The 72,089-nt window shown below is 41.2% G+C and overlaps 3 protein-coding genes across 3 annotated transcripts in view; 2 read left to right on the top strand and 1 right to left on the bottom strand.

The window, feature by feature from the left end:
- Positions 1–24,124, bottom strand: part of LOC119209782 (collagen alpha-1(XI) chain-like) — a 61,072-nt gene extending 36,948 nt beyond the window's left edge. Inside the window, exons 1-13 of the mRNA XM_037459350.2 lie at positions 23,704–24,124; positions 18,506–18,670; positions 16,524–16,737; positions 15,494–15,656; positions 9,367–9,495; positions 6,022–6,111; positions 5,668–5,781; positions 4,330–4,638; positions 3,187–3,252; positions 2,478–2,519; positions 2,060–2,122; positions 503–577; positions 54–137 (exon numbers count right to left, since the gene is read on the bottom strand). Of these exons, the coding sequence (XP_037315247.2) occupies positions 54–137; positions 503–577; positions 2,060–2,122; positions 2,478–2,519; positions 3,187–3,252; positions 4,330–4,638; positions 5,668–5,781; positions 6,022–6,111; positions 9,367–9,495; positions 15,494–15,656; positions 16,524–16,737; positions 18,506–18,670; positions 23,704–23,818 (1,629 nt within the window). The 5' untranslated portion in view covers positions 23,819–24,124. The remainder of the gene's footprint in view (positions 1–53; positions 138–502; positions 578–2,059; positions 2,123–2,477; positions 2,520–3,186; positions 3,253–4,329; positions 4,639–5,667; positions 5,782–6,021; positions 6,112–9,366; positions 9,496–15,493; positions 15,657–16,523; positions 16,738–18,505; positions 18,671–23,703) is intronic.
- Positions 24,125–43,571: 19,447 nt separating this feature from the next.
- On the top strand, positions 43,572–47,205 carry LOC119209890 (alpha-amylase-like). The gene is made up of 9 exons (XM_037459509.2): positions 43,572–43,770; positions 44,079–44,225; positions 44,533–44,730; positions 44,868–45,098; positions 45,503–45,636; positions 45,955–46,177; positions 46,269–46,390; positions 46,519–46,644; positions 46,972–47,205. Exons 1-9 carry the CDS (start codon positions 43,603–43,605, stop codon positions 47,159–47,161), a joined length of 1,539 nt encoding a protein of 512 aa, XP_037315406.1. The 5' UTR covers positions 43,572–43,602; the 3' UTR covers positions 47,162–47,205.
- Positions 47,206–50,174: 2,969 nt separating this feature from the next.
- LOC119209876 (alpha-amylase) lies at positions 50,175–53,540 on the top strand. The gene is made up of 9 exons (XM_037459490.2): positions 50,175–50,366; positions 50,782–50,928; positions 51,030–51,227; positions 51,347–51,577; positions 51,935–52,068; positions 52,310–52,532; positions 52,626–52,747; positions 52,854–52,979; positions 53,307–53,540. The coding sequence occupies exons 1-9, from the start codon at positions 50,199–50,201 to the stop codon at positions 53,494–53,496; spliced, it is 1,539 nt and encodes a 512-aa protein (XP_037315387.2). The 5' UTR covers positions 50,175–50,198; the 3' UTR covers positions 53,497–53,540.
- Positions 53,541–72,089: the final 18,549 nt, after the last annotated feature.

Raw genomic sequence — 72,089 nt, 5'->3', positions numbered from 1 at the left:
ACACCGAGTAGAGTGACCTCTGAACTGAGAAGAAAGCGCTTGGTCATACTTACCCTCGCCTGAGAGAGGATGGCCTGAGCCTGAGCTTCCTGGGCTGAAACCACAGGTCCCTTATGTGACTCACCGCCGGCACGGAACTATCAGCCACGAAACCAAAGAGAAACACAATTAAAGTCAAACTTGTCTCTTTAAACAAAGTGAGCCTCCTAATGGTCTCCCCTGTTGAGTGTGTGTACAAATCAAATGCACGTCATACAGGTGTCGCCAAGCCTTTCAAAGGTTGAGCCGCTGGTTCCAGTCCATTGGACTGGCGGACTTTTACAAGGTAAGTGATTTGTAACCCAAAAAGAAATAAGGTTGCGATCCCATGGCCTACTGGTGATGCCATTAGGTAAACGCACTAAACGTTGTGAGTTCACGGGTTAGTGCCTGAGGTGAAGGGTGTGTATTATGTGAGCGTAATAAGGCAGAAAACCCCTGTTAAAAAAATGGAAGGACTTACTGGGAGCATCAGAATGGTACCCGGAGGCCCGGGGATACCGTCGGAACCAGGAATACCAGCCCGCCCTGGAGGACCCTGCAGAGCCGGAGGGAGAGAGCTTCAGGATATTTCTAGAACCAAACTAATTGAAATCCCCATTAATTGGAGGAAAAAAACATTTGAACACAAACAAACATCCTCAAAGCATTGCATTTTAAAACATTAGTTATTATGTACACCAGTGCGGAACATTTTTAGGAAAAATGAATTAGCTGTAGTTAAAAAGCCATATATTTTGCAATAAGACAAGGTCTGCTGTTTATAATCCTCGAAAGGTTCTTCCAAATTGAAAATAATTAAAACGTATGATAAGCACCCAAAAACAGCAGTAACAAGACAGAGACTGAATAAGGAATATGTTCACAGCACCCCTCTTCTTTATCTACTACAACTGGGCCAATGGGGGGATACTTTACTGGGAGTTTTCTGCACCGAACTGTACGGCAATGCAGCCAACAAAAGTTTCTCCCCGCTGAATAATGACAGCAGGAACAGACGGGTAAAGTACACTGCAGAGCAGAATTTGATTTCCTAAAGAGAAAAACTCATTTTAAGGATCAAGGCTAAGCAGAACCCAATGTTTCAGGGGAGACCATGATCTATTTAGAAGTCTCGTCATGTGCAGCGATCTCAAGACTTTTCAAAATTGATGCCATGTGTTCCCATCTGCCTTCACCCCGAGGGGGTAAAGGCTCTCCCTCCACGGGCGTTCTTAGCGAGCATGGCGGCCAGCGTTAATGATGGTCCCCCCCCGCTCGGCTGGGAAAGTGGTGTTTGGGTGAAAAAGAGGGAGAGCGTGATTGTGAGAGAAATTAGCCGAGCGAATGTTGAGGGAAAACCACAAGATTACGTAAACAAGTCACTCTCAGCGGCGTGTCAATCCTCAGCAACACGGGTGGGAGGAAATGAAGGGGGGGAACACAGAATATTTTCTGATCACTTTGACTCTCTGGAGTAATAAGCGCCATAACTAAAGGGTTAACCGCCAGACAGAATAGACTTGCTGAAAGGCAGATGAAAGAGGCTTGTGGCGGGGGGGGGGGGGGGGGGGGGGGGCAATCATCACATTTGTGAATGATTGGTGGAGACGACAGGCAATTATTCTGTGTCATCCAATCACTCAAATAAATGAGTGCAATCCCACAGTGATGGAAAGTTACATACATATATGCATATATATACATATACATATAGCTGTTTCTACATTTGCGTTTGTTAGCACATTGATAGTTTATGGGCATCTCATTTCCATGCACCATTCCTTGCTTTCCCCCCCCGCTGCAGTAGTAAATTGTTTGTACCATGGCACGTAGACTGTACTTAAATCAAGGAGATCACAAGTGAGGGCCTGTGTACGGGCTTTATGTATATATGACTTTTAATTCCACAAGGATTCTATTCTTCTTTAATCAAATGTATGCAGCATTATTTTGTGGCATGTAAATCTCCATGATGTGTAAAGAAATGGAAATGGAAACATCTGTAATCAACTGCAAGATGAGGCCGGTCTTTACTCACCCTCTCACCGTGATCTCCTGCGGGACCTGGTGGACCCTGCAATCCTGGGGTACCTGGAAGACCCTGAGACCACACAAACAGCACGACATTCCCGTAAGTGTGTTACATCCCAAACGGCTGCTGACCCACCACAGTCAGCCCATCCAGTACTGCGCATGCGTAGGCCAAGAAAGCCAGAGGCGAAGACATTGGGTTCAAAAGGAAATGAGCCTAAAAATGTCTCTCTCCTGTACTCGCTCACACAGAGACACACACGTTACACACATTCATTCACAAGTACACGTTTTCACTGTCTCTCCCAACTCAAGCTCCATTGGCGATCAGGGCTGACGCTCTTTCCATAAAGACATTTTTTCCCTCTTTAGCGGTTCTCCATCTGGGGGAAGGCAGAGGCAGTGTGGGAGAACGTGATACTCACTGCTTGGCCGGGGACTCCTGGGGATCCTTCAAAAAACATCCCCTGAAAAAGTGGATACAGTAGCATTTTAGGGTAGCCTGTAAGTCCACATGCAACGGAAAATGGGGGTAACTGGGGAGCCAAGGGTTCTTTGGGTTTGAGGTTGTGAAGTTTACTTTGGGTGGAAAGCTCAAGATGTGAACATTACTTCAGCTATTTAAAGCTGAATCTATTCTATGGAGTGTGTTTTAAGTTTGAAGATTGGGTTGGTACTGGAACTGATGTTATTTGAGGAGGGATGGTACATGCAGTTCTAATTGAAGTCAATGTTTGGACTATATGGGTAAATTGTATAGGACGGTTCTTTAAAGAAGGCTTGTACTTTGGCATTTTGCATGGAAAGTGGTTACTTTTTGGTCCGTGACCAAAGATGTGTGTGCAATCTTCTTGTTTTTCAATGCGGTTTAAACTTAAAACTGCATTGAAACTGCAAAATAAATATATGGACGTAAACCAGATGTAAAAAGAGATATATTTTCTTATATTTATAAATCATGGAGTGCATCTTATCTGAAAGCCAGAACCTTTATCATAAATCTTCTTTTTCTTTTTCATTTGTGCATGTGACACAATTTGAATGTTAGCTATTTAGGCCTCACGGATACAGCGTAACGGAAAACTCCAAGATTAGATTAGAAAGAAGTTATTCTTAGTAAAGTATAAAACTTACAGGTTCGATGATGGCAGGCTCCCCCTTTTCTCCTTTTTCTCCAAGGTAACTTTGACCTCCACTCACCTAGAGCAATAAGACGGACCATGTGAGCCATTTACAAGGTAACTGGGCAGAGCAACAATGGTATCAAAGCCTAAAAAGCAAAATACTGCAGCAGCAGCAGCAGCAGATGACTACTTTGATAACTTCTTTGAAGTTACTTAAAATAAATGCTAAGAAATGCTTAATAATGTGCTGACTAGTGTTCTTCATGCTTCAAAGAAATTGAGTGGTTGTCAAGGCAAAAAGCTTTTCTTTTCCTCCTTTTTTCCAAAAATACGTCGCATAATTATTTGAGCGAGAAGCAAAAAATGTAGATATCTCAGACCTGACTCCCATTTATTGAGCTTCTGCCAGGAAAAGGCAAAAAGACTCCTACTGTGCACAAAGGCAGAGGGTGATACCTGATACTCTCCATACATACAATGACTTCACATGGGAAGAATTCCCAAACCACTGACAGCAGTGCGTCAAAAAAACACTAAATTGTATAGTTTTGCCCCGAAGAGGAGATGAAAAATCATGGACTGCATCATCTTGAGACTGTGGAGTGGAAAGCACTAATAGAGCAATTCAGATTAACCCAAAGCAGACGCATCTCAAGGCAACGCACAGGCAGAGGCCGTGTCACTTCCTGCCTCTGAGCTTCCACATCCTGAGCGGAGGAAGGGGGCCTAGAAATGGAGCCATCGCAGACACCGGCTCAGCAGAGGTGCCTGATGTCTGGTTTTGAATACATTGATCTGCATGGATTTCACGAATGAACAGGCGCAAAGACTCCAAAATCCCCAAATGTCACAGAGGCCAGGGGTTATGGGGTGCGCGTCTGCGCTGACAGCTGGGTTGACATCTGTTTTATTTGCACGAGACTTGTGGACGAGGTGTGTGTTTGTACTCGGTGGCCTGTTTGTATCCCGGTGCACGCAGAGTGCTCCCAGCTACAACCTGACGCTATTAGAAACGAACAAACAAAAAAGGGCCACATTAAGCCAAATGAAACCACCCGCCTCTCCAAATCAATCGTTGCACATTCCTGAACACCCACTTCTTCGTTTCCCCCCCCCCACCACCCCCCACACTCCCAAATACTCCGGCACTCACAGCGCTCTCCCTGAAGTCCGTCTCCGCCGGGACACCGGGACCAAAGTCGTCCTCGTCCGTTGCAGACGGAGGCTTGGAATCCGTGGGGCCGTAGTCGCCGTAGTCGCCATATTCGTACGGCTTCTCCACGTTCTCTTTGTGGTCGTATCCCTCCTTCAGGTCGTATTCCTTAAACTCGTACACGTCGGTGGCGGGGTCCGCCTCCTCGGGGGGGTCCACTGGGGCAGCGGTTTCCACAGCAATGGTGGGATCCACCCCGACCTGCTCCACACCAGTGATGTAATCATCCACAATTTCCCCTTCGTAGGTCTGGGATCAATCCGCGCATTGCACAAAAGGGGGACAAAGGGTTGATGAGAAGATGGAGGTTTGGTTAGTGAAAGGAAACAATGCGAACAGCCTTGATCATTCACATGTTTTTTTTACACAGTGATTCATAGTCAAGGCTTTACCGATTAGCCCTTTTACTGCGCCGAAATGATTGAATGCTCAAGTCATTAGTCATCACCCAGCATCCGTCAGTTAAGAGTCCCTGGGATATGACATAGTCCAACATTTCTGAATCATTAGAAGTCAATCATTTTTTTTCCATTTCCTAATGTTGTTAGCATTCACACCCCGTACGACTTTTGATTCAACAATCACCTGCACTGTCGCCAACGAATCCTTGATGCAGCTGTTGCATATCTATCCACTTACTTAAAAAATGGTATCGGACTACCGGGGTCGGGCCTCGGCCCTGTCATTTCCATTGGATCTATTCTCACACTGACTGAGGCTGCATCATCCAGCTCAAGGTGCATCGCGAAGCATTCGGCTGGCGGAGAACAGAGCTGTATTGTTTTTTGTTTAACCCCCAAATGTTACTCATTATGTTGTGTTTTATGTGATGGTTTAAGCACAAATTAGGCCAAGGTCTGCTAAACTCAGGATATGGCAGAAACAGAGGGGATGCGTCTGTCTACTGATTTTCCATCGGTTACGGTTCATTAAATGACAATGTTTTCCTTCTCCGGCCTTCATCCAGACGGTCTGATTGAGGCGGTTTCTCACGGAATCGAGGAGTGGACGAGGCCCTGTTGGTTTCAACCTCGAGAGACGATAATAAATAAAAAATGTTTGTGGTTGTTTGTGATTCCCAAGCAGTTTTATTGAAATGTAATTTCAAACCAGTAATTATGTGAATGAGAATGGGGATTTTTAATTGGTTGATAAAAGTCAGTGGCGCAGAGAGAATTCTCCAACGTGATGAAGGTGCCAAACCTTTCAGATTTCACATATGTAGAGAAGACAAATATTTCCACATTCAAATACCAAAATGAGTTTGTGAAAAAATACCTGGCCTTGTGCCTTCTCAGTTGGGGTTTCAGGCTGACTTCCGTCCACTGTGGAATAGTCATATTCACCCGTATAGTAATCTCCACCCACATTTGTCTGATCAGGGAGGACCACCTGAGAGGAAAAAGCACAACACATCTCAGATGGGTCCATTCAATTTACCGGATTTTATATTTTTTACCAAAGCAAATATCTATTTTGAGCACACAGCTTACCACATATATATATATATATATATATATATATATATATATATATATATATATATATATATATAGATATCAAGTGCTTGTACATTATATATCTGCTATTTATGGTCTCATCAATGATTAATAAATGACTAATAGGCGTTACCTCCTCCTCGGCTCCTTCAGCTGGGGGAGCACCAGTGGTTAACTGTCCTTCCTTGTAGTCATAGGTATCACCATATTCATAGTCAGTGTACTGTAAGGAATCATGCAAACAGAGCAGCGCAAAATCTCAGAGACACATCATTTAAGAGCTCATCCTTTTTTAAATATCTGCTTAAAAAACCCCAACGTAGGTCAATTGTCGTTGAGAGGTAGTAAAAGAAATATCACATCCATGTCAGAAATCAAAACAACTCTGCATATGGATGGCAGCAGCGATTCTTGCTTCCATTTCAACCCAAACCCTGCAGGGTTTTGCATGACACTATTAAAAGGCTCCTGTCTGTAACAAAGCAAACAGCGATTAAGATTCTCGCTTGCCTTTTTAACAGGATGTTAGAGGGTTAATGTGATGCCAGCAAAAACCGCATATGACTCTTGTCTAGAATGCTTGGGTTTCATTAATGGACGTCTTCTAACGGGACCCGTGAGTTGCCCAGACTCTGCGCATGTAGGTAAATCCTAGGGGACATACTGAGTACAGCAGCATAGCGTAAAACCACTCTTAAACCGGTCTTTGTGACAACGTCATGCATTCAGACCCTCTCTAAAACCTTCCATTTTCAAATTGGAGAGTGAGTTATGCATGAAGAGGCTTGTTGAAATACTCTCATTTGCTTTGTTCACAGAAAACGGTTTATTTATGACCATCGGGCCAGGAGTCAAGTTAGCATAAATATATATATATATATATATATATATATATATATACATTAGCTGGGCTCATTGTCTCCTGGTTGCAGGCCATACAAACAAGAGAGCGGCATTGATCGTCTCATTAAAAATCAAGTATCAGTATAAGCAGATTCTCCAAAATGTCAAGACCATTCCTTTGAGTCACACATGTTGATGGGCTTTTTTATAGGTTCACTGCCCAGAAACAATTAAATAGTATGCAATTTAGTATATGTCTGCTAATTGTCCTGATCTGCCAATGTGTTGATTTATTTCTACTAACAATGTATAAAGAAAAAAAAGGCAGAGTAAGCTAACAGACGAGCCCCGGTATGGGTTGCTCTATCCAAAAATATTAGTCCCTGGACAACTGCTGAGCTCATAAAAATTATACCACATCCACAGCCTGCTGCAATGTTGGTTAGACCTCCATTCAGGGGCCCAGAGAGAGAGAGAGAAAGGTCACACAAGAGTAATGCCTTGGCCAGACTAACTAACTGAGAAGAGAGAAGGAGAGGTTTAGGGAGGAAAATAGAGAAAGACCGAGAATGAAGGAAGAGTTATGACGTTGAAGTGCTTGGCTGGGCTGAAGGCCTTCACCACACGCTTGGATGAATGGCGTTAAAACGTATTAAAAAAGCTCCTCCTTCCTCTTTCTGCATCACTCCCTCTTCCTCTTGTAACCCAGTCGCAGATAGACGACAGCAGAGGCGACGTGCCTCCGATCAGGGAGCGTCTCCAGAGGCGACGTGCTTTTGTAAAGTTGCAGACGTTCAGTTTAAGATATAATTGAAGGATAATTCCTAAAGATCCGAAATTAGTGATTTCACCACCCGATGAAAAAATGTTCAGTTGTGCAGGAATTTAATTGGAATGCAGAAAAACATTCCTGTTAGTATAGAGAACCAAACAATGAACAAGCCACATTTACAATGATCTTAAAACCAAACTGCTCCCTGCAGTCTATTTAGAATTGAACTGCTTCTTGTCTTGGCATTGAAGAATAACTTGATGATGAAGGCTGTATTTCTTTTTCCAGGACACGGTACCCACTGTACAGCCAATATTTTCAACTTAAGAGCCGGGTTCCCTTTTTTTTTTTTCTCGAATCGGGGATCTAAAGTCTACTTTTCCAGGTACTGGGAGTCTAGCTGGGGAAGGAAAAGCTTAAATTTCCATGTGAGTCTGGGACGAGCCTGCAGAACTCGTTAGTGATATAAATCACGGGGCCACTCCAAAGTCGGCTCAGACTTCGTGGCAGGGAAAAAGGCAAAGTTTCCAGTGTGAGCTCATCAATTATTTAGTGAAAATGTCAGTCGAGAAAAAAGGCTTGAACCAGCAAAATAACAAAATGTGAAAACGAAAAAGAGAAGGCCCTGACACAAAGCACTTTTATTTTGATGGAAAATTAACTTTTGGAGTGAGTGGAAAAAACATTTTAATTGTAAAAAATATGTCAGCGTGTTTCCACTAGTTAGAAAACACAGCCAAAAAAAAGCCATATTAGAATTGACATGCAGGGTCCGTCTCTGTCAAAGTACTTTGGCCAGAAGGAATGTTTGTAAAAATGATTCAAGTTTCTGTATTTTGCAAAACAATAAACGTGCATTGGGTTGAGCCGCGGAAAATGTTATTGACTACTTGATGTGTTGTAGAGTATCTCAAACCACGCTTCTGTTCCTCGAAGCATCATCTTTCTACTCTTCTCATCTCGCAAAATCATTCTTGTTAAAGTTAATCTGAAATGTTTAAACCCTCAGCTGTTTAAATTGATGTGTTGTCTTTGTAACTGTATGAGGAGAGCTAGGGATCAACAGGTGTTAAATGCCGTGCAGCGTACATGGTCAGTAAGGCAGATTTATTTTCTATTTTGTTTTTTAGAAGATAAGGTGTTGTGTTGAGAGTTTTTTTATTTGTTCTGCAAATTTGTTCTCAACACTAAAGGAACAGCATGTGTGGGGGGGGGGGAAGTATCTCGTATCACATTTTGTAAGCTATAGAGGCTTTGGAGTTCTGACAGCACATCTCATAGCAACAACGGCCCCCTAAATGTCAGTGGACCGTTGCCATGGGAAACACCGGCCTGGATGCTTAAAGCTGAGACTTTGCTTTCACGATTATTTAAAAAGACAGTTCCATCCTCCTTTGAAAAATTGGAATAATACGCATTATAACAGTTGTAATAAGATTCTTGTTTTCATTGCCTCAAAAAGAAATAGAGGGGGATTCAAATCTGATATTGACTTTACATCACCTTATCTTACAAATGGATCCATTTCACTTTCATGCATCCTAGCTTCATCATTTATTCAAATTGTGTTTTAATAACAACACCCAAGTTGTAAGGCCTTTTTCCAAGTTCTTGTTATCATCCTTACTAATTCTCACCTCCAGCTGCTACATCTTATCCCTCCGGGATTCCCTCCTTCCTCTCCCTGCTCCCTGGCTCCCTCCCTCCTTCCTCTCCTTGCTCCCTGGCTCCCTCCCTCCTTCCTCTCCCTGCTCCCTGGCTCCCTCCCTCCTTCCCTTCCTCTCCCTGCCTGTACTCTCTTTCCCCCCCGGCCCAGCACTCCTCCCACCAGATCTCCACCTCGTCCCCTCTCCAGATACTGACCTCGTCCTCAGGTTGCTGAGCCTGGGGGGTGTCGTGGTGGTTGGGGGTTTCACAGTCAGGGCTGTAGTGTTCACAGTAATCATGGGCTGCTCTGGGATCCGCCACTATCAGCAGCTGCTGGATGTCGCCCTGGAAAGAGAAGAAGAAGAAGTCAGCAGCCTGTCAGCAGCTGAGGACACGTTACTTCACTCAACATGTCGGGGTTTTCTTGTGCCCTCGAAGTTTCTAAGCTTTCTACTGTAGGTCGATGTTAAAGCAATCAATGTTGTCACGTTTCCAAGATGGCTCGGCAAACCCTACAATGCAGAGGAGCCTTGGGCACTGGTGCTGTTCAGAGGCACAAAAAAGAGCGGTACAGCCAATACGGAACCATTTATCATTGCAAAATAAGTACAGTTCATCCAAGTTCATGGATTAACACTGTTTTTAGGGGGGTCTTGAGGGTCACGCTAGCAACAGACTGATATAAATCAGCAATGTGATGGAAGTTGCTACTTTACTGCTCTACTCATTAGAAGGGTTTTAGAAGGGTTTGGCTTTTGACTTTTTGATCAAAGAAAAATATATTTTCTTGATATAGTTGTTAATCCTTTGCACTGAAAGTTAATCTTAAGTGTCACGCCCATCAAAGCCATGGAAGTGATCCAACCGCTCATCAGCTAACACCCTATGTACAGACAATGAACGCTGCTTTCCAAAGCCTTGACGCCCCAAATATAACTCACGTAATAATGTCCATGTGTACACCTATCTCTCCTCGAATGATTGCCACGGCTTAAGTGCTGTCTTGACAATGAGTTACATATTACTTCATGGAATAAATCAAGGCTGTAAAGGAAGTCTGTAAGCATTCAAAAAGAGCTATTGTACGGTCCCCCCCACTCAGCCATTAGGGACGGCAGGTCCCCTTACACAGCTGATGAATAACCAAGGTCTCTACTTATCTGAGGTTGTCTGTTTTTCATGAGCTTTTTGGAAAAGAGAATTAGATCCCCTTCCATCGGCCAAAGGCTCTTTTTCTCTGGTCGTCTACTGAAGCCTTTCCTAAACCAGGAACTGCTATGTGGAGAATGTTATCTATTCCAATCAGCCATATGGCAACAAAACTGGTGTTTTTTTCTCCAGAATTCAACCAAAGTAAAGAACAAAGAGGACCAAAACAACCGGGGAAATACTCTAGCTAAAGTGCCGAGGAAAGGTGAAATGAAAGGCGCAGCCAGGGTGGCCCCTAAAGAGGAAGCAGCTTGCATTAAATTACAGGAGGATACATCTGTACAAGCTTAAACCTCTGGAACACATTAGATATTTACCGCCCCGTGCTCACATCATACATGAAGAGTAAATCCCAAACAGGGTATTGAACAACACACAACACAACGAGGATATACACACACGTTTAAATTTAAAGAGGTAAACATTCACTGATGCCTATTGGTGTAACCTATTGTGCCATTAAGTCATATGAGGATCCCAATTATGCCCGTAATAAAGACATAGAAAAAGACAAAATAACACACTTTAAAGTTTAAAAGGTCAGACACAAGACCATCTCAACCCATGTGTAACAGATTTGGACCTGGAAAATTTTAATCTAAGAAATGTAAAAATTAGAACCGAACATGCAAAAGTAATATTGTCAAAGGAATGAGAGAAAGTGATAGGGATCGTAAAAATGGTTCCTGCCACTACTCCTCCACCTCCACAGCACCTTAGAACAACAGTGGGCAGCAGTGACCTAAAGCAAACATGTGTGACCTTAGGTCGTCCGTTTGATTCCCAGAGAGCCCCCCTCCCCCCTTATCCGCCCCCCCCCCCCCCCTGAGCTAGCTAGCGAATGCCCAAATACGGACAAAAGATTTACCGGTTGAATGTGTGCGGAGCAGAGACTTTCTACTAAAGAGAGGATTTGTGCTTTATGAACAAAAGGGAAACATAAGCTGCTCACAAGAGTTGGGTTTGCACCTTCTGAACATCTACAACTAAAACGGCAGTGATAAGCAGAAGGTTGCAGATTTTTGGATGATCATTCAGCCACTACACACTGAATGTCCTCATTAAGGGAATCCAAGTCAGACCCAGAAACAGAGAGGAGAGACAGACAGATGCCTTCCGGCATGTCTGCGTCTTCCTGTGTAGAGCTTTTCCTGTTTGTTTGCTCTCGCTTATTGCTTAGTTTTATGTTCATTTTACTAAAACAATAAACCTACATGACACGAACTACAACAGGAAAACAAATATGTGGTGAAATCTACCATGGAGCCTGAAACCTCCGGCATGGCTTGTCAAGAGACCACACACACTTTGCCCATTTAAAAAAGCCAATCGCTCGCTCTCCCTCACAGTTCCCCCTCTCTCCTTCGACCCTGTGTGTCTCCTTTGTCTGCATCTACGCGCTTTTGTTGATGTCTAGATGGTCCAGCACATCTCTCCAGCATCTGGTGAGGTTCCTCCTAAGAATTCCAGGAATGACCTCCACAGCAATGCCCTGGCTCAGAGCTCGGAGCTGGCAAGGACACAATGGAATGAACCCCCAGTCCAGGCTACACGGCGAGTCAAACCATTAACGGGCGCGCGTACAATGTGCACGTGGGTGTAAACACAACACAATTACAGCAAGCATGCAACGGGGGAAAGGTACATAAAGGACCGAGGATGAGACCGGCTGATTAAAATCCTTCTCATTGAATCATTCCTACATTTCACCCAAAGGAACCATCAGAGTACGGCTGGTTATTTTCCGAAAACATTTTATATGTGATGTTACTTAAAAATGCAAACAGACTCCACTTTGTTCTGTCTGGAGTAGAGGACCTTGGCTATGAAGAGAATCCCTCCCAAGACACGGCGTGCACCCACGAGGTCACTTAAGGCAAACAACCTGGGGAGTGGATAAGTACCTAATAGTGGCGATATTAAAAGCCCTGCGCACAACATTATATTTGTTCTTCCCCTTAATAGAAAATCAAGCATGAGCTTTTGAATGTCACTCAAAAGGATGGAGTTTTGGGGGTATTTTGATCTAGTAGGTGACGCCTGGTCTCAAGCATGACCTTAAATCACATGACCAACCTCCAAAAATCAAGATGCAACTTTGATTGGATGTGAATAGCTCCCGCTGGCGTCAGATCAGACATGACGCGAGCCACAGGGGTTTTTCCCATCTCACATTTGTTGGGAATGAATTGGGAGGCACAAACAAAGATGCAGTTTGTATTTGACTCCACAAAATTGAGAACATACGTGAATAAGAAACTCTATCAACATTACAGTGTCCATGTCTTTAAGGGTAGCAGCTTCAAGACTAAAACCATGCACAGTGCTAGTGTTGCAATAATGAAATTGCAAGTTTTTATATATCAATTAAACTTATAACTGTATAAACCTATAAAACTTGTTTCCATTTCTTTTAGGACGTTGTGTCCCTCCCTCAGGGTAACACAAAAAAAGTGTGTAGTTGAAATGTTCTATTCTTTTGCACAGTTATGGTGATTAGTAGTAAGTGAAACATTTTGTCTGCCAGTAGCTCAAAAAACAGTTTGAACCATCTGCCTGCTTGTCGGTCTGTCCTTCCTTCACTTCTCTCTCTCACGTCTCTCCCTCCTCTACTTTCCATTGGCAAAACTTTTTTAAGTAGAACCATTGATGTGATTAAAAAAACAAGAGATGTGAAAAGCCAGATGCAGGTAGACTTTGACTAAGACCCTGTGATAGACTTCTGTTTCTTCAAATAAACAGGTTAAACATCCCACTAATGGACGACCCACTCAGTAACAATGACATCCAAATATGAATCAATTACTGTATTGTATTACACAATCCTAACCAGAACATAATGTGACAAGTACTGGAGGGTCACAAGGGACAGAGGCAGATGACAATCAGTCAGACAGTTTCTCCTCCTGCCAAGTCAACTAAAAGCCACAATTTACTGTTGGATTCCTTGGCCAAAGACTGTCCTGCTGACAGATGCAAACACACAAGCACATTTTCATGCATGCATGCGCGTATGAAACAAAGCACATGTAAACACACTGACAGATTAAAGTCTGAAGAGTGGAATTAGATTTTTTTTTTTTTAAATGAGAGCTGGCTTTCATTTAAAAAGAGAGAAAAGCCAAAGAGAAGGAAAATAGTCATATGGAGACCTGGTCAGCGAGAATATCATTTAAACAGCTGTGCAATCTGAGCCAAAACTAAGCACACACTGATCATATTTTCCTCAAGCATTCACTCGCCCCTGTGCTTCCAACTTTGACACCTGCTTATGCAATCCACTGCAGTAAGGTAGCCACGTGCTCACAGCTGAAAGCAGTTTTACTGAGAAAGCTCCAAGTCAACTAATTAAACTGAAGAATTGTTGGGAAGCTCAGGCTTGATATGGTAAAAGCCAGAGTTTCCTTTTCTATTCTATCATCAAATCCCAAATTTGTCAGTTTATGCTGCATCACATGTTTCACTTTTGTTTGATAAAGGTGTTTATATATATATATATATATATATATATATATATATATATATATAAGCCATGATTTAGCATGTATCTATGAAAGGTAAATTAATGGATCACATTAAAGACCTTATTCTTAAAATGTATAGCTTTAACAGCTTAGAATGGATGCGAAAAGAATAATGCAAGCCAAAAATCTGACACAAGCACATGGCTAACATGTAATAAACAAAACCCGAGCCGCCACAAATGTTTGCCATTATCAGTGCATTGTGTCTACAAGAAGAAATAATTACAGTTTACGATATAACTACATTTCCAGCTGTGCTGAAAAACCATTGCTATTGTGTGTTACATTGATTTAAACCATCTTGGAACGCAGAATAAAACCCTTTGAACAAAATGAATAATTTCCTCTCCTCCAGGTTTGTTAAAAAATGTGCAAAGCCAATTACTCTGTAATTCAACACCATTTAGTGTAATGTATGTTCATACAAAATGCTTTTACAAAATTGAAAACACTTGGTGAAAGTGCAAAGCTACTTTCATCCCCTCCAAACAACCCTCAATTACCTTAATTACAACCACAACTCGAATCCCTACGTCTCTCTGGCTCTCTTACCTTCTAATTCACTATGGTTGTGCTCATTGTACTTTTTTTTTAAATAGCAAATGTCAAATAAAAAAATAATGCTCCAAATTGGGTTGACGCAGCTTATAAAGACTTGAACTTTTCCGTACAATTTACATAAGGCAAGTGAACGGCTCGCCTTTTCACCAAAGGACACATGAGGGGGAATCAAAGTGGCTCCTCTGTGGATATTCCTGTTTGAACCTTGAGGCAAACCTTTTGCAAGCTGTTCAGTTTCACAAACATTCCCTACGCGGACATCAAAGAGATTTGACATCCATTTCACCATTGCCAACTCAGTAAAAGTCCACTAATTCTGATTGGCCGCCTTGATGATAAGGGAATAAAATAAACTCCTCTCACAAATAGCATAAAAATATATGCATCTTAAATAACACACTCTAATATATGAGCCAATTATTAAGTTATTTAAATTTTAAATAGGTGAACTATGCAAACAAATCCGAACCAGTGTTGAGAGAAAAAGCCACTTGCTTTGCAAGTAGCCTTTCCACAGACTTTACCTGCCATAACATAACGCTAAGTATACAAAGTCAATAGGCTTTCTAAAATGGGCCATTCGCTCAATGATCAAGTAAATGAAAGACACATAGAAATGGCCGTGAAATGTGGTATTAAAAGTATAAGACACAAAAATTAACTATGCTTATTGAGAGTAAGATTCATAAAATGCCATCTTGGGAAGCACTGTAGCCAATGTAGTGGTGAATATCTGCATTATTTTCCTGAAAGACACAAAAATATTTCTCCAAACAGCAATGTCAAAATGGCAGGCTCAAGTTTTGGGGGAACTTTCTTAATGGCCACACCTAGGCGGGCACGAGCCGCTTCCTTGCGCTTCAAGAAGTTGCGGTAACCCAAGTATCTTCCTCCCGGAGCAAGCGTCACACTTAGAACCCGACGTGAGCGTGGCATCCTTCTTCTCGCCTAACTCTCATCCTAAAAGCCCCAAAAAGTGTGTTTCCAGAAACGTCACGCTATTCCTTCCAGTGCGTCACAACCCACCCAGCTCAATATGGCCACATTACCTCAAAGACTTCTTCATCCAGAATTCTGGTGCCAAAGACAGTAATGCCTTCCGTGTTGATGACGGCCTGGTCGCTCCTGCCGAGGGGCCTGGTAACCTTCTTCTTGCAGTCCACGAAGATGGTGACACTTTTCTTCTCCACGCTGATAGCTACGCGATGCCATCTGTGCAGTAAGGTAGAGAGCGGGTCAGAAATGCAGCCACAATGACTCCAAACGTGACATTTTTGGAAGGCCCCTTTTTGCAGGGTTAACTAAAAGCTCCATCCCACTCTTGACATTTGTGTGCCAAATATTAACTAAAGCCACGTTGGCCTCGCTCGGTGCGACACTAAAGACCGGAAGCTCCGTCTGGAAGTTACACAACCTGCGAACCAATGGCTCAAAACGGCAATAAACACAATATACCCTGTGTTTTTATATTTGTTTTATTTAATTTCAGACAGTGTGAGACTTTTTCTGTTTGCCAACATTAACTACTATTCATCTGAATGTCTACAAGTCCCTTTTGTGTATGCAGGGAAATATGCTTAAACTTGGTGATACATTTCGTCAGAGAGAATCAGAGAAGCATTTGCAAACCAAGTGAACTTCATTTTTTCATTTTTTCATTTTTGGGCAACCATGCAAATTATGAAGCAAATTATTAATCAGCATTCATGGGCTGCAAATAATCTGGCAAAGACAAGCGTGTCACTAGATCAGCAATTGACTGACTCGTTCCATATGGCGATGATGACTAAACAAACAAGAGATGGCCATAAATCCTCAGAGCTGTTTAGAAGGCTACAAGTGCTCAATGAAAATATTTTTAGCAGATTGGGTATTGTTTAACATAAAACATAACCTTTTACATTTTGATGAAGCTCCAACTATGAGCATCCAATTGCACTGCTTTGCTCCTGAGCCAATCGTAGGAGCTCCACGATAACATTCAAATCCGAATGTGGGACACGTGGCCGCAACAAAAACCCTGAAGAAGAAGCAAACCACAACCTCACCAAACGGGATCCAGGCCTGTCGGTCACTTACTTGCCGTCAGCGAGGTTGATAGAGCGGAACAGGGGGTACTCCTCCGGGGCAGGCTTGCCATGCTGGTCCTCGTAGAGGAAGACTGGGGCGCGGCCCACCTCCACGCCGAGCTGCTGGATGCCCTGCTGGTTGTACACGGACAGCAGAAAGGACTGGAGGCCGGCCTTCGGCTTGATGGTAAACAGGATGGAGAAATCTTCTGGGAAAACTCCTCCTGAAGGTCAAACAAGTCGCAAGCATGCAGATACGTATGTTAAGGACTTAGCGGATACTTGGTAATAAAGGATCAGGGTTACAGTCAGAGGTACAGTACAGAGGTTTTTCCAGCACGGCTCCGCTTCAGATACATATAGTCACACACACTGGAACTTCCCTGTTTGACCTCACCTTAGCGGTTTTAATTAAATTAAATTGCATAGCTTTTGTAGGGATGTTGGGTCTGGAGTGTGTACTTCATTTCGTGATGATTTTAGATGGGAAAATGAAACCACTCTTGTACTCCGAGGCTAGAAATGGAATGCAGACTCCATTCCCCCCCGTATGTCCATTCGGTTACTTATCTTTCTTCTACTAATGTTATTACAGGGGAAATTGTCTTGTAATCACACAATTGAATAATAAATACATTTTATTAGCTCTCTGACTTTCTCTCCCCACATGCAACCCTGATGTCTAGACAACTGGACCTCGAGCAGTGTTTAATAAGGAAGCTAAGAGAGACCTTGGCATCCGCTGAAAGCACTCAAGAGTGCAGATGTAGCCAAAATAATTTAACCAGGGTAGTAAACACCCAAATAAATGCCGTATTTGTTTAAATTCTAGTGGCTGGGTTCAACAAGAAAATAACTAACCCTCGTCAAATAAAAGTCAATTACTGAGAACATTCTGACACATTGCACCTCCAACTTCACCACAAGCTTTATTGGATTCTTCAAATTTCCATTACTGAAAGTGTAAAGTCTGAGTTAACCCAATAAAATCACGTTTGTTAATAAATTATACTATTTTTAACAAAATTCTGCAAGATCAAGTAAAGACAATTTATTTAACAAGACTCAATGCATTTCTACCCAAGTTAGTTTGACAGAGCAATGGATCTTTCTATACTTTCCCAACTAATAACGGAAATATAATAGACATTCAATGGCTGTTGAAATTAATGTTGCATTATATTGTTTCATTTATGCTTAATAATTATGTTTCATCTGGAAAAAAAGCAGGATTGGACTGGCAGGATTGGAAAGGGATGAACTGAAAATTGACTTTTCTCGCTAACTTAAAGGTCTCCTACAGCCATCAGTAATAACACTAAGTCTTGTCCCCCAACAGTTCATTGTCACATGTTCCAATTAGTTTATGATAAAGTAACAAACCAATGGTTACATAGTTTCTTATTTTACTGAGTGGACTCCTTCCTAATAAACAAAATATGTCTTTATTTCTCACAGGTAACAAATTGTGAGTCAGGCAATTCACAGAGAGTACAGAATCCCTGCTAGACCCACCACTTTATCGAGGTGGGTCCGAAAAATATCACATTCAATCAAATCCAATCCCTTCAATCAATCTTTCATCGAGTAGCTGTATTACATTGTGGGTTTGGGTTCTCTTAAATATACAATAACAGAAATCTGGTGTAGCTGAATCATCTGTTTACATGACATTTTATACACCATGTGCTGAGAGATCCTCACCCCCTTTGAGCTCTTGGATCCAACTGAAACATTAATAATCTCCAACGTTTGCACTTTTAGAAGACGCGTGCTGAGGAGTTTCATTCACTCATTACATTATTTTTTGCTATTTTTTTTGCACAATTGAAATATGTTGCCATCTGTTTCACGTTCATCCAAAGTTATTTGTGCAAGCATTAAATCGTAGCTCCAGTGGTGTCCGGTTCGATCCACAGCAACCGGGCCATGCTGACAGGTTCAGCAACAATTTAAATGCTCACATCGCGGATAGGTCAGGAGTGAGCTTACCTGGGAAGAGCTGTTTGGTTGGAGCGCTGATCTGAGCCTTTTTTCCCACTCTGTAGGCGATGTCGGGTTTGGATCCCCTCCGGACTTTGCAGAAGCCTGTTGTTTTCTGTACACCTTCAGGAGCACTCTGGAAGTCCAAAGCCTTCAGTACATCTACTTGTTCAACTGAGGACGCAGAACAAAGAATTGATTACATTAACATTGCATAGTAACAGGACAATTTGGTGGAATGCATTTGTCCAAAATGTGCTGGGAGAGGGTTCCTTATTTAGGCGGGACACTGTTTATCTTTGTATGCATGTAAGTGTACATTGTTTGACAGATGTGATATACCAATGCATCTATGTGAAGTTGTTTGGATTGGACAATTTGACTTTCCTAACCATAAATCCCAATGTAAATTACATTGTTTTTTTTCTCTCCTCATAATTCATCAGTCTGCTGGAGAAACGAGTGCATCACGTGCGCAATAAATGAACACTTGCCTGCATATGCGGCAACAATATGAATGAAACTTGACATTATTAGAAATCTGCTATGACGCATTATGAGTAAACATGTTGTAAAAGTTGTTTGATGTTTCATCTGTAAACAAAAAGAGGTTTTCATGAAAAATCCACCTTTCCACCCGTTACACCCCTCGCTCGTTGGCCAAATGTGTCCCACAAGTTGTTCATTTATTAGACCCTTTGTCAGAGGAACAGTAAAAATGTTGGTAATCGTTCAGAGGACGTAATCGCCCCCCCCCCCCCCCCCCCTCCCCCTACACTGTTACCCCCACAGAGAAAAGCCGCAGCATCAATGGAAGAATAATACTCATTTCTTGTGGTCACTGAATCCTTGGAGTAAGGGGAGCGCAGAGGGGGGGCAGCTTTACAAGCTTCTTAAAGCTCCTAGACGGTTCTCTATCAATGGGCCTGGGGCTCAGGGGTCAGACTACTGCGCATTGTGGTCATAAACACTGTTGCTCCGTACTTGTCGAACTTGTCCCGGTCCATCAGGGTTTTTTTTTTTTTCTCCCATGCCCACGGGGGTGTCCTCAGTGTGACTATGTGGGATTAGAGGCCTGATAGTGTGCAAGCAGGAGGGTTGTCGTACAGCACAATGTCATTCATGATTTAACACACGACCGACTTAAACAAAAATGTAAAAATAGACCTTGATACACATTTTGCTGTATTCAAACTGAAATGTTTAAAGTGCACATGGTGTCGTCATTCTGTCACTGAACTCTTTTCTACTGAATTGTCTCAACGTTGTGAGTCACTTCCCATTTATTCATTCCTTTTTAACTCGTCCAAGTTCCTGCACGTGTGTCGTTTCGGACGCGTTTCGTCACCCCTTCATTGCTTCATCCATCGCGCGTCAACGGGAAGGAGTCGGGGGACCACAGCGCCGATCAACAGCATACGGACGCTTGCTTGTGAGGAGCCATGTTGGGATTTTGGCCCGGGTCATGTGACATGACGGTAGGTCAGTGGTGTTAGCTTGGAAAGAAAATAGGCAGCTACAACTTGCGCAACTGGACCGCCGCAAAATAAAACTGGAATTTCATTCAATGTATCAGTTGTAGTTCCGGACATGTCGATACACTACGATTAAAAAAATAATCGCAATAGTCAGCTATATCGAGATTTTAAAGTTTACGACTTCATGATCATGTGGCCGAGGCGCTGTGCTGTACTTTAGAACTAAAAATGATCTATTTAAAGGTAAGAAAGGAACAATGGACAGAATAAAATGACAGTTATGTTTCCAACCCATGTAATAAATACTCCAGCACAGACATCACATCAGTGTTCCTCTTCAGGGAGTCACAAGGGAGGATGTCTCCTCTTCAAAAGGCCCGGCAATGATAACAATGTCTCAATGGTCAGCTCATAATTCTCCCTAGGAAGATAAGGCCTTTGAGGAAAGGAGACTTCATGTAAAATCTTCCTCCCTTGAATAAATGTGAGATTCATGTGTTTGATTTTGACTTGAGAGCATTGTGGGAAAATCATTCATGGGGTTCAGAAAGAATTTCACATTGGGGGGAAACCTCCTCATCGGCTTCATAAAACTCCATAAAACTGAATGAACCAGAAAGAATGTTTGGTCAACAGACATAGATCAACAAAAACAGACTACACTCGTATGACCCCCCCCGGCATCAATTGAAGAAACTTACGCTCTTTCTCTTCATGCAAGATGTAGATTCTTAACTGAGCTGCTCTGTACTAATAAAAGCTAAGGGAATTTTATTATTTATTATTTTAAGATACGCTTATTTACATTTTTCCGTTTTTGTCAGCCATGTGGCACAAGAAGCCGGGAAGTGCTGATTGTGCAGTTCCTGTTCGCTTTCGGTGACCGGGAGGGGGTCCGATGGGTGGAGCTATACAGTAGGCCCACATGTTGAACCCATTATGGTACTGGCACCACTCCCTGTACACCCCCACAACCCCCCCCAACTAAAACATACATGAGACTAAACGGAGAAGGCCCTACCCCTGTAGCTACTTCTCCTGTGGCCACAAAAATAACACATTGAGTAGTGAATCCATCTGGCTTGGTTCGAGCACATGCTCCGCGGTGGCGTCGCGACTTTTGGCTCATTTGAAGTTGAAGCAGATCTGCTCTCTAAGTGATGGAAGCGACAAAGGTTATTGGCTGACACGGGTCCAGATCACCTAATGCTCCGGCTTATGAATGAAAAGTGTTACCATAAGCAGGAAAAAGCTGCACTGCAGCCAAATAAAAATAAATCAAAAAGCCACTTCTTTTGGTTTTTGACAAATTCCGTCCACCAAGTAACTTGTATCCACTAGAAGGAGAAGGAGAAGGAGAGTGACACTGCACACGGAGAAAGTTAACAGACACGGGGTTCATTTTCTCCGAAGAAGAATACCAGACCAAGTTGTGACTTGGAAACAGGCAGAATAAAATACGGGTACCAAACGCCAAGTTCCAAACCTCACACCAAATGCCTCGTGAAAAAAAAACAGTCTGTGGCTCTTCTGAATATTGTCCCAAGTACTGAGCTACTGGTTCTTGAAAAAGAAGAAGAAAAAAAAGAAAGCTTGGACTAAAGGTCTCTTTGTCAGTTTCAGAATGCCTTTCTGCATTACTGCATACCTCAAGGCCTCATATATTCCAGATGTGCTGAATCGGCCAGCAACCCCCCCCCCCCCCCTACTCCCCCCACACACACACACCGTCCCGCACCCCTGAGTCTTCATCTCCACTCCTTTCCACAACCGTTGCTTCACAGAAGTGACACACAGGCAATATCCCTAAACCATTACTGACCCCAAATGAATAAGCATAGCTTTTTAAAGGCTTTTGAGCTCTGTAGGAGCCAGCATGCAATATAATCAGCACATCCTGAGAAAGGGCACAGACCCTCAAAAGGAATGAACCACATTCTAATGATAAGGATGAAAACCACAAAAGAGAGTGTAGCTTCACACTAGCCACAGTCTCGTCTGAGGGTTAATCGCCAGTCTCCGATATTTAATGACACATCTCCCTGCCTGCTGTCAGGGTCTTGTGATATATTATCTGCCGTATTAACAAGCTACTAACATGACAAAGTGTGATTTCCCGGAGGCAGTGAAGCATGTAGTGACAGGAGAAACCTCATAAAACCACTAAGTCAGTTTCACCGGCAGACCTTGAAACATTAAAATACCATTTGGAGCTGTGCAGTGAAACTTTATAGGCCACGTTATCTCTCAACTCATCGCAGACGTATCATTTGGTGTTTGAGGTTAGACTTGTGATTAACTTATCTCTCCGTGACATTCTGACTTAGCGTCTCTTCGGTCGCGCATGCAGCATCTTGGGATGTCTCGTTGGTGGTTTTTGTGCGTTTTTTGGGCTTCTACTGAGAGTTGGCAAAAATAGACGGCGATCGGAAAGCCGGCAAGTATTTGCTAGCACATCGTGAAATGATGGTGAGTTTGAATATCAGACGGAGGGCAGGAAGATGGGAAAATGGGAAATGGGAAAGCTATGACTGGCGTTTCCTTTCATGTTTTTTTTTGGGGGGAAGACGTCTACGGCTAAAATAATGGTTCAAAACAGGGCGGGACTTTATACAGGAACTGATTAGAAAGGATTCAATACTTCACAATTATCACTAACCATTGTATATAAGCCTCTTTTTGTAAATAGATATAAGTATTTGCTTTGTAAATAGCCATGTGTGACAACACTACTACAACTGATACATAAAAGAATGTCTCATGTGAAAACTTGAAATATTAAAAAACAACTTGCATCCAGTTTGGACAATACAAAAGTATTACGTCAGTGTGGACAGCTCTTCACAGGCAAGGTCAAAATAAAATAATTAGTATCCTAAATGTGACTATTTTTAAAGAAAAAAAATATTTTTTCCATCAACGCCCCTTCTTGGACTTCGTAGGAGCCCAGATATTGTGGAAAAGGGTGATCCTTCAGGCCAGAGTATGAATTTCACGTCCGGGATTCCAGTGTATAATGTAAAGGTCTTGAATTTTCCTCACAGAAGCAATATGTTTGAAGTTGCATTGTGCAACACTAAACTCAGCAATGCAGTAAGTAAGAATACATGTTCCAATGTTATGACTTCTGTGAATTGTATTCAAGGATTGGGCTGCAATATCACTAATATTTTAAAAACACTAATTTCATTAGATTGCAATAAGTGTTCCAATCTAATGGAATCCATTGGTTGCTGGTTACAACACCGGACGGCGTGCGTAAAAGGTGTGCGTAAACCCTTAAGGGTAGTGTGGTGAAGTGGAACCCAAGGACAAAAGGATGGCTTTTTTTTCTGTGATCACCTCAGCTTAGCAGCATGTCAGCACGTCATGTGCTCACTTGCCACTTAAGCTACACGTCCCACCACCACCAAACCTGGACGGCAGACTTTGCCTACAAAGACAGTTCAATCATCATCAAATCCCCTCGAATATAAAACACACACAACAGTATGATCGTATGACGTGGGAAGCACGCGCGCCTTTGAGGGGTTCGTTAACGGACTTTTTCCTGGCCAGAGACACTTGAGTCTGCTGAGTTAGGAGTTGATGACGGGTCGCTGTCTGCCTGCGTAAACCCACTGTCACCTACACGGGCTGGCCGCGCGCCCAGTGGACCCCTCGAGCTGTCCGGGATGCCCTGGCACTTGGCACAGTCACTGTGACGTGGTGCAACGAGCAGCCGCTTACCTGCTCTGACCTGGGCAGCTTGTAGAATTAAAAGTAACGTGACCACGACGATTGGCGTTGAATCCCATAGTAACCGTTTCGTTTTCCACCTGGTGGTCCACCTCTGCATCTCCATGACGGACACCCGGGGATGTTTAAAGAAAACGGGCGACTTTGGATCAAATTCGGTCCTTTCCACAAATCCACAAAAAGGGTTCGGATACTACAGCGCCATGGGTGCAAGACTAAGGGTGACTCTCACAGCCAAACTGGGCCCTTCCGATCCGCTCCACCTTAAAGCCCAGCTCTCAGACTGATGCTAAAGGGCTTTCATAGAAAGGAAGAAAAAAGCGCAAACCAACTCGGTTTCCTGAGAGTTGCTCCCCGTAAGGAGGCTGGACAAAACGCTGAACCTGAACCGAGAGAAGGATACTGACACTGGAAAATCCTCCTTTCATCAAATCACCAGTCGGGACAGTTGTGTCTGGACCCGCCCCCTGCACGACAGCATCAAGCCGGAGCATCATCCCTCTGCAGCTTAATTACAGGACACAGTGCACTATCCTGGATACATACAATTACGAGAAGTGCTCCTGAGCAGGTTTTTTTTAGAATCTTTTGCAAAGATCTAAATGAAAACATCGCCTCAATATATAAGCCAATGTAAATGTAATGTAAAACACTAAATGCAAATTCATTGGTGGGGTAGAGCTGTGAAAAGCCACTAAATGGCTAAACTGAAAACCCCGATGGGGAAAAAATAAGTGTTTTCCATCTAAGAGTTTTCCCTGAGGAGCATTTTTTTTCTTGCGCTTTAACAATAATTAATGAGATGGCTGGAAAATGGAATGGAAGCACAGGTGGTAGCTATAGAGTTCCCTCCTTGATTTGTTTTTCCTTGTACACAGATGAAAGACAGATTCAACGATGGAAGTCATTGTCAGACAAAACCAAACCACATTTTGAAAAACAATAGTCTGTGTTTACTCATTTGATCAAGGCAGGCTTTAGAACCATGCGTGGGCTTGGCAGATATTATGTATCCTGAAGTAAACAGCATTGTGCTGGTGTGGCTATTTAAATAGTAGTGAGTGATTTACTATATACAAATATGCAGATTAAAGGAGATATGTCTGCACTTCAAATGCTGTCGTCTGTGTATATGAGCGTGGCTTTGATTTGTTGAGCAGGAGTAGTGGTCTGATTTATTAAGGCAAAATATTTTTAAAACATTTGTGTAATTATGCAATTTGTTGAGCGTATTCAATATTTATTAAAGCCATTCACATATGGTCCCGACTGTCTTAAATCCACAGTTGGCCCCTGTGCGCTGAGCTCGGTTCTCTTTCCACCAACTTTCCCACCTAACATCAGTAAGGTAACTTAAATTTTCATAGCTGACGGCTCTCTTTGCACCTGACTAGTGATTGCAATTAAATATGCAAACAAGACAGACATACAATATCAATCGTTTGGAATCAAACTGCTAGTGTCGAGCAAAACTAAAAGTCCAAACCCGTGCAAGCTGCGAGGCTGCAGCGAGGAGCAGTGGTTCGTTGAGCTAAACGCTAATGTTGGTATGCTAACGTAGATAAAATGCTGTGCATCACATGATGTTAGCATGATGATATTTCGTATGCAAGCACTAACCACAAAGTGCAGCTTGAGGCTGAGTATGTTTAGAATTCCAGATGTTTCGTCTTAAACCAAATAACAAAACCAACATACAACTCTGACTGGACAATGGTGCTTGATGAAAAGTTAACGGTTCATCAACATCAACATCAACAACCGGAATGCTTGTCCTCAAAATGGAATGGGCTGATTTTCACTTTGGGGACAAATTCTCACTAAATGAAAAGCCCCTTTCATACAATCATATTCAAAAAGCAAATGTCAGGTGTCACTTCTAGAAATATAACCTATGATAGAAAAAGCTCTTTGGTTAATTTGGTGATGTTGGACTCTCTAAACTGCTGTAATCGTGCATTTATCTACGAACTTATGTGATGATCTCAACAGAAAAGCATATCAAAGCTTTCTTGAACACAGCCTGCTTGCGCCCTTTGGTTTTCTGGCAGGCGGTTGGCCTTCATTTGTCTGTCATTTAGTTCAAAGTTGTTTGGCAAAAAATGTCAGAACCTCTTGTTGCTTCCATGGACTGTGGCCCAAAATGTTTGGTTCCATTTGACGGGCCGGCATGCATTGGCATAGAGGAAACCTGAACAACTTAAGGTCTTCAGTTGTCCTTTTAATCAGGACTTGGAAAGCCAACACGCGTCCAGCCGCTCCTTATAGATTCTTGTCCTCTGGGACAGTCTGCAATTTTCAGGAAGACTTGACTTTAGACCCGCCCTCTTTCTAGATGGAACCAATGATTACGACTGATGCATTCACTGCCAACGTGTTCGGAGATGACATTGTATAATTATTCTATAATAAGTCTCCACTCTCTGCATGGTTCAGCCCAGAGCAGCTATAAAAACAAAAAAATGTCGTGAAGTGTTGCCCACTGGCTGTGTTTTCCTGACGGAGGCAAGCTTTTAATTTGAGCGCTTTTATGTTCCAGAATAAACTTAAACCTGGGCATGAAATTGATTGATTCTCCTTCATCAATATGCCTAAGCCACGGCAGTAAGAACAAAGCGAAAACCGCGTCCTCTGATCTCAGATGTCCTACACCAGATCACAAGCAGATAAAACCTCAAGAGCTCCTCGTTATGAATTAGAAAGCTAGAAGGCAGAGGAAGGCTCGGGGGGGTGGAAAGGGATCCGTTCTAGACGCTGCAGACCGCATAACCACCGAGTGGAATGAATGTTTGTCTGGGCGTGCTTGTTATAGGTGCATGTGGTACCCAGATACCTCACCTAGTATGGGTTTGTTAGGACATGGGTGGGTGTGCTTTCACTTTTCAAATGTTGCCAGGTTACCTGGTTGATCTTTCAAAGTCATCTTTTGCTGTTTTACACACCGAGTGAGGAGAAAAGAAACAGCGCACACAGCACCAGAGGGGACGGCATTGTTTGTATTTGTGTAGATTCTGCCACACAAATTCTTTGAACAATCAGCCCAACATGTCCTTTGACATCGGGCATTATTCCACTTTACAGTCCGAGTCTCTTTTCAACACAGCAGCGAACCACCTTTGGTTTCTTTCTGTTACTATAAACACAGACTCAGACAGTATAATTAAAATAAAAGAATCCTCTGAAATAACTACAGCCTGCACACGGAATGGGTCTTTAGAACACGCCAAGAATAACAAGACATAAGGTGCATGTTAATATCCACAGCACCGTAATATTTAGTAGGCTTTCTAAAAATATAGAATGACTAAATACATATGTCTAATGCAATCCTGATTATCAGAACCACAGTCCTCAGCACAGCGTAAGATAAGTCTCATCAACTAGATAGCCCTGACAGATGACTGCTCGTACAAAAAGTCAGGGAATCACTAATAAGTGTGATTCATTCTCTAGGGACAATGAACATTATCCATGCAGTAGTTGTGGGGCCAAAACGGTGGACCGACCGACATCGTTATCAGAAAACTAATCACAAATATATCCGGATTGAGAGATTCTACACTAACATTTTACATATATAAACAGTTAAGCTTAAAGAATAATCTATTTGACAAGATGAAGTCTGCATGATAAAGGTATAGTTTGCTGATGTAGCGGTCGGTCTGCAAGTAAATATCAAGCATAACACATGAATCAACCTCTGATTGTACTCAGATCGAGAGAGGCCATCCTATTTTGATGTTTCTTGTCAAGTCCCAGTGAAGCATGCTTTTTTTCTCTTAAGCAGAGCACTGAGTGTTATGGAGAGTTAAGTGGAGAGGTCTGTGATTATCTAAACATGCCCCGGGCGTCTCAAATTTCATGAGCCAAAGTCTCGTTGAGCCCCGTCTCCATCCGTCAGCAGTGAAAAACTGATTGCAGATTCTAAGCTTCCACAGTGGGTGTTAGCCAGTGGCTGACTTTCACTGTGGAAGCCTACAAACACAACTAGGCCCAGGACAAAACAGCTCAGCTGCTTTGTCATATCCTGTTATCATACGTTTGGGAAAAAAAGATAAAGAACATCAAACAACCCGGGTTTAGTTACTGACACAGGGTCTTAATCTAAAACAACAAATGAGTGAGATGAAGTCCAAAAGATACAGGGAATGTGTTGCAAAGATGGGGTGAAAAATCAAAACACACAAAGCTGAGAACTTGGCAGGTGAAGGCACACGGCTTCTTCTCTGAAGATGCTTGAACTCATGGACCTTCTGGGATTTAGAGCCTTATGGGATGTTTGCTTACTTTACAGCCCATGAATGTTCCCAATGTCATCTTCAACAATCTGCATAACAGCTATTCGGAGAATTTAATTTCAACAGAAATTGTTTCGAACAGAGTATTCTCACAAAAAAAGTCTCATGCCTGCAGGTGAAGATTTATCTGTGAAGGGCGACGGCTTCTTGGAATCATCAAGTTTTTACTGCAGCATCTCATGGAGTGGGAATGCAGACGGGGCTTCAAATCATAAAAGGAGCCACTCGGGAGACTCCTCTTCCCCAAGACACCTCCTTTCAACGATAAGATCCTCTGTATGAGGAAAACAAATTTACACAAACACTCATTTAGTAAACCCAAACATGTGCTGCGCTGAAGTGTTAGCTAATTAGCTTGTGTTTAGCGGTCCTTGAAGCAGTTTAGACCGGTTTGGACAAATACAATGTGAGTTATACTGTAGGTTGTTTTCACAGCCTGAAACCTGCCTTGGCTTATTATCATCATGAATGGATAGCCACGGTTTTTTATTATGTGACTCAATATGAGGAAAATATGATGTAAGTGAATTAAATTAAGAGTACAAGCACAGCTTCAACTAATAAATCATCATCTGAATCATCAGAAGAAGAAGTGATACCTGACCTGGCGATGTCGCTTTGCAGGTGTGTCGGTCCACCTCTTTGTCTAGACTCAAATAAGGGGGGGGGGGGGGTTGTTAGGAAATTAGATACAGAAATAAATATTTCCTTCAAGTCTTCATCTAGCACCAACATTAGGTCAACATTTCAATATGTCTATTACTGAAAGAATGATATTGCTTATGTTTAGAAAGAAAGCCAAACAAAGATGGAGAACATTAAACCTTTGAAACCACAGCGTTTTAGGCAGCTCAGCTTACTGGGATCATATTTTAGTTCTAAGCACCACTGTGTACAGTCGCACAGCCTCAGGAAACCCTTTTTGAATTTTGATCATGACTGCTTCCGAATGACCCACCATGAAATACATGTTTTTCTGCTTAGTCCCATCTTTTGACTACTGTCCAACCCTAACTGTGTGAGGAAAATGTTCTTGTCCCGGCTCTAAGATGTCCTACTGATCTCACTGTTGCTGTAATCAGTGGATTAGTGTTTATTTAATCATTGCTGATTTCAGTGTTGTGTGACATACATGGATATGGATAATAAAGGCGAGTAAATATTGAGACGGGGGAATAAAGATTTCTTCAAAGTTTAAAGTTTGAGTCATCTCTGCAACATATTTCCTCCATCTTGATTGTTACCAGTACTTTGAAGAACAGTCTCAGTGGAAAAGGTAAAAGCAACCACTCACTATTTTCCACGTTCATCATTTCCCACAGTGTATAGATTGGGTGTTTTCCAACATCGGGTCCAGCTTCCAGTAACCACCGGCTGGGTGGAGCGTCGTTTCCTAAAGGCTCTGCTACCATCCAATCAAAAGCAAGGATTGAGGATTGCTGGACCGATGTGGAAGAATTGAAATCAGAGGCTTTTCATATTTCATATTTTCGAAGTTTTAATTTGTCCTATCTCCACAAAATCAAGCCAAAGTTTTCTCACATGAAATCCAAACATCTTAATTGTTAATACTAATGACTTTAGCTAGTTTGGGGTGCAGAATGAAACAGTGGAGTGGAAACACTGGAATATCACCTTTAACGGTTATTTAGTGTGGGGCTATAATAGTAACAGTTGCTTATTCACATAACCAGACAAAAGTCTCAATTTGTATTATCTTCATTGTGTTTTGACCGCTCAATATAGTCCAAGATTCCCTCTCCTTTGAGTTCTTTTTTAAAAAATTCAATTCATATCCATGTAAAATAATATGCTTTGTTTCTTTGGGGGATTTTGAGGCATATTTCTGTTTTCTAAGTGTAATCGACAGAAACTTTAAGTAAATGCTCAATCTAAAAAATCTGCTTGTCATACACGTGTTTAGATTTAACTGGATTATAACACTAACAAAGCTCATGTCCGATCCTGACAAAATGTCAGCATTCGGGAAGCACGCTTTTAATGTTTTAAAGTAACCTTAATCGCCTTAACGGACCCTTAATGTGGACAACAGCTGCTTCTCCGCATCGGGTCAACTACAATATCAAACTTCCCATTCCTTTGATAACAGGCCATTCACCTGTCCTCTCCCTTTCACCCGCCTTCCCCTCACGCCGTTTGTGTTTCATCTTCGAGCAACCGCCTCAAAGTATTCCGCATTTGAAAAAAAAAACGCTCCACACGCCATGTCCTGAGAGGAAGGTCGGGCTCTTTGCTGATAGAGTACAATTCATTTAACAAAGCTTTATTTTTGCCTCTTAAAGTCTGAAAAGAAGCTAGCTCTGTTAGCGCTAAGGAGTAGCCCTATTCGTGACTGTATTTTAATCCACCTAAGCGAGTGATCTGCTCCTAATAAGAGGGGCTGGCATCCCCCCCAAGTCTTTTTTTCTAGGTCCAACATCTGGCTGTCAAAGAATGCCAGTTCTTGGGGTGTAAGGAAAGGAAGCTGCTGGGTGGACCTGAAATAACATAAAAGACCGTTTTGAAAATGTTTCAGTGACGTTGATCTATTGCCTTTTCCAGTGGTGGCCCTTCTTTTTTTTGGTGAAAAACTCAGTGACAGATTCGGCGAAGCAGCTGAACTTGCATTTGCACGGAACTGTTTTGGACTCAGACGCCACAGAAGTGACTGTCAAGTGGCAAAACCTCACGCTGCAGATAAGTGGAGCCCCAACAGCAGAGATATTGAAGTGTGCGAAGGGTCAAAGGTTGCAGCGGGTGGGGGTGCGCAAAGCATGTGTGCATTTCTGAGCTTATAGGCCTACTCCTGCATGCTCTTTGCCCATGTGCACATGCGTAAGGCGATAGGGAGAGCAGCATGTCTGGAATCATTTAAACAGAGTGAGAACACATTCTCGCATGTGGAAATATTCCTCCCAATAGGAGTGTCATTGTTTCCAAAGACGGCTTTGCTTTTACCACGGATCAGGTAGCATTTTTTCCGATATATTTCTGTTTTTTCTGTCAGCTTTACACATCATCAAAGAAATCCTGGAAAGGAATCCATGCCATGTTGAAAAGGAAGTTATGACTGATCTAAACTCGGAATTGATGAAGACTGACAAAGAGGAATTATAATAATGTAATGGTTTCATACTATGTTATAGGTCGATATTTTGAAAACACGGTTTGTGAAGATCATGCAGAAAGAGGGCCTTAAGAGCACCACTTAATCAGCAAAGCAGGTCCGGGTTGAACTAAGGGTCCAAAGATTCCCCTCCGAATAGCCATGTGATACATCTGTAATAGTGAAGATGATCCATTTGAGGTGGAAACACGTGGCATACTCTTTCATTATTATCCACCAAAAAAAATGTTGGGATGTTTTAGGACAGGGCTATTCAATTACAAATTCAGTTGGGTCAGATTTTCAAATCGAGAAAGGTTAGTTGGGCCAGTCATTTCAGCGTTTCTCTTTTGAATTTGGTCAGTTTGCACAGCAAAAGGTGCATAGAAAACAAAAGAGCTAACTGAACAGAATCTGAGGTAGCTCCTACTTTTTCCACTTACAAAAGAAAAGAAACTGACCTAGGCACCTCCTGCCTAGGCCTACCTAAGCTACATATCTGACCTACTAAGTACATAAAACAAAAAAGTGCACAATAGGCAATTCACAATATCATTAAGTTTCCTTTTGAAATAAAATAAACATCTTGCTCATATTTGACCCATGCAGGAACATCTCAAAGTGCATAAAAATAAAAAGTGCGCAGTATTCACAACTATAACTAACTACACAAGGTGTACTACTGCACATTGAGGGAACATATTTTAAATCACCAACATGTGTGATTACACATGCCACATTATATTGATGTAGGTAGGCTACATTTATCCTGCTGACTTAGTGGGAGAGGTGACATTTTTTGTTTTGAACGAGAGCAGTGACTGTTGTCAATGCAATCCGGAGGCATTGATGGACGGTACGGTCAGTCAGGGAGCCACGAGAGTTGCTTTTTATCGAGTTCATGTGTGAAAAACTTGACTCACATGTGTACGTTGATCCAAACATACTGAGGATGACGATCGCTACTCTACACGGACACCTGGCCAACAGTAGTGTGTGAATGCTATTGAAGGGCGGGTCTTGGCGTGGCCATAGTGGGGGAAAAAATATCGCTGGCGGGACCTTATTTTCTCTTTTATACTGTCTATTGCGGAACTACGGGCTGGGCCACTCTGAGGTTGCTTTTGGGCCGCATGTGGCCCGCGGGCCGCCAATTGAATAGCCCTGTTTTAGGACCTTTGGATGTGAGAAGAGCAAGGCAACTTTAGAATAGTTCAACCCGTTGGTTGTCATTAATTAAGAGTCTGTCTTGTATTCCTCTCTTAGATAGACATATTTTTTTATTGTATAATTATACAAACAAAGGTTGGCATAAATTCAGTTTTTTTTTAAATTAAGGATGAGAGGAAATGAAAACAATGAGGAAGGCTTTTAAAATGTGTGTTGACATGTTAACATTCAATACAAGGAGATGTGGAAATGTCAGTAAAAATGGTCAGGACCATTCATTTACACACATTTGCTCCTGGTTATTTATAGATAATGTATATATACTGTATATATATATATATATATATGGTTTACATGGGAGTCGGGTCAAAATGGTAAAAGTAGGACCCGAGTACAAAAGTTCAATTGAATTGAAAACCGAACTATATAATTTCTTCTGAAACTCAAAGCTACTTGGGAGCCTAACAACTGGATGCATCACTTGAGGGCCCCTGGGTGAGAGAGCTGTAGTAAACGGTGACTCATGCCAGTCTCAAATGTATGGTTCCCCTTGTGGTGGCACGGGCGGGCGGCCACATAGTTGCCTGTGGTGAAGGCCCCTGCACATGCAGCACTGGAATAGAAGTTTATTACTGGCCACCGAGTCAAGCCTTGCTCACCAAATTGATACCCTGAAACAAATATAACATAGAAAATCACATATACGCATAAACTGTGAAGCAAACACACACCCATGCACAAATAGACTGGTGGATGGACATGTGCGCGCACACATTCACACAACATTAAAAGCTGTATTTTGAAAAGTTCCTGTTTAGGTGTAAGTGGGTGAGAAATGGTGCCACAGTGTTTACTAACGAAAAGTCGCAGTAGTTTAGTGAGGGGAAAAGGATAAAATAAGACGTGAGATTGAAGGTTTTCTTATAGCCTGAGGAGATTTAGACAAAGAACTACAAAAAAAAAAAAAACACAAGGGATGGATAAAGTAAGTAACATGTCTATGTATATAATTAATTGTGTAGAAACCATCTGAACGATCTTTCTGCGATAAATAATTCAATGGTTTCATTGATGGAAATAAAGTCAAATTAAATGAAAGCTCCTAACAAATGTGGCCCCGTCGGGCGGGATCATCACTGTGATTGAAGACACAATGTCACATGAATGCCTAAGTTACCCAATACTGGGTGGTTTTGTCAGACAAGCTCCAGATATGTGCTACACACACACACACACACACTTAATAACAGTCTGGGCTTATGTTTGGCTCCAGACATTTGGCTGAATTCTGATCACACCCCATAAAGACGTAGAAACAACTGACTGACAGCCCACTTTTATTGCGCTATGTAGCACTTCACAAAGCACGGAAGTTCTGAAAATTATAAATCTGATTTGGGATAGGGAGTCTGTGACGATTAGAGCAACACACCCCTGAAAAACGATCTGTAGATGTTGGGCAGTGATTTGCCTCATACAAATGTTGCGTTATAAGTTATTTTATGTTTTGGCTCGACCCACTGTAGTGTTGGTCAGCCAGCATGGTCTCTCTGTGCAATAAAGACACATTGGGAGAACTATTTAAATCTATTACTTGAGGAAATCTTGAATTAAAAAAAAAACTACTGAAGTAAAAGTACTAGCAACATGGTATTAAGAGTATTAACAGTATACATTATAGACTACTTTATGTATTCGGATGGCTTTGTTGGTCCCTGGAGCTTTCCTCTGGCACCACCAAGAGGATTATGTGCATCATAGTGACAAATTGAGTATCCAAATGTTATGACACCCCCATCAACCTCGTGAGATTATACTTCGATTGTGCTAATGTTGAATTACGATTTAGAGAGAAGTACACTTCTCAATGAGCAACTTAGTGAAATGGGTCAGCAGTTGTTTGTAAAGGCATTAATGGTGGAAGTAATATCACACTATGCTCATGACACTCATCATCATTCAATACCTTATCGAAATTCTTATTACGGTAAGTGGGGAAAGTTGTCTTTTTAGTTTTAGTGTTTGTAACTGTTCAAGGTTGTTTCACCCCCTTTGTATAGTGTTGGAGAGTTTAATCTACAGCAGTAGCATATTTCAACAACACTTGTTTGTGAGTTTCTAACAACAGCCCAGCTTTAAGCTTGGTGATGGTAGATTTACAGCTGGGCTTTTTATTACACAACCCTCAAAACATACTGTCCATCGTTTTCACTGAATTAAAGAGATAAAAAAACAGCAATCTGAAAATAACTTTTGTTGCATGCCAACAAAGAAAACCTATAGAAACTGACATTGTAAGAGAAAGAAAATCTCTCCTCTGCGAGCTTTTAAAGTCCATAAACTTCCTGTGCGATTCCGGGCTGCACCGATGGAGTCACTGGGAACACAATTACCTACTTGACCTCCCCCTGCGTGATGAGGTGAGTTTAATTTGGAACCAAGGGTTTTTTCTAATTGTGCCACTTCGGCTTGGACTCAGCAAGTCCTAAGAGGGCCCCCTGGTGTTAGAAACGTGGAACGACCCCCCCACTCGCTCGGTGCGTGGTGTTTAAAGTGTGCGAAGGTCCTCTCTGACTGCAGTGCGTGTTGGAAAGAGCAGATAGAAGTCAGAAAACAGATACCCAGGGACCGGTTGAACGGGGTGAATGTCATTCCGCAGTCCGACCCTTCACAGCTCTGTTTGTCTTGATTTGATTGGGCTGGAAGGGAATTTTTCCAGAATGCCTCATGGAGGTCCTCCTAAATAGACTTCCTGGATATTCTACAGAGCCTTTATGTCTACATTCAATCCCAAGCCCCCAATGCTCTGGCCAACTTGATGGTGGTGGTGTGTTTTTGTCAGGGTACATAAAAATCCAGATTGTAGCATATAGAAAGGAGGAGGAGCGCTAAGAAACAGAAGATCAAGGAATGCAAGAAAAACAGTGAGTTGCAACAATCAAATCTGAGATTAGTGTGCAATTTAGTACTTTACTTGAAGGCACTAAGAACTGGATTAGATGGCATGCAATATAAAAAAAAAAGATGGACTTTGGGACTCCCCGCCCTTCTTTTGTTGCTCCTTTAGTTTCTTCTTTTGCACGTCTCTCTCTCCATCTCATCTCTAGTTAATATGACATGTGTTTGGAGCATACATGCCTAAGGGAAGTGCAATATAAACAAAGAAAAAAAACACATGGGCCATCAATAAGAAGTCACAACTTCGACAATTTCCATGCAAGCTCTACAGCAGGTAGTTAATATTAACTCTTAAGTTTTTGTGACTCAGACTTGGGCTGAAATGAATTTAAGAGGTCAAATGATCTAAAATGTAGGAAGTTCCTGTTGCTTAAAGTAATGGGTTTAGCACAATTTGGAAAGATTAAAAGCATACTTTACAATCCCATAAATAAATGTATTACAGCATGTCAAGATTGACTCATTCTATCAAAAGTGTGTGTGTGTGTGTGTGTGTGTGTGTGTGTGTGTGTGTGTGTGTGTGTGTGTGTGTGTGTGTGTGTTTGTGTATGCCAGTCCGTTGCACCGAGGTAACTCTTGGCTTCTATTATGGCTGCAAATAAAGAGAAGCAGCCAGTTGAAGACAGGAACTTGGACCGATCGAGTCACCTCGAGCTACACGGTTTTATGACTGGAAGCACATAAAGTCAGCGGAGAACAAACAACAGGGTGCTCGCAGCGTTTATACAAAAGCTCATTAGTGTGAGATCAAGTCAAGGTTTACAGCCATCCTCTGCCCTCTGCGTGCCAACTATACAACCTGTGATTATTCCCCTTTAAGTACAAGCCTGCAGACCTACAGCGCCGACGCTTCGCCTTGAAAGACTTGTTGCTATTTTTTCTCTCTGTAGAGTATCAGGGTGTTTAAATAGATGACTTTGGTTCTGTTGTGCTACCCCCTCCCCCCCTCCCCCCCTGTGCCACTGACATCTGCCCTGCACATTGCCGCAGTTTGCCAACGATCTTCATGATCTTGTTCATCCGTTAAATCCCATAAACTTCGATTGACCAAATTATTTGAAACTGTAAGCAGCAGCCGTCCTTCCCGCTCACTTTATGTTTAGTTAACCCTGGTGTCTGTTGAAACGACCAATCAAAGACACGCTAGCAGAGGGACATCGGAGCGATAATTTAAGACGTGTGTGGGCCGATGTGACCTGTGATTTGGGGCTCCAGCACGAGTTTGTAAAAAAGGCAAACGTGATATTGTGTTATTGGAAGGTTCCTGACACGCCCAACCTCCCTCTCTATATCTCAAAGCTTTCTATACCTCAAAGCCAGCAGTGATATCATGGAAAAGGCTGTTAGCCAGTCAGGTGTGGGAGTCAAACTGATTACAGATAATTAGATTTATCTTAAGCTTGCATTCATATGGATTTCATAATCCACCGTAATACGGCTTTTCCACTGCTCAAGTGGTTCCTGAGCATCATTTTATCTTCTTTCCCAGTGATTGCTTTTCTAAGGAACCTCATGAAATACTTATTGAAGGAAATCCCAGAAAACAAAACTCAAGTGTTCCTCCAATGCCATGCAGCTGAAACCCTGCAATTCTCTGTTATTGTAAAAGGTAACAAATGTCAAAGGAGGACAAATATTTCGGAAGCAGTCAGCACAGAAGAACTCAGAAACGTTCTCACTGCGAAACTGTTGCTTTGCTCGTGACCATGAAAGCGAAGCTCTCGTTTCCCGCTGACTGCTGTGAAAGAGGATCATAAAATTGACTCCATCTGTAATTCTTTTGGTGAACTTTCCAGCAAACAGCAGCAGGATGGCATTCCTTCTGTTACGTTCTATTAAAACAAAGAATGCACATTTGAAGAAGTAGGATTCATTTGGCTTTTTCATGTAGGCACCTCTTTTGAAGTTTGTGGCCATAACTATGAAGAGAGATATATGCAAATATTTTGCATGGGATGAATTTGAACAGGAAATATTTGACTTCACCTATGTCTCTGCAACTTTAAGACTGCTTTTTAAGTATAATAATTAAGGGGAATAATGACGTCGTCCTCAAGCTTATCTCAATTTGGGACAATTTGTTAACAGAATTGATGTCATAATCGAAACATAGGGGTGTTTAGTTGAGACTTACTGAAGTTGTATTATAGTTTATACACATAAATGATTACGTCAAAAGTCAGTTTACCATAGTTTCTGATGTTCAAACATTTTCTGTCCAACCAGCTTCTGGTGAAAAAAGTTATTAGACGACCAGCCAGTTGTTTATTTAACTATCAAATAATTGGCTAAATGAACATCACAACAAAACGTTGTTTTAGACTATTAACTGAGGTAATAAGTCAAGTGAAAGAAGGCTAATTTTCTCATATACGATCAGATTTCTTTTTGAAACCAGAGCCATCTCTTTCTGGCCACTATTAACTGCTCTTGTTTTCACTGCCCCAATTGGTCATTGCAGGTGCAAGTAATCACCTAAAAATTCCAAACATCTGTATAATTCATTCACTCAAGTGACAGATTGAAAAAACCCTTCATTCTAATAAATGTGTTTAACTTTTCACTAAATCAAGCCTTGGGCTCTGGGAACTTTTAATGATTACAGCCAGGAAAGCAGGAAGGAAGGATATAGATTTAAAGTATAGAAATAAATAACTTATCAAATTAAAAATAAATAATTAAATTCCAGACTATTCCAGACAACTGCTTTCATTGGTAACTCCCACCCATGTTTTTTATTTGGGAAACACTGTAATTTATATGTGCTCGATCACTAGGTTTTCTTTGACGTCTTGAGATAGAAGCGATAAGTGTGTCTTCTCTGGCTGGAAGGAGAGCATGTGAGAGACAGACGGTGAGAAAGGGTCGGAATCTGTGACTTGTCTAAAAACACACAAAAGCTTTAAAGCCTGCACGGGTGTGTGTGTGTGTTTGTGTGTGTGTGTGTGTGTCTGTGCGCATTAGCAAGTTTCAGAGCGCAAACCTCTCCTGGGGGACTTCTGCTGCTGCTGCTGTTATTCTTCGCGGCGAGATGGAAAGCTTTTCCCAACATCTGCACAACATATCATCACAGGACAAAAAAGAGGAGGATAGTGGGCTGAAACTTTCCTTTGAAAAAGCGTGTTCCCTTTTTGGACCTTTCTCTTCCCTGTCTGGTATTACTGATGAAATCTTTGATACTTTTAAAACCATAGCATTATAAATGAGTAAAAAAACAATATTTAGTACTTCAGTAGTAATTGATTGCATCATTAAAAAGCCACGCAAAGATAGAAGCAGTATATTTTTGGAGTGTCTAACGAAGCAACAAATTAAGTGTGTTTACAGCTGCCTTTTGATACCGTTTCATCCAATGCAGTGATTAGTGCAGCGTTGACCTCTGAGGTTGCTCTGTACCTGTGGTATCCCTTACAGTAGCAGCACCACTTTAGCCCTGCACACTTTGTCCTTGCTTTCATCCAGCACGCTATGCGCTCTGATCCGTTTGCCAACAGCTTGAGTTGTCTGTCTGTTAGGGCGTCCGTGAAATGTGAGAAGACGAGGCACATTCAGCCTAGCGGCCTCACCCCAAATCCCTTTATTCCCCCTATATGGTTCAAACTCCCCCCTTTCTCTCTTTTTCCACTCCCTTCCTCTGTGTTTCTCCTCATTTACCCTGAAGTATACAGCAGCAACCACCCCCCCCCCGTCTCCCTCTCACGCACTTCCACTTAACATCACACACTTACCTCGCACTTTTACTTTCTCCTTCCTTCTCTTTCTTAACCCCCTCCCACCCCCCATCGTCCCCTTTTCTTTTCATCTTGCTCTCGTTCCACCTTACTTTCGCTTCCCTCTGTCTCCAGTAGACCCTGTGACCTCCCCCCCCGTCGCTATGACCCTTCCACTCTCCCGTCACAGAACGAGGGGCGGGAGCCAAATGAGCGGCATCTCTCTCTCTCTCCACCTGGTCTCAAAGCTCCGAGCTGTGAAAGAAAGCTTTGTCCCTGGATGCCTTCATCGCCTCCGGAGGTATGTTCAATGTTGCCCATACAGGAAAGGAGTTTTGTGGAATTTTTGGGGCCCATGGGAAAATGTGAGGGATTTTGGGCCCTCGCTCTCTCCGACGTCTCCTCCCACTGAGCATGATGTGTCGTCAGAGTAAATAAAACTCACACCAGTGAGTCAAAGGAAAACCTTGAAGTGGCAATAATAGAGCCAAACAACATGAAAACAAACTGAAAACAATGGGGACAAGGTCGCTTGTAGCGATTCAACAAACAGAGAATTATCACCTAAAACCGTAGCGCCCTATGGATTTCCAGGACTTTGCACTATTTCAGTTCACTGTTTTACCGTCGCGCCTTAAACTCTACTTATTTGATCCAATCTCAGCACTCTCACAGTGCCGTTATCAGCCCCAGCCAGCAGCTTTTTACTTGGAGGAAATAGTGGAGCATTTAGCAGCTAAAGAGCCAGATGTGTCCTGAAGGAGTACGTTGTGACCAAAAACACATGATTAATAGTATAGTTCTGTAATAACTGGATTCAAACATCCAACCCTCCAGACACATATTTAAAGTATCAGGTAAATAGCTATTTCTAAGTTAAAGGTGATTGCTACTGCAAAGACGCCTTGGTAGGGGACAATTATCAGCTGTATAGCTGCCAATGAGAGCAATGCAGTGGGTACCAAGACCTAGCATAGGCATGCATACGTATAAAATACCCAAATAATGTAATGTCTTAATATAGCAATTAGTTTTTGGATGCAATACTAAAACTGTAAAAAATATTGTTCAAAGAACATTTAATCCATCTGTGCTTGCATAACTTTTGAATTCAAATTGTTGTGTTCTACAACTTTAAATCAGCTACAGTGAACATGGCATCTGGGAGGAGCAGCTGGGTCATAGAGGGAGCAGATGGGGCGAGGCATGATGAAGCAGACCAGGCTCTATAAACAAAAGCTTCAACACACACATAGTCAGTATGGCATTCACTGCACTTATTTATGCAACATTCCTGCAAGGACACTGGCAAATTCATTCTTTTCTGGTGAAAAAGCATGCATGGTACAATCCAATAAAGCAGATATTGTTTAGAGCAGTGATTCTCAACTAGTGGGTCGTTTTTAATGGGATTTTATTTTGAAGGGACTTTTTGAATGCAGCGGAGTGTCGTTTTTTATGCCAGCGTCCGTCCATGTTTTCAGCAGCGTGTGCCAGGTTGGGTCAAACCATTCTGATATGGGGGAGACATTGGGTTTTTCGGATAATTAAACATCCTGAATATAAAATATAAAATTCAGCTTATGAACTTGATTTTGAATAAATTTGAGAAGTTGATTATGTTCCTCAATTTGGGTCGTGGCTTGTCATTATGGGGTGATGGTGGGTCCCGGAGCCAGACCAGACTAGTGTGTCTGGTCTGATTCAGAGTGTTTAGAGCACTTCGAGTTGAGGGAGATTTCTATTATATTTCAATGGTTGATCAACACATTTAATATTGTAAACACATTACAGAAGACTGCATAGCAGTTTGTTGTTTTTCACCTCAGGTTCCCTTGTTTTAAATTAATTATCAGAGGACCTTTTTCACTATGAAATTATGTCCCATCATAACCATTAGAGTTTTAACAGAATGAGTCATAAAACCCATGAACGAGTTATCATTATTCACTTCAGGTTCCCCGGTCTCAATTCAATATGCATTAAATCTTGATTCTGAAGACCATAAGTTTAAGAACAGTAACATTATCCTAAATCCTGAATGTGTTAGGTCAGTTACAGGTCATTAAGTGAGGAAATGCCACACTCAACTAAAATACTCAATGCCAATGGTATCCTGCTTTCAAAATACTTAAGTAAAAGTATCAAGTAAATCATACTTAAAGTTTCGAAAGCTTATAGTTAAATGATTGTCTCATAAAGTTTTTATTTTCAGAAACAACTTTCTGAAGGTTTTTTTAAGTAATATGCAGGATTAATCTTATACAGAAGACATATTTTTGTCTCCTTTGCCACCTGCCTGATCCTTTGCCAACATACAGTAACCAAGCACAAGTAGCATTTAGCCATGGTGTGGGAAAATCCTTGTGTTTTGTCTGGTCTGGTTTAGTTAACTTGTTTCCATGTGCATTTTATCTGTGTTGGTTTTCCTTGATAAAAATTGAATACGGTGAGATTACAGAAGAATACGACCTGTTTTTAACTGCATTTCCAACATTTATGTCTGTGATGAAATCAGTATAAAACTGAATAATTATTTTGCCGGTTAAGATTAGTTTTATTTACTGTGCAATTGAGACAAAAGTTTACAACAAAGAATGAACGACCAATACAATCAGATGTCATACATCATTATAAAACATCTTCTTATCTTCACAGAAGTTATACTAATTCAAAATAAACAATAAATGTGATAGAGGCTCACTGTCACCAGGATCATTTCATTGCAGTATTCAGTTCATGTTGTGGAAGAAGAACTTCATCTCAGTTTAATTTCACTTTCCTTCATACTGCCTACGTGTATTCCCTCCTGACATGTCTATCCCAGCAACCACTGTAACAGGCGGAAAATAATTTAAATAGATTAAGAAACCTCTATTAGGTACATCTTTGGTTGCCTTTTAAGAAAGCGAAGACTAGTGTCACCCTGTGTTCTATAGAACAAACCTGTATGCAAATCTACTTCTACAGACTTGTAAGCTGAGTGTTGAGCTCACCCTGTACTGATGATGTCAAGGTCCTTTGTTCTTCTTGAGAAGAAATGGCCAGAGAGAAGTCTACACCCTAGTTATGAACCTCTGTTCCTAAGGTCTGCTCAACACATGTAATAATACTTTCGTTTTCGTTATAGCGCTTCTCTGGGTACCCAAAGACGCTTTAGGTATATAAAGTAAACTTGCAGGTCATAGGTAAACCAGCTATGTTTTTAAATGAAAGTGCGTCTACATCACATCTCTCAATCTGAAGATGAAAACATGTATTTATACAAATATATATCAAAGGTGTTTGGACTGCTCATAAGCTACTATAATATTACATGCAATGTTATGAATCCCAACAAGCATACACACGAGATATGAGATATCCCCACAACAGTCTCATGTTTGACTAGATAAAACTGTTAAAAAGTAACTTTCTATTTGCTCTCTCCAAAATAGATGTGTGTACAGACAGAAGTTTTGTAACTCAGGGAAAGTTTCACAAGTAAATATTTCCTTCTTCCATAGAGGCTCACTGTTATCAGGTTACAGAAGGACTCTTCCAACATTTGTGTCTGTGACATAATCAGTAGTATATATAAGTTGATACCTCTAACCTGTCCTGAAAGATTAAAATATTTTGATATGTCTTGATATTGCAATCAGTGCTCGATTATAATAGAAAAAAATATAAAACTTGACATGTTGTGATGTTTAAAGTCATTAAAATAACTTCGCTGTGTTGCTGTTTTGACCTTAAGGGAGGATAAAAGTCAGTGCAACATGAAGGTTAAATAAACATTAAATGTTTACGAACTTTTAAAAAGACACTTTCCGATAATGTAACCCCATGGAATCAAAATCAGAATCAGAAACATTTATCTGGTAGGTATTGTTATGTTAAAAACATAAAGAAACACCAGACAGATGGAAGACATCTTGGAAAGTTAAAATCAAAAGTATTTAATAAAGGAAAAGGTGTTGTGCTAAAAAGAACATCTCAGCTGAGGAGCCGCTGGTCTCCACAAACCAACAGGCCCCAGGGAGTCCTTTGACCGTCCCTAGTGCCTGTCCTCTGTCTCCACCAGCGAACTCCAGAACAATGGCTGCCTACAAGTATTTATACAGATCAGTAAAGGTGTGAAAGTCAGTGCCCACGCCCCTTGGCAGTGGTCTCCTGGTGAGCTCAATGTAGCTTGGATCTCGAATGTCTCTCCGTCAATATCAGTTGTATTGCCATCAAGTATTACATGAATGCATTTCGATAGATTACATTACATTAAATACAATAATAACTGTACATTGGTATTATTCTATTGATTAGTTTCAAAATTACAGTGGTGTTACAATATTCTAATTACTTTTTTTGCCAGAATCATTTTATTAACAGATCATTTATGAACCTGGTCGTCGGGGGGGGGGGGGGGGATTGTGATTAGTGATCTGTCGAAGGTCCTTTCTGTCCTCACAGAAACCAATGTATGAAGTCACAGCATCTGTGTACTCATTCAGACTGTTTGTAGCAGTCCCGCCGTGAGAAAGAAGCACCTGGATAACCTCCCCGCTGATTTGCCAGTCACTCATTGGTCCATTATATAGAAAGTGAGGATTTAAATACAAACGGTAAGGCAGCAGGTCAGTGAGTACTTTTTCTCTCACCGAGGGGAAACATGAAGTTGTTTATTCTGGTGGCTCTGTTTGGCCTCGGCCTCGCCCAGCACAACCCCAACACCAAGGACGGCAGGACCAGCATCGTGCACCTGTTTGGATGGCGCTGGGCCGACATCGCTGCAGAGTGTGAGCGCTTTTTGGGTCCTAATGGCTTTGGTGGAGTTCAGGTACGTGTGACTCAACACGAGCGAGAAGGAGGAGAATCCTTTTTGTTTTCATTTTGAAATAAGATGTCCATAGTCAATGTTTATGCTGAGAAATATTTCAAACAAAGAAATATTTAAATATCATAACTAATTATGTTATGATATTTTCCAACGACTGAATAGTACTATACAGTAGATAGTTGCTGCAGAGGCTCTTTTTAATAACGGCCTAGTTTTTACCATGTAAAGTCTAGTATTATTAATCTTCCTTCTGCACACACTTAGTAAAAGTAATAGTTACTGTAATGTGTTTTCTCTACGTTGCTCAGATCTCTCCTCCAAATGAGCACATAGTGCTGGATAGTCCCTGGAGACCGTGGTGGCAAAGATACCAACCAGTCAGCTACAACCTGTGCTCCAGATCAGGCAGCGAGAGTGAGCTGAGAGACATGATCAACAGATGCAACAACGTTGGGGTAAAGAGGGATTTAGTGAAGGACATTAGGAACAATGTTTGAATGCACCTAGTAAATCGATATCCTTATGTTAAACAACAAAATTATTTCCAGATACACATGCTTCATGCATCGTTTTTTAAGTTTTGAAACAAGCTGCATGCTTGTTCGCGGACCATTAACATCACAAAAAAACAATAGTGAGCTGCACAGCTTTTCTATGTTTCTGTTTGCTGAGAATGTACTGAATGCATTGTGATGGGAAGTGAAAGTTAAGAGATTGAAGGGAGGTTTTGTTGCACTTCAATCCCACATTCATCCACTGCAGGTGAATATCTATGTGGACATTGTCATCAACCACATGTGCGGCGCCGGCAGGGGAGAGGGAACCCACTCTTCATGTGGAACCTGGTTCAGTTCTGATAGGGAGAACTTCCCCAGTATCCCATATTCCCAGTCTGACTTTAATGACCACAAATGCAAAACTGCCGATGGCAATATTGAGGACTATGAAGATGCCAAACAGGTGATGAATGCCACTTCACTGGTAGCTTAAGAAAAAACACAAAATTAAGTGAAAAGATTCAATATTAACAAGTTGTTTGACTTCAAGGAGAATGAATGATTCATAAGATCAATTTAAAAGCCTATTTTCTGCCACAGGTGCGTGATTGTCGTCTAGTGGGTCTGTTGGACCTCGCCATGGAGAAAGATTATGTCAGGGGCAAGGTGGCAGACTTCCTGAATAAGCTGATTGACATGGGAGTCGCTGGATTCAGAGTGGACGCCTCCAAGCACATGTGGCCCGGTGACCTGTCTGTCGTCTACGGCCGTATGCACAACCTCAACACTAAGTGGTTCCCTGGTGGCTCCAGACCCTTCATCGTCCAGGAGGTAAGTTAGATAGACCATCGAACCCACAAAAAATAAAAATCCATTTTACTGTAGCATTAACAACATACATGGTTGATGCATTCATTGTCATGTGACGTTGCTTCCGTATTTGATAGCTTTGTTCTTTAATGGTCTCATTTACAATAAAAGGCTTGATGAAATTATTGTAATTTAGAAAATATACCAGCAAAAATAGAAGTCAACAGAGCCGTTGGAAATGAAGTAGAGAAATTAAGAACTGGTTAAAAACAGAAATATGGTTGTTGTTACTGCTGAGTCCCAAAAGATTGTTCAATTGCATTTACTCAATCCACAAATTGCTGTGAATTACGGTGAAGTTAATCATAACCACATCTACCTTGAATTGACCGGATAATTCAGATACGGTTTTGATTTACCAATAGGTTATTGATTTTGAAAGTCCGTCTATCTGGCCAGGAGAGTACGTTCATCTGGGAAGGGTGACTGAGTTCAAATATGGTGCCAAACTAGGTACTGTACTCAGAAAATGGAATGGTGAGAAGCTGTCAGACACCAAGTACGTATAATACTGTTGCTTTGCCTGACTAACTCAAATTAATACATTGATATTATTTATTTAACCATGAGCTGGCTGCACATAAGGACGAAACTAATTTTATTTATTATAACTGGTACAACTCTGAGAACATCATGAGATAGTTACACATTTCTGAAGTGGACAAATTATTCATAAATGTGTTTTTAAGTACAAAAGTCATTTTATTTACTAGAATTGGTTCATCTCTGAGGAATTAACAACTTCACATATTGTTCTCCAAAATTGGGTGTTTTAAGGGTGAGCTCCTAATTAGTAAAATTGTTTACTTGTGTGCAGGAACTGGGGAGAGGGATGGGGTTTCATGTCCAACGGCAATGCTCTGGTCTTCGTTGACAACCACGACAACCAGAGAGGCCATGGTCCTGGTGGTGCATCCATTGTTACCTTCTGGGACGCCAGGCTTCACAAGATGGCTGTCAGCTACATGCTGGCTCACCCTTACGGATTAACCAGGGTGATGTCTAGCTTCCGCTGGGACCGCCACTTCGTCAATGGAAAGGTAGTTTTGCTTTTACCTGGAATAAGGATACAACATAATATTTTTGAGTATCTCTTTTCTTCCAACTCATTGATCCATCTTTATTTTGTAGGATCAAAATGACTGGATGGGCCCTCCCAGCCATAGTGATGGATCCACCAAGTCTGTTCCCATCAACGCTGACCAGACTTGTGGAGATGGATGGGTTTGTGAGCACAGATGGCGTCAGATCAAGTGAGTCCTCAGAAAGCCAGATACCGGGAACTGTTGATCTCACACTATGATCTCTGCTTGGTCATATGGATGTGAAAACTATGTATGTTACACGTTAAGATTGGATATATTCCATCTCACACCTTTAGGAACATGGTTATTTTCCGCAACGTGGTCAACGGACAGCCTCATTCCAACTGGTGGGACAACCAGAGCAACCAGGTTGCCTTTGGACGTGGTAACCGGGGTTTCATCGTCTTCAACAATGATGACTGGTAACAATTATTTGCTAAGTACTACTGACGGAATACAGATTCACTCGCTTTAATCGATTGGCCAGATTAAACTAATGATAGGGACTGTCATGAACAATCAACTGAAGTTATTGATGTATTATTGATCTTTTAATATACTGTTGGCTTTAATATTGCATTACTTGTATGACCTACAAATTACTAACCAATTAGAAGCATGTAGGTGAACATAAAACCTCCAACCAATATTAGAACATTTTAAATATTTGGTTACTCCCATCCCATAAAACAGCCCCCTTCAAAGTTTAAATATGTTTTTGATAACATTTACCTTGTCCTAACCTTCAGGAACCTGGATGTGACCCTTAACACTGGCATGCCCGGAGGCACCTACTGCGATGTCATTTCTGGTGAGAAGAAGGGAAGCAGCTGCACTGGGAAGCAGATCCAGGTTGGTGGTGATGGACGCGCCCACTTCAAAATCAGCAACAGAGATGAAGACCCTTTCGTTGCTATACATGCTGATTCTAAGTTGTAAAAAATATGGTGTACAACAAAAAATAAATCATATCATTAGATAAACCGTATCTTTTGTCATTCATTTTAATATCACGTCAATCCTACAGATGGATTGCATTGTAGTCACTTTTCTGTACATGTGTTTGGAATATGTTTTTTTGGTCCTATATTTATTGGGTGTGTGCATGTCAAGATAGAAGCACACTGTGTGGTGAAGGAAGAGAGAATGAGCGATGGTGGTTAACCTCAGAGTAGTCAGCTGAAGGCGATCAAAGCAGAGCATAAATGAATACGTTTGTCTTCAAGTAGTAGCAAATGCACATGTTCCATTTTTACCATCAAGAAACACTACTGCAAACCCAAGTAAAGTATCGTGTATTGCACCAAATGTTGATAATTTTCATAGGATGCGATCTGGGTCTGCTGTCTTTAATAAAGTAGCTCAAACAATTGCATTAGCACTGTGCTTTGGAAACAGCACATTCATTGACCATAATAATCCAGAAAGGTGCAGGCACAATATTTTTTTTTAAATAGCATGATTATACTGTGGAATAAAATTGATGCAGTCCCCAATCATTTGATGAAGACCCATCTTCATCAAAGTGTCATATAATAATCTACTTCAGTACAATTTAAGAAATATTATTTGGACCACTGAAGTTAGTTGATGAACACTTAATATTGATACTGCTAACTGTTTTTGTAACAATGTGGTCAAAATAAAGAACAAGGCACATAGATACTTGGTTTGGACTGTCTTGTTAATGAAAAATATACAATGTTGCATTGGTAACACACTTCTCTCATTTTGAATCACTTAATAAGGGTCTTCGCTACGACTAGTCGTAGAGGAACCTATTGTATTTCAAGGAATTATTATTTTCTCTAAAGAGTCAAAAAGTTGTTAAATTTGGCATGCATATCAGAATAGGTGAGAAATTTGAAATTTTTGGGGTCTCGCATTTGGAAATCAAGAAATTTCCCTGTAGCGCCCCCTATAGTACCACACTAGGCCAGTTTTTTCACCTAATGCCCGATTGATTTGAAATATGGCATACATGTGCACTTGGACATGATCGACAAAAAAGTCAACCATGGTATGCAAATGCTCCTAACTAGATTTTCCGCTATTTTGTAAAAACACGTTTTTGCTGATTTCTCTATAAACGCTGTGTCCGATTGTCACGACTTTTTGTGGATTGTTATTGGTTTAATGCCCCTAGAAAGAAGAAGATATGAGCTAATGAACTTTGTAAGGGGTGTGGTTAATCTGGCAAGACACATAACTTACAAATGAATTTGCCTGCACCTCACCGATATTGTAACATATGTAAAGATTGAACCCCTGAACACACCTTATATGCACGGGGAGCATTTTCAAAAATATTTCTCATATGTTATGACCTCCTTACCCTGTAAACATCCCTATGATAACTTTCAACCTTAGTCATTGCGCCACCTGGTGGCAACAGGACATTGAACGTTTTTTACTTTACACATTGCTCCTCACAGGTGGATCTAATCCCGCTCAAAAGTTGTTAGCAGAGACTTAAGACCCTGGTAATGCTTCACTGTGAATATTATGAGAATCCGATAAACGGCGGCGAGAGGGAGCATCGGCAAATTTGATCAGATCCTGTTCAAATTTCACATTCGCTTTTGATGAGACTCCGAGACATGTAAAGTGGAATTAAAGTCATAGCGCCACCTACTGGTAACACAAAGTCAAATCTTTTCTTTTTTTTTTCAAGACATTTGGGTCCTTTACCTTTCTGTTGAGGGTATCCTTTTATGTGGAGATCATAAATCGCTCCCATTTTGTGGGAAACCAACAAAATTCCGCACTTGTCAAAAAGGTAAAAGGTACAAATAAAACCTTGAGTAAATTGAAAGGCCTGTTATGCAATCAACAATTTTATCGGTAACACTATTACTCTGTCTATTTGCTCAATTAAAGGGCAACACACATCAGACATATCTGGTCAGATGAGGTACAGAAAACATTCAGGTGATACATTGTGAGGATCAACTGTTCAACAGTAGTGTTCATAAAACTGCAGTATAATTTACAACCTTTTAAAGAAAATGTTATGTTTTCATTTTTCAATGTAAAGAATCACAGATGTTAAACCCAGATGGCCTGGGTAAACAGAGATACATCATAAACTCTAGTAATGAACAGATTAATATTCATAAACTTAGAGTGGACTAGTGGGCAGTAAATTGAAATATGGAAACAATTTTTTACGTAAACTCTGCCTTGTTGCCTCAGTTAAAAGTAAACCAGGAAACATAGGCCTCGATTGAAATTAAATCTTTTCATGTAACCCATACTAAGCATTAGGACAATGGTGATAATGTAATGTCGGACACTTTGATATGTGGACACGGGAGAAGCCAGTGACGGGGGGGTTACAGGAAACCCGCATCACTAACCCCTTGAGCCTAAACGATACTGTTGTAGGTTATCTGGCTTTCATAATAAGCCCCGATTTTTGACATTTCCTCATCCGCTCAGGGAGATAAAAAAATCCACAAATGTAATATATTTTTATAGCAAATAGTTTTCTAATACAATATTAAAACTGTAAAAAATATTGTTCAAAGAACATTTAGTCCATCTGTGCTTGTATAAGTTTTAAATACAAATCATTGTGTCCAACAACTTTAAATAACAACCAAACTGCTGCAGTGAACATGACATCTCAACCTTGGAGCAAAACCAGTACCATAAAATCAGATGCGTATACCTTTAATCCTTATCTGTCCACACAAAGGGGGGTTATTAGTGAGTGTTTTCACCACAAGTGTTGGATCAACATTGAATATGTAAGAAAGTGTTAGAATCTTTGACCCTTTCCGATTATGTAACTCTCGTGTTACTTCATTTTTAACCTGTGGGACGTTGTAGAAAGCCGTGAGAAAGAAGCACCTGGGTAACCTCCCCGCTGATTTGCCAGTCACTCATTGGTTAACTATAGAGACAAAGACAATATAAATACAAACGGTAGGGCAGCAGGTCAGTGTGTTCTTTTCTCTCACCGAGGGGAAACATGAAGTTGTTTATTCTGGTGGCTCTGTTTGGCCTCGGCCTCGCCCAGCATAACCCCAACACCAAGCACGGCAGGACCAGCATCGTGCACCTGTTTGGATGGCGCTGGGCCGACATTGCTGCAGAGTGTGAGCGCTTTTTGGGTCCTAATGGCTTTGGTGGAGTTCAGGTATGTGTGACTCAACACAAGATGGCGTGTAATAAAAGAGAAGGAGGAGAATCCCTTTTTTTCAATTTCGTAAAAAGAAGTTCATAGTCAATGTTTATGCTGAAGATGCACTAGGTATACAGGTCTGTGTTGGGTGGGAGTAAAACATGGTATTCAAAAAATTATATATTCAGTATATTTATTATTTATTTTGTCATAAACCTTAAACCACGCAACTGTAATTGCTAACAAGCCTGTTATTACTTACTAAATTACATTAAATGAAACAGGGAAGTAAATGAGGGTGATTCCGGGTGGATTAAATAGAAAGGTTGTTACTTGCTTTGTACCCAGTAAAGATGACTTATTTTAAACTAAAAACTTTTATTCTTGAAAAGCAATAGTTACTGTAATGTGTTTTCTCTACGTTGCTCAGATCTCTCCTCCAACTGAGCACATAGTGCTGGATAGTCCCTGGAGACCGTGGTGGCAAAGATACCAACCAGTCAGCTACAACCTGTGCTCCAGATCAGGCAGCGAGAGCGAGCTGAGAGACATGATCAACAGATGCAACAACGTTGGGGTAAAGAGGGATTTAGTGAAGGACATTAGGAACAATGTTTAAAACCTGGTAAATCTACAGACTTGTTGTTGCAGTTTCAATCCTAAATTCATCCACCTCAGGTCAATATCTATGTGGACATTGTCATCAACCACATGTGCGGCTCCGGCGGTGGAGAGGGAACCCACTCTTCATGTGGAACCTGGTTCAGTGCTACCAAGAAGAACTTCCCCAGTATCCCATATTCCCAGACCGACTTCAATGACCACAAATGCAAAACTAGCAATGGGGAAATTCAGAACTATGATGATGCCAATCAGGTGATGAATGCCACAGAACTTTGCCACAGAACATTTTTAATGCATACATTAATAAAATGAAGTCAAAAGATTCCATACTGACCAGTTGTTGGAAATAACTACTCATTTTCTGTCCACAGGTGCGTGATTGTCGTCTAGTGGGTCTGTTGGACCTCGCCTTGGAGAAAGATTATGTCAGGAGCAAGACGGCCGACCTTCTGAATAAGCTGATTGACATGGGAGTCGCCGGATTCAGAGTGGACGCCTGCAAGCACATGTGGCCCGGTGACCTGTCTGTCGTCTACGGCCGTATGCACAACCTCAACACTAAGTGGTTCCCTGGTGGCTCCAGACCCTTCATCTTCCAGGAGGTAAGTTAGATAGACAATCAAACCCATCAAGGTCCATTTTACACTGAATATATGATGATGCATTCATCGTAATGTGGAGTTGCTTCAGCTGACTTTGGTAATTGATAGTAGTGTGCTTTAATGGTCTCAGTGACAAAAAACAACGGCTGGATGACATTATTCTTGGTAATTTGGACAATATAAAAGGAAACACATATGTTCATATTCAACAATACCTTAGTATTTGACCTAAATTTATACAGGTAAAATAGCATGAAGGGCTTTTAAAATCCACAAATCGTTGATATTGTGAAGTTCTTAAACACGTATACCTTGAATTGACTGGATAATGTAGATTACGTTTTGATTTGCATACAGGTTATTGATTTGGGAGGTGAGTCCATCTCGTCTAGAGAGTACGTCCATCTGGGAAGGGTGACTGAGTTCAAATATGGTGCCAAACTGGGAACTATTTTCAGGAAGTGGAATGGCGAGAAGCTGTCTTACACCAAGTACGTGTGATACTGTTGCTTTGCCTGACTAACATATCAAAATCATATATTCATAATATTTATTTAACCATGAGCTGGCTACACTTTTTTGAATTGGACAAGTTGCTTAAAAGTGTGTTTTTAAGGACAAAACTCATTTCATTTATTATAACTGGTACAACTGATTTAAAAATGTCACATATATTTTCCAAACCTGGGTGTCTTAATGGTAAAATTGGTAAAATTGTTTACTTGTGTGCAGGAACTGGGGAGAGGGATGGGGTTTCATGTCCAACGGCAATGCTCTGGTCTTCGTTGACAACCACGACAACCAGAGAGGCCATGGTGCTGGTGGTGCATCCATCGTTACCTTCTGGGACGCCAGGCTTCACAAGATGGCTGTCGGCTACATGCTGGCTCACCCTTACGGATTTGCCAGGGTGATGTCTAGCTTCCGCTGGGACCGCCACTTCGTCAACGGAAAGGTAATTTTGCTTTTTCCCGGGACTAAGGAATAAACATAATATTTTGTGAGTATGTCTTTTCTTCCAACTCATTGATCCATCTTTATTTTGTAGGATCAAAATGACTGGATGGGCCCTCCCAGCCATAGTGATGGATCCACCAAGTCTGTTCCCATCAACGCTGACCAGACTTGTGGAGATGGATGGGTTTGTGAGCACAGATGGCGTCAGATCAAGTGAGTCCTCAGAAAGCCAAACTGTTGATCTCTGCTCGGTCATATGGATGTGAAAACTATGTATGTTACACGTTAAGATTGGATATATTCCATCTCACTCCTTTAGGAACATGGTTATTTTCCGCAACGTGGTCAACGGACAGCCTCATTCCAACTGGTGGGACAACCAGAGCAACCAGGTTGCCTTTGGACGTGGTAACCGGGGTTTCATCGTCTTCAACAATGATGACTGGTAACAATTATTTGCTAAGTACTACTGACGGAATACAGATTCACTCGCTTTAATCGATTGGCCAGATTCAACTAATAATAGGGACTGTCATGAACAACCAACCAAAGTTATTGATGTATTATTGATCTTTTAATATACTGTTGGCTTTAATATTGCATTACTTGTATGACCTACAAACGACTAACCAATTAGAAGCATGTAGGTGAACATAAAACCTCCAACCAATATTAGAACATTCTAAATATTTGGTTTCTCCCATCCCATAAAACAGCCCCCTTCAATGTTTAAATATGTTTTTGATAACATTTACCTTGTCTTAACCTTCAGGAACCTGGATGTGACCCTTAACACTGGCATGCCCGGAGGCACCTACTGCGATGTCATTTCTGGTGAGAAGAAGGGAAGCAGCTGCACTGGGAAGCAGATCCAGGTTGGTGGTGATGGACGCGCCCACTTCAAAATCAGCAACAGAGATGAAGACCCTTTCGTTGCTATACATGCTGATTCTAAGTTGTAAAAAATATCGTGTACAACAAAAAATAAATCATATCATTAATCGTATCTTTTGTCATTGATTTTAATATCACTTCAAACCTGCAGATGGATTGCAATGTAGTCACTTTTTTATACATGTTTTTAAAATATGTTTTTTTTGGTCCTATATTTATTGGGTGTGTGCATGTCATGATAGAAGCACAGTGTGTGGTCAAGGAATAGAGAATGAGTGATGGTGGTTAACCTCAGAGTAGTCAGCTGAAGGCGATCAAAGCAAAGAATAAATTAATTTGCATAAGTAGTGTACAGTCTATGTTCCATTTTTACCATCAATAAACACTACTGCAAACCCAAGTAAAGCATCATGTGTTGCACCCAATGTTGATCATTAGAAATCTAGCAATCTAGGTCTGCTGTGTTTAATAAAGTAGCTCAAACAATTGCAATAGCACTGTGCATTCATTCATTGAGGATAAAATTGCAGCAGTCCCCAATCATTTGATGAATTCCCATCTTTAGCATGACATATAACATTCTAGTTCAGAACAATTTTAGAATTATCACCTGGACCACTGAAGTTAGATGAGGATGAACATTTAATATCCCTACTGCTTACTATTTCTGTAACAATTTGGCCACAATAAAGCACAATGACCATTAGCATTTGTAACACACAATTCACACTTTGACATGGAAGTTTGTGTTTGAAATGACTGCAGTTTCACTTCGAGGAAAGGTTTGGGTTGCACATGACATCCCTGTATGTTGAGATCATAACACGCTCCCTCTCGTATGGGAAAACAACTCAATATAGCAGCTGCCAGCGACACAAAGTCACACAGAGATAAGTTAAAAATAAAACCGTGAGAAAACTGAAAAGGCCTCTTGTGCAATCAACAATTGTATCGGCAACAGTATCATTCTGTTTATTTGGCTAATTAAAGGGCAACACACACAAATCACCCGTGTGCCGTCCATCTGTTATGGTTCTGGTCAGATGAGGCACAGAGAACTTTCTGATGATACATTTCGATGATCAACTGTTCCACCGTAGTGTTCCTCAAACTACAGTATAATTCAAATACCTTTAAAACAAATGTTTTGTTTTTCTTTCAATGTAAAAAAACTCCACAGATGTTAAATACAGTTAAACAACACTGACATTTGATCTTTTCATGTAACTCATCCTAAGAATTAGGAGCCGTGGGCTGATGTAATGTCGAAACCTGGATCACTAACCCCTTGAGCCCAAACCTAAGTGAACTGTTTCAGGTCTGTTGGCTTTCACAATAACCCCTGATTTTATTTTTTTAACATAAAGAAGCAAAAAAAATGCTGCTTTTCTTTTCTGGAGACAGTGGATCTTTAATTTCACCAGGAAGAAAAAAAAGCGGTTCCTTATTTCTAACCATGTATTTTGCAGCTGAAAAGACAACTGTCACTAGCTAAAGCTAATTTAATGCTAATGCTAAACCTCTTTCAAATGGGGTTTTATAATGTTTCCATACATTGCCGTTGCACAGCTTACAATATAATTGATACACACTAATTTACAAATTTCTTACACCTTCTTATGGTTTGGTTTTTCTATAAGCCAAACATCAGACCCGAAAACATCTTGAATTAAATTGATTGGACAACTGCTGGTCGGTGAGGGGTCTTGGAATGGATGGAATATGGAATAATTAGAATTTTTAAAAGCTGTTGATTTAGAAAGGTACAATTAATGAGAGTCCTAAAAAAGACCTGTGATGTCCTTGAACGTTCTTCCTGCAATCTTGTGGCAGCGTTTGGGCCCAAGGGACCAACGAGCGACCTCTCAATCCTCACGTTCTCCTGGGAAGTTATTGAACGCCTCAAAAAAAAGAGTAAGCAATGAAAGGAAACAGGAACTGGGCACACCTGCCTTCTCTTGCTTCCTCTGAAGTTGTTAAAAGCTCTTTAATTTAACAGCACTGCACGCAAGGTGATGAATCTTCTTCGCCTGCAAAGATGTGCGAGCGTGAATGTCACCGTGAGAGAGAGTGCAAGGGAAGGAGGGAGGGAGACCTTAACGTCGGACTGGGCTCAACATGTTGCAGCTGTTAAATTATTGACCTTCTCTCCATCTTTTCGGTCCGGCAGCTGTGAGGACCTGTATCTTCCGATTAGCCGCAGAGATGTCAGTGTAGCAGACCAGGGTCTCGGGTCCCGTCATCCTCACTGATGCTTTGTGACATGGCTGTCAACGCTGTCCCCATCCTGTTTCATATTTCATATGGCGCACCAGACCTGCCTGTCACATCACCCAAGGAGAAGGACAGTCATCAACTTAAATACCGAGCAACCAAGTTTTTAGGATCTATTCAGCTGCCTCTCTGATAAATACAAAGAACAGGGACTTTTCAACATTGTCAAATAAGCCATAATAAAAGCTATAATCAATTAAAAAATGTATTTTCAAGTCCTTACTTAACAGGTACCTTGGCTTAGGATGGTTGTCTGATTAGTGCTGCCCTTTTTTCTCGATTGCAGTAATCATAAACTGAACATTGTGGCACCTGGGTAATGTTCCACTTCACACCACATGGGCGCAGTATTGACACAAGAACTACGAAACAGGAGGTTTAAAAAGAGATTTTTAAAAAGGTCAATGTGACATTTTGCTCTCAGTAATAATTGTTTCCTGACTGCTTGGAATTCAATGCGACATTAGTGAAGATGCAAAAAGAATGCATGACATAATTCTACAAAATGAGAATAAATAATAAATGTTGTTTATGACTGTGTAAAATAGGTGAATCATTTATGAACGTATTGGTTATACAATCATAAAACATCCAAAAGAGTGTTTTCTCCTAGATGTTACAGACCACTAATGTAAGCAGTCCATTGTTTCTTTGAATGATATTAACATCCCATTCCTCAAAGAATCATTCTTACAAAGTGCAGAGAGGTATTGATCCCAAGCTCTCCACAGGGATCCTAATCCATTTTCTGGTCACAAGCTCCCTCACCCTGGAGCTGTCTCTCCATATTTCCACGAGTACCGGCGCTTTCAAAATGGCAACACCCTGGCAACTAGTCGGAATAAAAGAAGGCCTGCTCACACACCTGTTTGCATATTGACTGAATTACATATGAATATACATATCATTGTATAGCAGTTCATATGATCATATGATTTGTATCGTATTTAGGATACTTTCGTACCTCTGTTTTGGCTTTTATCTTTGAAAAAAGAGCCTTGAAGATCGATGACATGAACCTTTGTGTATGAAGAAAAATGAAATAAAATGAGGATTTATTCTTTACAGGGAATGCAAAATATGGGATTGGTGAACCTTAACATTTTCAAGAATTTTCTTGTTTGTTAATAATCATCTGCTGCTCCAGCAGAGAACGTGGAGCATCAAATGCATTACATTCATTGTAGTGAACAACTTCTGCAGAGGAAACGTTTACAACCACATACCGTTATATACAGTGAAGGCCTTAGGCGCATTAACAGAATATGTTTCGAAGAATCATTCAAAGAATTCTTTTTGTTACATTTCTTAAGAAATGGAGAAGAAGATAGCAGAGCATTTTGTTGATATGTTAAATTGGCCGGTGCCACAGTTACCCTTTTCCAACACCTTTGCTGTCCTTGCAGTGAGCTCATTCATACCCCCCACCAACAGATTATACAGCAGCACACAGAGCAACGTGAAGGTTGGCCTTTTGTGTCCTCATACATTTCTCTGCTTTAGTCTTTAATGATATCATTTCCCGGCTAAGTCATCTTTTCTAGCAGACACCCCACAGGGTGGCCAACATTTAGTCAACGGCGCGCGGCTGTGTGTGTGTGTGTGTGTGTGTAGTCTGTGCCTCAGGCCTTCTGAATGTATGAGTGTGACGAGCCCTGGATCTCATACCCAGACGCTAATATGGAACAAAAATACCACAATGAAACCAACGCCAGCGCAACTTTGCAATTGATAATTGAGACAAACTCATTCAGTCGCGGCTCATTTAATGTAATGAGCAAAGTGAGCTGTTCAATTTGCATACTGATAAGATGCCTCCACCAGGTTACATAGTCCACTCTCGCAGATATTCACTGTGGATATTACATCTAATCAGAGCAGGGATTTACTTTCTAAACACACTCAGAGGAGAGCAAACTAAGGCTTTCAATTAGACCATTGCCCCGTCTTAATCACCTCAAAGACAAATTGGGCATTGGGTGAAGAGCTTTTTTTTTGTTGTTGCCAAATTGAAGTGCCCCAGATACGGGGTTTAGTACAGATCGAAAGGATTGTAAACTCAAAGCACATTTGTTCTTTAGAAATTTCTTTCAAAAGGAAATCCCTTCTATTTCAGCCACATTTATATTTTATGTGTCGGCGTGAAATCTTATTCGATGACCTCTTTCAGGTGTTGCACTTGCGCTTTCTTTATCGATCCCTGTTATTGCACTGGAAGTCCCCTGCTGCAAATGTTTGCTCCCTTCAACTCTCTCCCCGTTCCAGCAAAATTCCAATCGGGCTGTTTGCATTGCTCATGGGAGAAAAGCAGTGACCAAAACAGAGATGGCAGCATAGGTGGCTGGTCATAATCACATGTTTGTGCCGGGGCTACAAGCCCTGCAGGAAGAATTGGACCAGGGACGCAGCCCACGACCCGGGTTCCAGAGCCGGCGGGCCTGTGGAGCAAGACCTTGTGAAAGGGAGCAGATGGTGACATGAATAGTGCAGCAGGACCCGCCCCCCCCGCCCATTGCCTTGCGTGTAGCACATTACCTCAACAAACGCTTCTCATAATTGATGTATTGGAATGGCCCCATCATCACTGGGTTTTGCAAGAGTGGCAGAAACATCAAGGTCATAACTGCTGCTCTGATATTTCTTTCCTATGGGACTTTTATAAGGGGACTGGACTTCTTGTTTATGACTGTGAGTATATACGCACTGCTGCAGACGATGTAGTGTAGATTGCTTATTTTACTACATTTAAGTGTAGTTTATTTCATTAGGGCTGCATTTTCAAATAACATTTTCTGTCCAATATTTTTATGAATATATTATATGTGGGCGGTTTTCCCACCTAATTCCCCATCTGTCTACCAGGCATTGTGGGTGAATGGAGGTGGGGGGGCACAGAAACATTTTAATTATACATGGCAGCCCTGGGCAACACATAACATTAAAGTTGCATGGCTTGGTTTACACGGTCAAAATCCGTCGTGTGACCAAGGCAGTCAGGTGCTCTGCTACCGTTTAATTTATAAAATCACTAAGTCTACTCGTTTTCTGTTAAAACCATTTGATCGATTCTTATATTCCCCATGTTGATATTTAACAGTCAACCTGATTAAGGACCCGTTAAAATTAAATCTTAAGTCTTTGCAGTGCACATGTTTACCGACAAAATGTAATCATTTGAAAAATGTAACGCCTTTTTTTTATTACAAAAAAATATTTTATAAGGCAAATAAAAGTTGAACTTTTGCTTTAATAATCTCAGGCTCACATCCTACTTCTCCTTTTGTTGGTTACCATTTGTGTTATGAATGCTGTCGGCATACAAGTCATTTGTTGCCTTGCATTAAAATGCAATTATAATTCTTCCCAGGCAATGTAGTTCATTATAAGTCGTTGTCACTTGTGACTCACGATGCATCACCCCCAAACAACGACCAAACCAACGGCTGCAACAATGTTTCCCAGGGACATTAATGCACTTTTCGCATCATTTAAATGCAGAGAGGAAAACAGTCAAAATGGCCTCTTCAAGGTGAAACAAGTGTTTATTTTATTAATACCCAACCCATCCCCTTCTTTATTGTCTCCTCTCCCTGGGGAGCCAGGCCGCTGCGCCCCAGAAAGCTGACATGACCACGCTAAGGGGGGCGGGAGCAATGGGGGGAGATGGGCAGCTTCATGGTCACCCAGACAGAGGCAGCACTGAACACATGCAGCAGTTCTCCTCCTCTGCACCAGCACTCACTTTCTCCGAGCACCTGCTTGACCTTCCGAGACAGCAAGAGTGGGTTGGGTTTAGAGGACGAGTACCGACTGAGAAAAGAGTCAAATTTCTTTTTATTTCAGAGGTTGAAAGTGTGGCTAAAAGTGTTGTGAAGTTGTGTGAATGTTGATCACTATGGTGAACAAAATTTGAAAAGGTGAATGTTTTTTTCTTAATATATTTTAGGGCGTAAGTATTTCACCTCCCTTCTCTCTGTGAGTCGCTTCCCGTTCCGCAAAAGATGGATTGGCCGAGAGACAAGATTGATATGTCACCGGCAGCTGTCCGGCCTACTAACGCTGTTAGGTCAATGCGCCCTGACAGCAAGCTGACACCCCAATTTCCAGTCGTTTAAAGTAAGCTTAAGACATCCCTCGCCTTTCCTCCTGCTTAATTTTGTTCCATCACTTGTCATCTGATTATGCGGTTGTTCACGTTGTTGTGGCAGCAGATGGAGAAGGGGTTAATGACTGGGGCGCTGAGAGTGCTAGCAGGACGTGTAACTTCAGAGTATCTAACAGATTAAAGGTCCTTCAGACCACTGTGAGGTGAGTGAAAGGTATATAAATATGAAAATGAATGAAGATCAAAGTCCAGTGTATCTACATATATTCAAAATGAATATGACATTTTAGTATTACAGTATCATGAAGAATCTTTTGCCATGACCATGCATGTAAGAGTGCGGCTACGCAGTGAGTTAGTGAAAGCACACAAAGAAACGTATATGAGTACAAATCAAAATAAGGTACTTTAACCAAATACAGGGTAATCTTTCAAGAATGAAAGTTAAAAGAGTAAAAACATTTAGGGTAACAGTAGCCTGACAGTGATTTAACATTTAACTTAGAAGGTTGTACTAGCTGCAAATTAGCCTCACAACCAGTGCAGTTACATTTAAAAATATAATTCAATTTAAAATATGTATTACCTTTTGATTTTGTCACAGATCCGACAATAATGCAGCTTATTGCTGACCAACCGGGTGGAACTTTTGCCAAGATTAGAGTGCAGTCAAAAAGAATGAAGCTCTCAAGGATCTGTTATATTACATACAACCTTTTTTAGCCTTCAACTTTTAACTAAATGATTGCAGGAGCAGGTGGGCTCTATGGCTTTTTACAGAATAAATTATTTGACATGCATTTTTGTACGGCAAAGGTTGACAAATTTTGTATTTTCATTTAGGTTTGGATAAAATACATGAAGAGATTGTGCAGAACAGCAGCGTGCCAACTGGCCAGAGAGCCCAACGACAAATGACATTCTGCACAATATTTGAAATCAAGTGCAAAATTGAACCTTACCAGCTTCAATTTAACTTTCCCTGGACTTGCCGACAAGCCACAGCCAACTTTCTGACCCCCCCCCCCCCGGCTGAAACCGAGCCGCGTGTGATGTTTTCCAAGGAAAGAAACCATCTGAACACCTCCTCTTCTCTAACACAAAGCAGTGTGTGACGGCATGCTTCCGCTCTATGCATGTGTTTAACAATCCCTGTCACCGCTGCGTCTGTGGAAAGGACCCCTTCCACAGACGCAAATAACCCAATTTTGTCTTTGAGTTGAACATCATTGATGAGTGTGATGAGTAAACAAGCCACTGCTGCTTCAAATGCAGCGTACAGCCGGTGGAATTGCCGAATCGTCCCATCTATATTCAAATACAAGATAAAGACCACATCATTGCTGGAATTTTGCACGATAAATACTATGTGTTCTAGAATAACCTGATCATAGTTAGTGCACGCGGCTCTAGTGTCGGGTAATTGAACACTTCCCAAATGTTAATAAGCCAAATCAATCCCTTGTGGCATTCATGATTTACTAAGACAGCATAACAGCCGGTTTCCAACCCCTAGAACTGATTGTTAACCTGCCCCCCTGAACATGCAACCACTTTTGTGCCCTCCTTGTCTTCTAGGGAATGAATTCAGTTCATGCTGTATAATGAGAGTCGGTATGGGGTCCATATGGTTACAGCAGGGCTGTGGCAGGAGCGGAGAAAAGGGAAAAGGGGACAGCAAAGTGGTAATGCACCTTTTTAATGAGATGTTAGTCTCTGTGGCACACCTGCACTCTAGCAGTCTGTGAGGATTGCTCACTGAAGCCTGGAGAGGTTTAAGACCTGAGTAAAGTGCGATTGAAGAGCCTTAGAGTGCCTTAAATGCAGAACTGACTTCATCAACAACGGTACTAAATGCATTAGCCTGGCTGATTAAGTACAGCCCCGCTGGATTTTTTTTTTTTACCTTTGTTGTGAATGAGCAACGCAAAAAGCTAATCAGGTATTGCAGGTATAGTCAATCTTTTTACCATGTCTTTGAGGGTCATCTGGCTCGCTGTAGGTTGTCGTACACCCCGAATGTTTGTAATGTAATGTGCAATGCAATGTGATGAATGTAATATATAATCCCAAATGTATTGTGACTTAAATCGTTAGTCACTGTGTCTGTGGCAGCCAGTTGGACATTTGTCTGCCACATGGCTGATTCCGAGCGATTCATTTTGGAGCTGTTGTGCTCGCAGCTTGGCGTTAGCTGTCCTTGCAGCGTCTGTTTCACAGGACAATGATGTGGTTTTGAGAGTGAGCCAGCGGTGGTCATAGCCGGAGCAGGAGCCAACTGGGGAATACTACGCATAGGTTGAGATGGACGTTTAATCTGTCCTGAAAAGTTCCATCGTGCAGAATACTTCCTCCAATAAGCACACACACACACACACACACACAGCATTTAGGCTGTAATTGTTTTGACCTTGACGTTTTGAAAGAAAGAGATCAAAGATACCATATAGCCTCAGGGCCAGAAACGCACAGTACAGTAGCTATAGTAGTATTTTCCTTCCATCCAACACAGCTCTAGGATTTCACATTGCAGCTTGACTGGGCTAAATTAACGTGATTTGCCTGGGAAATAGCTGCTCAAGGACAAACTAAGACAAACAGCATGTTATCCTGAGCCAGAGGGGGACCGAGGCGACTGATCTTTCATAAGAAGACCACACTAAGACCACTGGGGGCCTATTAGGGGCTACAGATTGTAGTGCCTTGTCATGCATTCACTACAGTTATGCCTCTCAGTTATCTTTTAAATAATGCATCTCTGTTTAAGCAGAGTCCTGCTTTTTTATATGCAGCACCTGGCACGCTTTGGTATTCCGCAGTTTGCTCCCTCCCGGGGCACAGGATTTTTTATAAGTCAGCGTGAGGGGGGCTTTGGTTTGGAGATGTGAGAGGAGAATATGACTGAACTGAGGGCTGTTGAATGACAATAATGCTAGTCGGAAGAATGTCTGGTTTGTATTGTGTGTAAGCTGCAACACCAAAATCACCACTGTCTAAAAGACATTTTTCACATGATAGATTTCTGGCATTCGTAATATGGTGCAATTTTCCGCACCCAAAAATGCTAATTTAAATATTTAGTAACATTAGTTCTATATTTTATAATTGCTCTTTCATACTTCATACAATTCTTTCTTCATTTTAATGCACTTATCAACATGGAGAAGTGGATTTGCGTGCTTTATGCAAATGTTTTATTTTACTGAAAAAAAAACTTGCCAAACAGGGCGGTACAAAATAATATTATAAAGTGCACATTTCAGGTAAACAAGGACTCAAAAGCACAAAGAACAGTAAAACCATGGCTTAATATAATCAAAGCAGTCAGGCCTCTTATTTCAGAAACAATAAACCGTGACAGTTAGGTTACCAATATAAGGTAAGACTACTACTTCTTTGCTTTCAGTCAGCTACTCAAACAGACATCCACCCCCCCCAACAGATGTTGAAGGGTCCTTGAGCAACATACTGTACCCCAAATAGCTGTCATTGAATATTATTCTCCACTACCACTCTACTTCTACTACTACTACTACTACTGACTTAAGAAATCTAATATAATTGAGTAAGTCTACCTCTTCTAATTGACCAGTGCTTGTCAGGTGGGCGTCTGCAGTGTGGTGAAGATCAGTGTGACTGTTAGTGTCGCCACCGTCAGTAATGCAGTAGAGTATTAGGCCAGTGACTTGTTCTTCAACTGACAATACAAATTACAGATGATAAGTGATTCATTGTTAATCTTTCAGAAGGTGATGTCATAATGTGCACAAATAATCACCAACACTGACAGTAACTTTCATATTGAAAGTAAACAGTAGGGGTTAATGATTAAAAATCAAAAGATCTGAAACATGCATTATCGCCACTCTAATTCCCGAGAATCAAAGGAAAAGTTCTTAATGTCCCTGCCAGGGATTCTCACAGCATTGCTCCAGTTTGATTGGTTATCAAATGTTTGTCTTCTCAATCACAGAAGGCCTCACAGTTTGGGGGCATCTTACTCTGAAGCCAATCGAGCCTCAGATGGAAATAGAGGCAATTAAATAGAGACTCAGTCGTTCCATTTGTCATTGGTGGAACCCGAGGAACGTTTCCCCTCGTACTTCAGAGTAATGACCGGCTGTAGACTCACAGGGACTCGGATCAATGGGATAAAGTTCAACATCAAATACAAATAGGGTGCCCTGCAGAGCTTTTGGCTGGTGGAAACAATCTGGTTTGTCCAAAAAATAAAACTGGTTTCCTAAAATCAAAAGGACCTCAATTATTTCCTGATTTTATGGTGTTTTTGTTCACTCTGACATGATGCTAATAACAGGATGGGTAGTTTGGCACAAATCAGTTGGGACTTTACAGGAACTAAACTTTTGTTTTTGTACTCTTAACCATCTTTACTTTTCCCCCAAACTCAACACCAGCAGATGTCACCAGAAGCAAAAGTCTTTACACAGAAGGAGCACCATATGGAAAGTTAGTGACAGGGAGGAAAATAATGAAAAATACGCCTTAATTAGTCAATTAAACCCGTTTTATTAACATAAAACAAGATTACAACAACATTAAATGCCAAGAATGAAAATGACAGGACTTTGTTCAAAGGTTCGTAGCAAAAGTTTTAGAGAAAGAACAGTTAGAAAGTTATAATCCTATAGGAGTTTCTTCATACACACAAGCATACATATGAGGCTGTGCACACACATCTTCTCCATGAGGAGATTACATGTCTAAGCTGGAAAAGCCATTTGAAACCTACTCGGTACAAAAGCAAACATCAATAACAAAGGTATTAAGAGTTTAAATCAAAGATTTTTCTGACCTGTTAATTGGTAAAGACAAAAACAAAAGGGAGTGCATGATTAAATCCTTAATGATCATTATTCTGCAATGTTTATTAGCAGTGTAATTTATCACAGTTACCTACAGATTCACTCCAGGTATTCTGGGGAGGTAGCATCACTGATTTTTCAAAGCGCCTCTGTCAGACAAATGTTTGCATATTTAACATCCCAAAATCAATATGTTGTCCGGGAATGGCGTCTCTCACGCTCCACAATTAATTCCCCGATGTCGACCTCTGGCTTGAGTTTTAGTGAAGCCAACATCATCGGCCTGCTGATGGGACAAAGGGGGACATAAAGCGAATGACCCTCTTTAATACTCCTCATCAAAGCCAACAATAAAAGATCAAATGGGGCAGGAACAACCAGGATCTCTCACAGTGACCTTAAAATAAGACGCTAAATGTCGGGTAGGTTGTGACAAAGGTCGGCTTGCTATTGATGTTTCTGCTGCAATTCTCGGCAACATTCCTGTCATGCTTTGAAGGCCTTTGGGTGGACTTTTAAAAGCAGACGATACCATTACAAAGCAATACCTAAACAGTCTATTAAGGGTGGCCTGCATGTGAAAGAAAACACGGATTATAAATACACATCTAGTAGTATTTATGTTTGTGGGACGGAACCCACGCAGGCAGAGGGAGAAAATGCAAACTCCACCCAGAAAGTTTTTTAACTTGAGCCTTTTCATAGAATCAGTCTCTTAGTTGGCCTACAAAGTAAGGCCAAAGTAATAAAATTGGGGTCTTAGAGTATTTCGCAATAAGTTTCACCACCATCCTGCGGTGGGCCGGATGAGTTTACCAACTCAGCAGGGATTAGAATCCACCGGTTATCTAAAGCCATCGATGACAAAGATAGAGTGAGCCAAGCACGCTGGATGAGTGGTATATTTTTGCACTCTCTGATCTGGTGAAGGACATGATGGATGGACTAATACCTGCGTGTGTCTTCCTCCTCTCTTGGCTCGGGCTTTATTGAGGTCTTTAGATTCACTTATCAGCAGGCCCCCAGGTTATCTCTCTCTATCCCTTCAATGACAAGTGCTACCTCAGAGAAGCCCTGCAGTCGCTCTTTTCCCTCAACAAAGGAATTTGCACTTCGGCTTTATTTGTCTTTTTCGTGATGCAGATCGAGCACGAAGTGGATGTTTTGCTCACTCTCACAGCCGGCTGATTCGTTTTGTGGCATTAAAGGGGAGCGCTAATTGATCACAAATTGCAACGTAAAAATAGCTGTTAACACTCAATTGATTAAACCTTCTAAACAGAGCTGTTTCACAGGTAGGGAACTGGATGCATTTTTTGTGAGAGCCTGTTCAAAACCTGTGTTGAACATATGACTGATTTTCACTGTTTTCATTCTTTCGTTTTTTTATCGAGTTCTGCACATTGGACCGCAACCAGTAAGCAGCAATACCTTTGCATGGGTTTGAACATCTGTGTTTGAGGGTTGTCAATATTGTGCCAGTTGTCCTTGTTTTCTGGTGCCAGCGCAAACACACAAACGATGGAAACTGAGGTGGCCATCCAGTTCCGTTTGATTTGAGTTTATCCTTCTGACCAGGCTGTATTCAAACAAACGGTGTGGTGCTCTCTGTAAGGGGTTACCATTACGGGTGCTTACGTTCCAGCTGTGGTCCAGATAGAATTAGTGTTTTGTTTGGAGGAGCCTATTTCGGTTCTGTTTGAGGAAGTTAATGGACACGTTTTGAAAAAACACATTTGTATATTGTTTCTACACACACGAGAGGAAGATTATTCGCTCTCTATTTGTGTTTAAAGTCTGGAAGCAACCTGAGAAACACCCACAGCTTCCATGGTCATCCTTTACAGTAGGAGATGGAGGCCACTGAGAGGATGCTTATCTACCCCCTCCTCCCATCCTGCTGCCCAGAGGGAAAGTAGCTCCACTTTTCGCCATTTGAGACTGAATTGTGTCATTATCCAGGATCAAGTCCAGATCCCCACCACCAGGCACGAGTCGATGGAGTATTGACAGCACGGACTGCTGTCTCCCCTTGATGATGATGATGATGATGATGATGATGATGATGATGATGATGATGATGATAGACCAACTGTTAGTTCCATATAGCGAAGAATCAGTTAATATGGCCCAGCATGCAGCACACATACAAACCTTAATATGTAGGACGTACACTAATTATACAGTTTTCATCAATTTACCCACCAACATAAAAAATGCTGTTTTTTCTTAAAATCATTGTGGTCACATACATAATGTATTACTCGTTGGGTTATACAGCGTAAATGCAAACAGAGGGACTTTAATACCACAACCGAGCTTTCCACTCCAGCAGCAGCGACTTGCATTAAAGAATCCGCGATAAGAAGTTGAAGGAAAGTTTGCAGGAGAGTTAGCAAAGTGTGACACTGTGCAAGGAGAGAACAGGAACACCACGATGTCACCTGGCCCGCTTGCTTCAGATGTCCCCGGCTTTCACTGCCTCCGATGGGAAGTTGTTTCAAGGGACGCCCCCAGGGCTACGGCGCCTCAAAGAACAAGAAATACCCTTGACCGGCTCAAGAGCGCTCGCTCTTCAAAGTGCAGGTGCATTCAAACAAAGAACAATTACTTAGCTGCCTGTGCGGCGTCCACAATGATGTCAAATATTTATAGAGGAATGTTATGGCTGTACAATGAAAAATGTGACGTTAAATCTCAAGAGGGGAAAGCCTTCAAAATGTAGAGGCCGTACAAAAGTTTTAAAGAAATGAATAGTATTTCACCATATTTACGTTGGTTGTCACAGAGGGGTTTGTTCATATATTGTTCATACGCTGATTGAAAGAACATTTCATTCCTAAAAATATTACAAAAACGTTTTTTTAAATGTGTTGTTACAAACTGCAAATTGATCATTTCCTGATTACAAAACTTAGTAAGAGTTTGAATCAACAGAGGAAGTTTCATGAAGATATCGAAAATGATGGTATCATACAAATCTACAGGGATCTGAATCAATTTTACATTTTGGTAATAAAAAACAAGTGTAGTATGACAACATAATTTCTTTTATTGGTGTACTATAATCTCTTATTATCATAATATCATCTGTTATATAAGAAAAAAAATCATAGTGGGATGAAGCATCTTACGGACTCTTCCTACACAACAAGTTTCATAAGAAATGCATCAGAGTAATGAAAAATAAAGCCACGGATGCAATACTGAAGGTGGAAACGGATGAATACGTGTTTACACTTAAAAAAATATTTGATAGATATCTCGATATGAATATATATGCAGCTCTCATTTCAGGAAATTGATGGTTTTGTGAAGAATATTTGTCAAAACGGGAAACCGTCAGGCGTTTTGAAGATTCAACTCTCAAAGAGGAACTTTTTTTTTTTTTTTTTATAAAGGCATCTGCCAACTTACATCAACGCTTTACCTGAATCCAATCTGGAGCTAGCAGCTACGGTGACAGTCACTGAGCAAAGGAGAAACAATCGGCTTAGACTGTGAGAAGAATACAGCCTCATTCCACTGGAATAAATGCAATTCATTTAACAGAGCAGGCGTTAGACAAAATAAGGATTTCCTCCGGATATGTTTGTGGCTCCATACACACCAGACACTGACACCCTAGTGATTCCCGTGTGACACCGCTCAAGTTCCCAGTCTGCAAAATTTCAACCTTAAATTCCTGTACACTTGAAGGACAATGGCAGCCGAAACATTATCCATCTGCTCTGCGTCCACTTGCACGGCTCCCTCTGCCTCTCGCCTCCTCTCCCGCGCATTATAAGTAGAAGGCTGATGATTGCATTGTTGGACCGAGAGCGATGCTCGCGGTGCTGTAATCCCAGCAGTAATCAATATCTCCGGGCCGCTTTGCCGTCCCGTCCCTTCCACTGCATGTAAAATATCCCAGAGCAACACTTCACACTTTAATTATTGTCTCAAAGTCATCAGAGGCAGGAGCCGGCCCTGGTCCCGGGGACGCTACAAATGAATCACAGCTTTGGTTTCAGGTTACTTTACAACGCGAGGGACTGCAACAACAAATGACAGTGGAGGGTTTTTTTACGTTGGAAACATTTAGGGAACATTCGAAAATCAGTTTAGGTTTAAGAAAACGAAGGATGAACACAACCGTGTCCAAATGAAATTAAATGATGTTTCAGATCATCGTTTCATTACATTATATGGCCTTCTCGTTATATGACCTCAGATATAACTTTTTCAGGCCATGGTAGCCAAGCACATATCCGTCTTACACTACAGACATTGCTCAGGAGATGATAATGAAGATGAAGATGATGATGATGATGATGATGATTCCAGAAACCTTTTTTTAAGCACGGAACATAGAAAGTGATGATGGAGGAGCTTGGAGCTAAAATTAGACAACTGCCAGCTACATATTTTATCCGTGCCCATCGTGCAGAGGCAAGCTAGTGAGAGCTCAGCAGTCCAGCTCCACCGAGGCAACTTCCCTGCCTCTCCCTAGCACGCCAAATGTTACACGGAGGTCAAGATTGCACTTCATCTTTTCACTTTGTTGAGTTAGATTTCTTTTAGCACAAATCGATGATGCACAAGGGATTCAAACACAACTTCAACCTCTTTCAATTTCTCATTGTTTTTATACAATCTTTCTGTCCCCTGCATTGTTATTTTGCAGCATGTGACTTAAATCCATAAACCTGCTAAAGCTGGTTTTTAACTAAACAAAATGTCTTTTCTTTGTGCATTAATTTATGTTGATGGAGCTATTGATCATGCTCAAAGGGAAATTATGTCTCTAGGCCCCAATGCTAGTTGGTGGTCCGGGACATTAATCAAGAAATCGATAGCGCTGTCGATCGGCCTGGCCTGTGTTTGGAAAAGGATTGCAATCTTAAAACTCAGTTGGATAAGAGCGAATAGCTATTCTGCAATTACACAGCAATATTACAGTTTGTGAGGAATGTAAAGAATCAGTTAAGTTGTGAAAGTGCTTTATTGGCCTGTGTCTTTATGCTTCTCTTTTAAGCACTGAAATGTAAAAGTATTGCCCATTATCTGTCGGCATTTATTGGCTTTTACTGTATGCAGAGAAGGCAGAGAATAATCAATATTATTTCATTGCTCTCAGATAATCAAAGACCTAAACTGAGATTGAAATGACCCACAAGCATTGCATGTGCAGCCAAAGCGTGGTATGGCCTCACCTTTAGCGTTGTGCAAAAACTGTTAAAACACAAAACGGTTTTGCTCCTCGTTTACAATATTTTACATTTTGAGTCAATTATGTTGCATATTAATCTATGGCTCAGAAATGTCTTGAACAAATGCACTTTTGCTTGCTTTTTAAGTACTGTTTGCTAAAAACAGGGGCGCCCCACATTCACGGGAAGTTACTTTTTTATTCATCTTTAGGTGTGAAATTGTTTATTTAACAGATTGAATAAAATAATGGGTTGTCTGCTGTATTTTTAGATTTTTGTCAATGTAAACAAATGACACAATAACCTCAACATGCACTCAGCACACATAGATCTTTTTACCAGTTATTTGCTCAAGAAGTAAATCTATTCAATGTGATACCATGTCGCAGCTATTTTGTTGTTACAAATGGAGATGTAAGGCTCAGTAGTTCAAACATTTACACCACCCCACATCCAAAACGCACACCACGTGTAGTCGGAATAATGAGCCGGGCAACAACAATGGCATTTATTCTCAGGGTGAGATCGAGGTTCTCCTTCACCATCACAAGGCTTTTTTGACATGCCATGAATCACTGGGGTTTCTCATTCAATCTGTCATTCTGCCTCTTTTTTTTTATCCCTCCATGCCTGTTTCTCTCTTCCTCTGGACAACTTCCAACATTCCGGCAACATCTATCTAAGGGCTGATCATCGGAAAAACCTGACAATAAAACCAACAAAAATCTCTTTTTAATCCTTAACTCTGATGTAGTTGTTCTACTGGGAAGAAACTTGCGCAAAAATCTAGACATTTTCAACCCTGTCTCCTATTAAAATTAGCTTTGCATGCAGCTGAACTGTCTTCTCAAATAAGTTTTAAGGGGAACATATGCTCCTGATTATCATCACGTTTTAAACACAAAGTTATAACTCACGGATAAAAAGAACATCACAATATTTAAATAGGCCTAAATCCCACTGTGTTATGATCATTTTGGACGTACTCCTGGACACAGGCGTTTTTCTATAATTGCAGCCTCAGTTCCTAGTTTTGGAAACGTTCTTGTTATGGTGGAGTATGCGCAAAGAAACAAATAATCTGCAGAACCAGGTTTGATTGCACCAGATCTGACAGGAGGATCATTATCTCGAGAAAGTTTCCCACAGTGAACAGCTGGGAAATTTTCAAAAACCATCTTGTGGATGCAAATGAACCCCTTTGAACTCCACTTTATGGATGTAGGTGTTTATGACTGTCAATCAGCATCAAGATTTTGAGAGTTTAGCAACTAGTGCACAAATTATCTTTCTTTTTTCACCTTCTGGTGTGAGCATAGCGCAAATGCTTATAATGATTATTTATTTTTAAAAACACAGAAAAGACGAAGACAAAAACAGCACCACAGGACACAAGCCCGGTTTCTGAGTGAAAGTCCTTGTGTTTGACCAATCCCCCACACAATCATTCATCATCATGTATTCAACCAGTGAAAATGCTGTTTCTGCCTGTCACACAATACATTTACAAAGCTTCCCTGCAGTTAGGTTGGCTCCTGTGCGGGAGATGGATGCGAAGGAAGCTCCCTGATGTTTTGGTTGTGACATATTTGGAGCGCAAGAGATGTGAAGATGTGAACTCTGAATTTATAAATTATACATTTTAACAGCCTGACAGTGACTTAACTGCGTAGGTCAAAGTCGAATAGCAAGCAAATGGTTTTATTTTAAACTTGATAAAAAATAAAAATAACGTGATGTCTATTTGTGACGTTGCTCATGAGGTTACAGTTACAGGTATCATTTGTTTTTTCTGCATTTTTGGTAAATTGCACGTACACACTTATCCTCATGCTATATCCAGCACTAAATCTCAAAAACTCAATAACACTTTAATTTGCAAACATAGAATGTCCGAGGTTGACCCAAGGGAGAGAAAACTGTAAATACTGCTTAAATCTTGAATGCGCATGCCTCGTGTTGGTTGCGCATTGGGTGTGTTGAGGTAGAATGTAAATTGTTTCACCCGCGCATATTCTGTCCACTCATACTATTTGACTCATACAAATGCTATTGTGCTGATCTGACAAATGTTTTATATCCGAATGCTTTGACTCTGAACGTCCACAAAGATTTAAATGAACAAATAAATAAAAGACTCCATATGTGCGAGCCATTTCTTCAAGATCCACTTCTACTCACTTAAGTGTGGTCTAGTCACTGTATGATTGAGGTTACTCAACTAAAATCACTGTATATTCACAGGAGTAAAAATCAATTTTTGA

The sequence above is a fragment of the Pungitius pungitius genome, chromosome 15 (assembly GCF_949316345.1).
Source record: "Pungitius pungitius chromosome 15, fPunPun2.1, whole genome shotgun sequence".
In the NCBI taxonomy this organism is placed as follows: domain Eukaryota; kingdom Metazoa; phylum Chordata; class Actinopteri; order Perciformes; family Gasterosteidae; genus Pungitius; species Pungitius pungitius.
The sequence above is the reverse complement of the archived record's forward strand: the minus strand, read 5'-3'. Positions and strand labels throughout refer to the sequence as shown.

Excerpts from the sequence above, each read along its gene's own strand:
- LOC119209890 (XM_037459509.2), top strand. The coding sequence starts at position 43,603 with ATGAAGTTGTTTATTCTGGTGGCTCTGTTTGGCCTCGGCCTCGCCCAG. Across the intron at positions 43,771-44,078 it reads ATGGCTTTGGTGGAGTTCAG|ATCTCTCCTCCAAATGAGCA; the intron begins GTACGTGTGACT and ends TACGTTGCTCAG. Across the intron at positions 44,226-44,532 it reads ACAGATGCAACAACGTTGGG|GTGAATATCTATGTGGACAT; the intron begins GTAAAGAGGGAT and ends CATCCACTGCAG.
- LOC119209876 (XM_037459490.2), top strand. The coding sequence starts at position 50,199 with ATGAAGTTGTTTATTCTGGTGGCTCTGTTTGGCCTCGGCCTCGCCCAG. Across the intron at positions 50,367-50,781 it reads ATGGCTTTGGTGGAGTTCAG|ATCTCTCCTCCAACTGAGCA; the intron begins GTATGTGTGACT and ends TACGTTGCTCAG. Across the intron at positions 52,748-52,853 it reads CACAGATGGCGTCAGATCAA|GAACATGGTTATTTTCCGCA; the intron begins GTGAGTCCTCAG and ends TCACTCCTTTAG.